General features: G+C 34.9%; 2 protein-coding genes across 3 annotated transcripts; one reads left to right on the forward strand and one right to left on the reverse strand.

The window, feature by feature from the left end:
- Positions 1-3,579: 3,579 nt before the first annotated feature.
- Positions 3,580-22,076, reverse strand: LOC134680621 (mRNA export factor GLE1-like). Of its 2 annotated transcripts, none has more exons than XM_063539733.1 (13): positions 21,881-22,076; positions 21,018-21,136; positions 20,424-20,634; positions 19,625-19,773; positions 18,054-18,114; positions 17,526-17,572; positions 14,519-14,790; positions 11,282-11,403; positions 10,425-10,506; positions 9,400-9,509; positions 8,115-8,327; positions 5,665-5,855; positions 3,580-5,141 (listed from the first exon to the last, which is right to left on the reverse strand). In XM_063539733.1, exons 1-13 carry the CDS (start codon positions 21,950-21,952, stop codon positions 4,697-4,699), a joined length of 2,094 nt encoding a protein of 697 aa, XP_063395803.1. In that variant the 5' UTR covers positions 21,953-22,076; the 3' UTR covers positions 3,580-4,696. The 2 variants fall into 2 exon arrangements, with proteins under 2 accessions (XP_063395803.1, XP_063395802.1); XM_063539732.1 differs by having other exon boundaries at positions 20,424-20,637.
- A 1,726-nt stretch (positions 22,077-23,802) lies between these two features.
- LOC134681686 (carbonyl reductase [NADPH] 3-like) lies at positions 23,803-51,447 on the forward strand. Its single transcript, XM_063541331.1, has 2 exons — positions 23,803-23,887; positions 50,468-51,447. The coding sequence occupies exon 2, from the start codon at positions 50,720-50,722 to the stop codon at positions 51,323-51,325; it is 606 nt and encodes a 201-aa protein (XP_063397401.1). The 5' UTR covers positions 23,803-23,887; positions 50,468-50,719; the 3' UTR covers positions 51,326-51,447.
- The last annotated feature ends 6,507 nt before the right edge of the window (positions 51,448-57,954 follow it).

Raw genomic sequence — 57,954 nt, forward strand, 5'->3', positions numbered from 1 at the left:
CAAGATACCCTAATGATGAATGTGGCCCAGTTTGGTTAAATTTGGACAAGCAGTTGTGGCCCAGTTTGGTTAAATTTGGACAAGCAGTTTCAGAGAAGAAGTTTTTTTGTAAAAGTTAACAACGACGGACGACGACGACGGACGCCAAGTGATGAGAAAAATTCACTTGGCCCTTCGGGCCAGCTGAGCTAAAAATGAATTACATACTTTTTTACATCCTTTTAATTGTTTAATATACTGACGGTTTAAAGGTAAAATAACAAAATACCGAACTCTGAAGAAAATTCTAAACGGAGATACAAATGACAAAAAAATATATGCAAAAATTATGTTATGAATTGACATAAATGAAGGAAATATTGTTTTATCTGCATCATGTGACCCTTATCTCATATACACAGGATGAGTCATAGACATGATTAACTTCTGCCTTCTTTTTGGATAGTTATTATATGTTTAATTGGTTTAACTTATTGTGTACTACATGTACAGTATACATATATGGATATATTTTTTCCTTTTTTCATTTTGGGCTGCTTGTTTGTTATCTATATCAACCTCACTTGCATTAAAATGCATTATATAAAAAAAATACTATTGATTCTTTATCTACATATCTTTTAATAACTTAAATAGTTCTCATTAATCTTTGATTGTTTGTATTGTATTATGAAAATTATTTATGTTGTAATCTTTATGCCAATTGGGGCCCATAATTGGAAATAAAATATCTTCTTCTTCTTATACACGCAATTTACATTATTAAGAATATTTATAGGTAAAATACTAAGGTATAGAACTTTTTAAGAGTTTTCGAAAGTTATGAAAGTAAGGAGCTCGTTGTTTAATGAACTCAGGGTAAATCCCAAATTCTATGGTGGTTTTAATTGGTTGTTTCTTTTTTAAAATCATTTGTTTATGTTTATTACGAACAAAAAGAATTGAAGGAAGAAGAAGACCTTTTAACAATTGTCTATTGAAGAGCAATTTTACGTGTATATTTAATTCATACAAAATATGGTAATCTTTCTAACAGGAAGTTATTCTCTTTTTGTTAGATCTTTCATTAAACATTTACTTTTAAATATACTGTAGATACTGTTATCTATTGGAATAATCAAAGAAATATAGGTAAAGCCATTGTATTTGTGGTAATTTTGTCAGTTTATGTTTTGTAATTCAAATCTTCACATTACAGACAATGTTTCTCACAAAAAGACTAGTCATCTCAGAGTATTTTAAAATATATGAAGAAGGCATATTAATGTTGGTGGCATTATTGTGTATTTGCACTGTTTAATAATTTCAAAGTATTCACTAATTTCTAAGTAATAATCAACTTAAAGATAAATTTTAGCCTCAAGGGATCAACAATTAGGTTTACTATTGCTATTTATTTTCAGATTGTTAGTAAATGGCAGTAACCAAAACAGACAATAGGACATTAGCTAGGAGAATAACACTAAATTACAAATTTTACTGTACCAGATGCGCAATTCAACAATTTATGTATCGTCTCTGATGCTGAAGGCTAAAAATATTCGAAAGTTCAAAACCTTTCTACACGAGGCTTCCAAGTATGAATTGACATTGCTGCAAATTTCCACAAGCCAGAAGAAGACGTAGCCATAACAATATGTGTGTATTGTTGGTCAATCCTTGTCAAATAGTAACCGAGCACAAAGTTATTTAACTTCGGTGATATAACAAAAACTTGGGTTTTCGCCACGATTTTGTTCAAGAGAGAAAGTAGTTGTTGATGTGTATGCACTACATATACTTCTTTAAAATATGCTTTAATATTTATTTTAGGTTGGTGCACGCAGACGAAAGTTATAAATTTTATATGTGCTTTTGTGATTCTTATTATAATTTGTTTGTGGTAAGACACCAATAAATCATTGAATATGAATCTACCAAAATTTGGACACCTGTGACACAGACATATCGCTATTCATACAAGTTATAGTTCATGAGAGGTGCGGTTCTTATTCTGAGGTTTACATGTTGTAATGTACTATTACATTTTTCATTTATGTCCCGAGTATTCTTGCTTTTATTTAAACTGTATTCCTATCAAGCAGTGTTGTCATTTTAGAGGTACTTTGAACCTTGTCATATAAGTGGGACGTTTGGATAGCCATAAAACAAGGTTCAACCTGCCATTTTCTTCTTAAAATGTCCTGCACCAGGTCAGGAATAGGCAGTTGTTATCAATAAGTCAATTTCTATGAATATTAGTTTTTGTTTCAGTTCACTTTTTCTGTTGTTCAGTTGTTTTTTCCTTTCATAGTTGATGTGTTTCCCTTGGGTTTGGTTTTAAACCCCAATTTGTTTTAGCTGAATCGATTTATGATTATTGAACAGCGATGTACTACTGTGCCCTTAATAGGCATATACGGACTCGGGAGGAATTTCGGGTTAACCAAAGTTTTGTTTTAATCCCAAGAACCCGAAGCCTTATGTAAAATGTGCATTTATCCTGGTGGCCATCAACTAACAGACGTTTGACAAAACAACATAGAATGTAAAATATTTTGATTTATTGGTGTTTAACTCCAATTTTTGTTGCAGCTCAGTGATTTTGCTGTTCCATCAATGTTTTGCTTTTATAGTTGGCATACACGTCTTTCCCTCAGTTTTAGTTCATGACCCATATTTGTTTTTGCTTCATCGATTTATTAATATTGAACATTGGTATACAACTACTGCCTTTATTCAACACCATTGTGCTATTTCGTGGCTGTCAGTTTTTATTTGTGGAGAAAGACAGTGTGCCATGAGAGAACCACCAACCTTCCAAGAATGTGTCCATAGTACACGGATGCCCCACTCGCACTATCATTTTACATGTTCACTGGACCGTGAAATTGGGGTCAATACTTTAATTTGGCATTAAAATTAGAAAGATCATATCATAGTTAACATGTGTACTAAGTTTCAAGTTGATTGGACTTCTACTTCATCAAAAACTACCTTGACCAAAAACTTTAACCTGAGCTTCACACTATCTTTTTCTTTGTTCAGTGGATCATGAAATTGGGGTCAATACTTTAATTTGACATTTAAATTAGAAAGATCATATCATAGGGAACATGTGTACTAAGTTTAAAGTTGATAGGACTTCAACTTCATCAAAAACTACCTTGACCAAAAACTTTAACCTGAAGCGGGACGAACGAACGGACGAACGAACGAACGAACGAACGAACTGACGAACGGAGGCACAGACCAGAAAACATCATGCCCCTCTACTATCGTAGGTGGGGCATAACTAGGTAGACCACTTGGCCATCAACAATCTTAACAGATTTTGAAAATGCATCGTTTAGTGTATATGCCATATAGACACAATTCAATTTCAACTTGATGTTGATTGTATTTGTTAACTACTTTATCAGGCATAGTTGACCTTGATGAATCAGGCTATTCTTTTAGTTATTTGACTGATAATCTTTTAATTGAGTCATTCACTCCTGGCTTTCAAATATTTATGTTTTAGTGATTTTGATGAAGGTAAATACAGGAAAGTATTGCTTTTGAAGCACAGAATGTTAATTTCTTTACTACAATTAGGTGTAAGGCTTTTTTATGTTTATTACAATAGTCAACATTTATATATAATGTAGTACAAAAATATTCACAACACAATGATCAATTACACTATGTAATATATCATCAAAACATGATTGATTGATTGTTGGTTGCTTAATGTCAAGTGTCAAATAATTCATGCATCATCAAACATGATATAGCAATTATATGTCCAGTTTTCTTATTGACCATTTGATATCGTGAAACATGTAGGTCATTTACGTGCCCAGAATAAATGATGATTTCTAGAGTCATATCATTATCCATTTGCATGCCATTTAATGCCATATCTGCAAATATCACTATAAATACCCTATTGTTTAAATTAAACTTTCATAAGTACATTTGTCAAAGAAATACCATCTTAAAATGTCTTTAAAACAAGAATATTTATATTATTGTTGCTCATCTTAACAAGATTGAATAGCATGATATGTAAAATTATCACAAAAAAAAGATCAAAGGAAAAATGCACAAAATAGCGATAATGTAAAATTCTGCTTATTGACTAGAGTTTAGACTTCACTGATATGACTAATTTGCTTATGACAGTTTTACATCAAAGGGCAGTAATTCATACATATCAAGAACAATTTCATTAATGAGATATATTTGTTTTACTAGCTGTGATGTCCTATATTGACAACCATCAGCTATTAAATGTGTTAGCTCCCAAGGTTGCAGGCTGAAGGTAAAATGTCACCCATTTACACATGTTTTTTCTATTGCTCTAAGCTTTTTAATCTTATTCCCCTTACTTATAAATGCAGCAGAATATACACATTTCATAATCTTTGGTTTGAGAGACTACATAATTAGATGCAAATAATTTACGTCATATTCATAATGTACTTCAGTTTTATATCAATCTTCAAGGATGAAAAATACATTATGATATATATAAAATAGATAGCTTTTAAATGCATTTTCATGCTAATTAACATCTTAAAAAACAAATCATTTTCTTTATCAAAAAGGAGGAATGAATTATAATTGTATTCTTAATATTTGTCCTAAATTTCTGAATGATGTAAATTTGATACAAACAAGATAATGTCATGATTATGTCATACAATTCAATATCTAACAAAATCAACATTCATCAAGTCATCCAAAAATGCTGATTCAATAAGCCCTCTGGTGGTCTTATGTTTCCGTTTTTTCTTAAACTATTCTGCAAAAAGTCTTCCAACCTTGAAATTGGGCCACCTCCACTTGGAGAAGCCATTCTTTTTAACTTTGGGAAAAATTCCTTTGCTAAAACATGTAATAACTTTACAAACTGTTTTCTATAATCTCTGTATAAAGCATGTCCTGTGACCTCTAAAAGGTCAAATGTCATAGTTGCTGTAATATCAGGAAGAGGCTCAATGTTCATCACCATTGACAACCATTCCCAGGCATGCTCAGTGCCATAGGGATTAGGACCTCTTGGAGGATGAGCTACCATGACTGAGGCATAAAGTCTCATTAATCCTGACATTCTTTTGAGAAACTGATCTTGTTTTTCTGCATTTCCTTCAGAATCATACTTATATCCTAAAGCCCTGAAACATGGAAGTATAATGAATATAACAGATATCTAGTTATTATACACGCATCTATGTTGCATTTTACATCTGCATTTTTTGTGTTGTTGTTTTGTTTTATCATTGAAGTATTACACATAAATTTACATTCATACATTTTCCTATATATAATGTCCTATAATTTTACAGATGCACTTTTACACAATAATCACATGCAAGAGAGATTTTCATGCATGCTTTGATTGCCTTGCATGTAGATCATATTCATTCTATGTCTGTATGTGTATGTAAAATAAAGTTTTCTTATATTATCATGTTTCTAGTCTATCATGACTATAAAGGTCCAGGAAATAAATGGGGTTAAAGCTTTTTATGTCTGACAAATGACTAATATGCTTTTTATTGGGGGCAATACTTTAGTAGTTTTTCCTCAAATCTGTCTGTTTTTTTGTTTGTTTATACAGTAGGACTTCTTGAAAAAAAAGTAAGTTGGCTTTATCAGAAAGATAGAATTATTCAAATTTGTATGTTTGTTTCTTACTTATAAAAATCCTCCCTAGATTGTCCATCAGTTTTACTGATATGGTACGGTACTGTATATGGACACAGCTGGTGAAAATGTCCAAGAAGCATGAAGAGAATGTCAGGATGTTCAGCTAACAACCCTACAGTAACGGCTGCTATAGCAAAAGCTGAACTGTGCAAAGCAGATACCTGCTCTTCTCCTTTTTTCTATAAAAGAACATAACAAATAAAATTATAAAATGTATTATTATAGTATAAATGAATGGGTGTTTTTATAATGGCATTGTCATGTGTCCAAGGTCTGTAATAATTAAACGGTAGGTCAGTAGTGGTTTTTCTTTTCGCAATTTATGAATGGAATGAGAACCAGATGCTCCGCAGGGCGTAGCTTTATACGACCGCAGAGGTTGAACCCTGAACGATTGGGGCAAGTATGGACACAACATCCAAGCTGGATTCAGCTCTAAATTTGGATTGTGATTTAATAGTTGACACAGCATAGGTTTCTGACACAGAATGAATGTGTTCTAATGAACTTAAAATTTTTGTTTTCTCTTAGAGCAATTCACTATGCTGTTGAATATTAATCCTCTCAAAAAAATGTTTGAAGAAATTTTCTTTTTATTTATGAAATTTCAAATGAGAAAAATTGAACCCAATTTTTTAATCATATCCCCCTTTCCCTTATTCCAAAACTAATCTCAATTAAAATATTTGAATGGAGTTTGCAACAATAACTACTCATTTAAATACATCATAAAATATTAAGATGTAAAAAAACTGCTTGTTATCACTGAATGGTAAAGATTATTAAAATTTATCAGTTGGTAGTAAAAATTGAATATACATTGTACATGTATATTGTATATAACAAAGAATTAAGTTGATTCTGGACAAAGAAAGATAACTCCAATTAAAAAAAATCTTGCAATAAGATATTTCTTGCTTACTATTCTGGACAAAGAAAGATAACTCTAATTAAAAAAAAAAAATGCTATTTCACAATATTGTGAAATTAGATATTTCTTGCCATTGCACAATACTGTGCAATTGAAAAGACTTGCTATTGCACAATACTTAATATAATAATTTTAGATCCTGATTTGGACCAACTTGAAAACTGGGCCCATAATCAAAAATCTAAGTACATGTTTAGATTCAGCATATCAAAAGGCCCAAGAATTTAATTTTTGTTAAAATCAAACTTAGTTTAATTTTGGACCCTTTGGACCTTAATGTAGGCAAATTTGAAAACGGGACCAAAAATGAAGAATCTACATACACAGTTAGATTTGGCATATCAAAGAACCCCATTTATTCAATTTTTGATGAAATCAAATAAAGTTTAATTTTGGACCCAGATTTGGACCAACTTAAAAACTGGGTCAATAATCAAGAATCTAAGTACATTTTTAGATTCAACATATCAAAGAACCCAACCGATTCATTTTTTGTCAAAATCAAACTAAGTTTAATTTTGGACCCTTTGGACCTTATTGTAGACCAATTTGAAAAAATGACCAAAAGTTAAGAATCTACATACACAGTTAGATTCGGCATATCAAAGAACCCTAATTATTCAATTTTGATGAAATCAAACAAACTTTAATTTTGGACCCTTTGGGCCCCTTTTTCCTAAACTGTTGGACCAAAACTCCCAAAATCAATACCAACCTTCCTTATATGGTCATAAACCTTGTGTTTAAATTTCATAGATTTCTATTCACTTATACCAACGTTATGGTGCGAAAACCAAGAAAAGTGCTCATGTGGGTCCCTTTTTGGCCCCTAATTCCTAAACTGTTGGGACCTAAACTAAAAAATCAATACCAAAATTCCTTTTGTGGTCATCAACATTGTGTTTAAATTTCATTGATTTCTATTTACTTAAACTAAAGTTATTGTGCAAAAACCAAGAATAATGCTTATTTTGACCCTTTTTTGGCCCCTAATTCCTAAACTGTTGAAACCAAAACTCCCAAAATCAATCCCAACCTTTCTTTTGTGGTCATAAACCTTGTGTCAAAATTTCATAGATTTCTATTAACTAAAACTAAAGTTATAGTGCGAAAACCAAGAAAATGCTTATTTGGGCCCTTTTTGGCCCCCAATTCCTAAAATGTTGGGACCAAAACTCCCAAAATCATTACCAACCTTCCTTTTGTGGTCATAAACCTTGTGTTAAAATTTCATAGATTTCTATTCACTTTTACTAAAGTTAGAGTGCGAAAACTAAAAGTATTCGGACGACGACGACGACGCCGACGACGCCAACGTGATAGCAATATACGACGAAATTTTTTTCAAAATTTGCGGTCGTATAAAAACTATATCTCGAGTGAATTCGATTGACAGTTTAGATTATTTTTACAGATAACCGCTACAAATTTCAGCTGATGGCGACTATAGTCCACAATGTTGATAAATATACCATTTTTCTTTTCTTAGCAAAATTACTATACTTACCACAATCATTTTGGCTATCAAGTATTTACAGAATGGTAATGCTTGGGGACAGCCAGACAAGGAGAATCGTCTCCCAGACAAATCTACTGTCCCTCCAGCTAGCAAGGTCAATAGTCTGGTTAGTTGGTCATTCAGATGGTCACCACTCACTGGAGATATATTGTTGATAGGAGTGTTAATGGATTTCTGGATGTCAAATTTCATCTTTTTCATCTGAAATGGAAAGTGTTTACAAGAGGTATGTCTCACTAGCTGGACAGCAAAATCAAAATACATTAATTTGATTAAGAAATTTTTGTGTGCATTTATTATTGCAATTTTTAAAGAATGGATAAAGGCAAAAGTTAATGCTATCATTGCTTTTCTCCTTCTCATCTCAAAGTCAGACTTAGGCAGTCAACATGGAATCCAAACTCTCACCTCAGTGCAATTTCAAGATGGCTTATAGCACCAATTTTTACATAAATAAAGTGACAGCAATCACAATATTCCAATACCATAATTCATATCTATTGTTGATGACTTTATGTTGACCTTCATTTGCCTTTTTTTATTGGTGCTTGCTTGCTTGCTGTCTCATTGACATGTACGCTACATCACATTTTATTCATAATCTTTGCATTAAAATATTTTGCTGTTGTACATCTAGTAAAGTACATTTTGCGTCAGTTCTTGCACTTTAATAATAGAGTTTGTATGCAATGCCTTTTTTCTGCAGTGAAATGTACACGTCTTAAAAAATATATATGTGTATTTGGAATTCTCTAGATTTTTAATTATTTCATTCGAATGATAAAAGTTATAGTTTTATAAAAGTAATTTCTGTACAAATTGTCATAGTTTTGTATAGAAGGCTCCCATTTCATTTAGCGACATCTTGTTCAGACTTAAAAGATCATTTTATGTCAAAAATCAATGTCTTCACCATAGTTGAATCAAATGATCAGTGGCAGATCCAAAACTTTTCCTAAAGGGGGGTGAGGGGGGAGTGGGGGGGGGGGGGGTCTCCAGTCTTGCTCCAGTGATTCCCTATATAATCAACCAAAAATTTCCCACAAAAGGGGGGTCTGGGCCCCCTGGATTGGCCTATGATGATAACATTAAAAGACGAATTGCTAAAATATAGAAAGGTAGGAAAACTAATGGAAAAAGGTATTGTTGGTAAAGGTATTAAACAAAAAACATAAAAAAACTAAACAGATGTCAGATAAAGTTGAGATTGGAACAGGCAATGTGTGAAAGAATCAGCAACCCGACATTGGATGATAACATAACTAATAAGTACCTGTGGATTATTGAACAATGTTTTAGATTCTTCTTCAGCTTTCTTTATCAGCACCTGGAGATTAGTATACTGTGTGAATGCATTCTCATCTACACATCTTAACACAGCCTCTGTAAATCACAAACATATGGATTTGTTAGATACAATGATGACACAATACTATACCTTAATCAACTATTAAAATATCCTGTAAAACATCACTTTATATTTAAAGTTGCCTTATTTTATTAGTAACAATTAGACTTAAGTATGTATGTATTAGATGTTTGTTTTAATGATAGTGTCTCATAAGTCATTTTCAGCTGGCATCCTTTTACTTAAATGTTAGGTTCTTATGACTTTATGTGTTTATGTGTTTATATAAATTGATATAGTAATGGATGGTGACACTTTAATAAAATAAATTTTATCTAGTAATAAATTGTACTTTCAAGGATTTGAACAATAATCAAGGACTTCTGGGAAAGTTGGATATGATTTGATAGCTACAGATTTTCACTGAACCCATCAATGAATGATTAATTCAATAACTTAACCAATACAATATTTTTAAAAAAAAACCATTTATAAAAAGTTTTCATTGATTTTGGATTTCAATGTATATGATTGCCAAATTTTGGATAAATTTTATGAATATAAGTTTTGTAGTAGTAAATGTAGGTAGAATGTCTAAATATATGACTTATTAATATTTTATATTTTCATCCTTTCACCAAGTCGTAGGTAAATATTGAGTTGGTACCCAACACTTTCACTAAAATTAATTTGGCTCGTTTAATTTTCATAAAATTTTTGTCAGAGTATTTACTTTGACCCTTTAACCAAAATATATTTTTTTTTTTTTTTTTGAACCAACCATTTTGTCAGAAATATTACACTGGTTATATAGCAGTTTAACAATAACCAATTTTGATCATTGAGAAGCTAAATATTCCTTTTACAACACAACGTAATTAAAACGTTAAGCTGACTTTACAGAGTTATCTCCCTGTAGCGTTAGGTACCACCTTAAAATAGATACCAACCTGCAGTCGGTCTTGATGTTGATGATGGTGCTGGTGTGGAGGTGGCAAGAGGAGTGGACGGTACTCCTGGTGTTGGAGGGACCTTCAAAATAAGAGGTTTACCACAATCATATAGAGTAAACAAGAATGTGTCCACAGTACACAGATGCCCCACTCGCACTATCATTTTCTATGTTTACTGGACCGTGAAATTGGAATAAATTCTTTAATTTGGCATTAAAAATTAGAATGATCTTATCAAAGGGAACAGGTATACTAAGTTTCAAGTTGATTGGACTTCAACTTCATCAAAAACTACCTTGACCAAAAACTTTAACCTGAAGTGTGACAGACGGACGAATGAACAGACGGACGGACGAACGAATGGACGCACAGACCAGAAAAAATAATGCCCCTCTACTATCGTCAGTGGGGCATAAAAAAATAACAAAATAAAAAAAAGTTTTAAATTTAAATAATGATTCAATCTTATATTAAAGTATATACCAGTTTTCATTAAATTTAATTTTTCATTTAACTTTTCATTGGATACCTTATGCTGTGAAACTGTGCTCCAATACAGAAAATATCGTATATTTTGGATGGTTACGAGTCTTTATACATGTTATATGAAGGCATGCTATGTATTCCATAAAAATTGATTAAATGTTATAAATGTTTCCAAAAATACAATGAGGCTACTTATTTTGCAATTCGTATTGTACTTAACATCATCAAATCATAACTTAAATATTGTTCATATTGCCTCTCAACACTTCAAATAAAATACTATATCATGTCCATATACATATAGAGTATTTTATGGCAGACAAGACAATATAAGAGATCTGCTGTAAGTTAATTATTATGAGATTTACCACTGTTACTTTAGCAGCTGCTGCGGCAGCTTCAGCCCTGGCCTTGGCCTCTATTTCTGCTCTGGCTTTTTTTTCTGCTTCCTCTTTAGCTTGTTCTTCTTTTATTTTCTTTGTTAACTCATCTACAAAAATTCGTCATTATAAATGTGTTTTGTTCATAAACCATTAGCTTCATAATATCAATGGCCATTCTTCATTTATACAAACCTAATCTATCCCTTTGTCACAACTACATCTAATGAAGAAACATGACAATTGAACAATAAAAAAATGCAATTTGGAATATTTTATCGCTATTTTCTAAAATTTTGCATTGATCCTGTTTTTTATATTTTTTATTAAAATGTTAATCTATTTTGAGTGAAAGATTTGTTTATCATATACTTAGCATTGATATGATAGCTTTTGCATATGTGTAATGAGCGGAAGTACACAAGCCATAATTTCCCACCCAGGCTGATAACCCATATCAGGGGCATCTCGTGCACAAAACCAGTAATAGTGCCTCTCGTGCAAGTTACTTCCGGTGTTTCCGGTTTCGGTTGTTTGCTTTTCCATTGTGACGTCAGAAATTTTTATGATGACGTTCTTAATTTATGTGAACTTTTGTGGGGATAGTTTAGTACTTGCTAACAAATGCCATTGACAATTATGAATCATTTTATAGTACAACAAACATGGAGTAAAAATGATTATAAAACTCTTCAAAACTTTCAATGTTTCAAAATGCCTCTATAGGAAATGTTACCATAAATATATATGGAGGCAGTGATGCTGTTGTTGGACAATTAAAGTATATTTGATTCATAATTTAACTTCTTTATAAAGTTTTTGACTGTTTTAGTTACTGGACCCATATCAGCACCTCGACTCCGTCTCAGGCTGATATGGGGGTCTCGTGATGATACCCAGGCTGATATGGAAAAGGCCATGTATTAATCTCTATTTATATCAGGTTACTCTAGTGATATCAGTTACTAGAGCTGAGTAGAAAGAGAATATTACCCTCTGATTTGATTGAAGCTGAATATAAGGTTTTAACAGCAACACTAAGGAGCATATCTCACCCTTGCAGCCAAGATAAATATCCATTCTCCTTATTAATTACCAGATACCTTCTTATGATTAAGAAATACTAATGAATGGAAAAATAAGAAGTCAATCAGCAGACAATATAATAAAGAACATGTGGTATGATTGCTAATGAGACAACCCTCCACAAGAGACCAAATGAAACAGAAATTGTATACATGTAATATTACATAAAATTGAGAATGGCAATGGGGAATGTGTCAAAGAGACAACAACCCGACCATAGAAAAAAACAACAGCAGAAGGTCACCAACAGGTGTTCAATGTAGCGTGAAATTCCCGCACCCGGAGGTGTCCATGTATACATCTAAAAGAAGGAATAGTATAACTCCATCAGAACTACAATAGTAAATCTGTACTGTTAGTAAGTTAAAGCTTAAATCACTACAAGCTGCAGCCAATCAGAGTATAATTTTTGGTAATGACAGTCATTTTTAAAAATAGATCGATATCAGTGATCTTAAAGAAACCATCTTCATCAAATAAATCAATAACCACTCACAGCTTGTTATGGACATATTTAGGTTGTGGACTCCTTTAAGGTAGCACTACAGTCAAAATTTTCTGACTCCAATCAACAGTCTTTAAAGACTAATTTCTCTAAAACTACTCCGTGGATTTTAATTTTTTTTTAACTCATTTTAAAGCTGAAATATAACTCTTTCTTAGTCTATTTAAAAATTTATTTTAGGTTTGATAATTCTCTAAATATAACTCATTAATTGCCAAAAAAGTGGTCTTCTAACTTGGATCAAGATGGCACATTCATGTCAAATGGTAGTAAAAATTTGTTTTCATCCCTTTAATCAACCATATAAAATCAACAAAACCGTGTCTTAGATTTTTGATATATGCCTCCAGTAAGAAGATATATTGATTTAAATGCTGGGTTCCAAACCTCATTTCACCTTTCATCTTTGGAGACCTATAAATTCATTTAGAAGCATATCATCCAAAAACTGGGACACGGTATTGTAGAAAACACACCCTTTAATCATATATATCAATGTCAAGCCAAAGGGGGTACCCATAAAGTTTCTGTTCTCATTTTTTCATTACAATTCTCATGAAAAATTGTTCTGAGAAATGATCTAAAAACTTAATTTCCCCCTTAGAACCTCTGTAAAGTCAATATAAATACAAAAATTCCACTGGGAACACCCCAGGAGTGTTCTGATATCATTACTATATCAATAGAACCACACACTTTGTGTCTTTGATGCTCTAATTCTGAAAATTTTGCATTATATGTGAACTGTCCAACACTAACTTGGCATTTGGCGGGAGTTTGACGTCACAGATTTGACCAACATAATTACATATATAGACAAAGCTCCGCCTCTTTCCAGAAAGTCTAAGATAAGAGACTAACATGATTGACCAGCTGCATATAATCAATGTTTAACATCATTATTCTGAGTCTCTATATACATGATATATAAAGAATAATTTTCATTTGAATTTTAAAAAAGAAATAAACTGTCTGAAATAAGCTAGAACATTAAAAGTGTGCACCAAAAAACATGTTCACTTAAAAATACACTTTTTTTACCCTCAGATTTTTTTAAATTTAATTGAACTGAAAAATTACACTTAAACTGAAAATTAGTTAAAATGCATAAAACTGTATTCAAATGAAGAAGACCAAGGGAATACATTTATACAGGCAGTCAGAGGCTTTTAATACTTTCCCACTCTTTTCCATAGTATTTTTTTCATTTTTGGTAGAATTTTTTCCCTTTAGATTTTTTCTTTTTCTCAGTTCACTTCCCTGTTATATAAATTATTTTTGTTGCAAAACAAATGAGATAAGATCTAGACTACAATATTTCTCTTGTGGTCAGGGATTAACAGCTGGACACTGGCATCAACAGATGATTGACATATTAGCCACTCCCAATTGCTATATATTTAGATTAATTACCATGTGCTTTTATTTACATAAGTCAATTATCAATTTACTCCCTGTTGCGATATGAAAATGACTTTGGGATTTTTACAAACTGTGCAGAATAATACTAACTTCAATATTACGTGATAAAAAAAATATCTTCAAAAAACCATTGTTAGACTGTAGTGCTACCTTAATAAAAAAAAGAATGTTCATTTAGCCATCAAGAAATATTATATAAAAATAAAACCTACCATATTCTTTTCTCATATATTCATATGCATTTAGGCAAAGCTTGAGAATTTCTGTCATCTTAACAACTTCATTTGTATCAACATCTCTTGAAGCCATCTGTGAGACTTCAGCCAGTTTATTGTTGACTAAATTAAGTGCCTTTTTCAAAGATTCAGGTAGTCTATCTTTGGGTGTAAACTGTTCATACATAGTTTTGAGTCTCTCCAATAAAGTGGCTATATCATTTCTTATAGTCTGGGCTATCTGGATCCTTTCCTGTCTTTCTTTTTCTCTACAATGAAAACATACTTATTCATATTGCAAAGAATTCTGCTGAAACTAGTGGCAGGGCTGTCTTAAGTATGTGGTGGGGTTCGTGTTGCTTAGTATTTAGTTTTCAATGTTGTGTCTTGTGAACTATTATTTGTCTTGTCTTTTTCTTTTTTATCCATGGCGCTATCAGTTAATATTTGATCTATGAATTTGAATGTCCCTCTGGTATCTTTCGCCCCTGTTTTAAACTTGCAGTAAGGATGAGAAGTTGTTTTGCTCAATGTTGAAGGCCTCCCTGTGACTTTGATATGCAGAATAACAATAAAAGCGTTGTTCTTTTTTTTCTGGCGTTTTTTATTGTGCATGTTCTGATTTTATTGGATAACTCATATTTTTTCCCCTGTTAGTTATCAAATTAAATAAAATTTCAAGTTTTCATAATTCAACCAGATGCTCCGCAGGGCGTAGCTTTATACGACCCCAGAGGTTGAACCCTGAACGGTTGGGGCAAGTATGGACACAACATTCAAGCTGGATTCCGCTCTAAATTTGGATTGTGATTAAATAGTTGACACAGCATAGGTTTCTGACACAGAATGAATGTATTCAAATGAACTTAAAATTTTTGTTTTCTCTTAGAGCAATTCACTATGCTGTTGAATATTAATCCTCTCAAAAAAATGTTTGAAGAAATTTTCTTTTTATTTATGAAATTTCAAATGAGAAAAATTTAACCCAATTTTTTATTCACATCCCCCTTTCCCTTATTCCAAAACTAATTTCAATTAAAATATTCTAATGGAGTTTGCAACAATTACTACTCATTTAAATACATGATGTAAAAAAACTGCTTGTTATCACTGAATGGTAAAGATTAATTTATCAGTTGGTAGTAAAAAGTGAATATACATTGTATATTGTATATAACAAAGATTTAAGTTGATTCTGGACAAAGAAAGATAACTCCAATTAAAAAAAAATCTTGCAGATATTTCTTGCTTACTATACTGGACAAAGAAAGATAACTCTTAATTAAAAAAAAATTTGCTATTTCACAATATTGTGAAATTAGATATTTCTTGCCATTGCACAATACTGTGCAATTGAAAAGACTTGCTATTGCACAATACTTAATATAATAATTTTAGATCCTGATTTGGACCAACTTGAAAACTGGGCCCATAATCAAAAATCTAAGTACATGTTTAGATTCAGCATATCAAAGAGGCCCAAGAATTTATTTTTTGTTAAAATCTAACTTAGTTTAATTTTGGACCCTTTGCACTTTAATTTAGACCAATTTTAAAACTGGACCAAAAATTAAGAATCTACATACACAGTTAGATTTGGCATATCAAAGAACCCCAATTATTCAATTTTTGATGAAATCAAACAATGTTTAATTTTGGACCCCGATTCGGGCCAACTTGAAAACTGGGCCAATAATCAAAAATCTAAGTACATTTTTAGATTCAGCATATCAAAGAACCCCAAGGTTTCAATTTTTGTTAAAATCAAACTAAGTTTAATTTTGGACCCTTTGGACCTTAATGTAGACCAATTTGAAAAAGGGACCAAAAATTAAGAATCTACATACACAGTTAGATTCGGCATATTAAAGAACCCCAATTATTCAATTTTCATGAAATCAAACAAAGTTTAATTTTGGACCCTTTGGGCCCCTTTTCCCTTAACTGTTGGGACCAAAACTTCCAAAATCAATACCAACCTTCCTTTTATAGTCATAAACCTTGTGTTTAAATTTCATAGATTTCTATTCACTTATACTAAGACTATGGTGCGAAAACCAAGAAAAATGCTTATTTGGGTCCCTTTTTGGCCCCTTATTCCTAAACTGTTGGGACTGAAACTCCCAAAATCAATACCAACCTTCCTTTTGTGGTCATAAACATTGTGTTTAAATTTCATTGATTTCTATTTACTTTAACTAAAGTTATTGTGCGAAAACCAAGAATAATGCTTATTTGGGCCCTTTTTTGGCCCCTAATTCCTAAACTGTTTAAAATAAAACTCCCAAAATCAATCCCAACCCTTATTTTGTGGTTATAAACCTTGTGTCAAAATTTCATAGATTTCTATTAACTTAAACTAAAGTTATAGTGCGAAAACCAAGAAAATGCTTATTTGGGCCCTTTTTGGCCCCTAATTCCTAAAATGTTGGGACCAAAACTCCCAAAATCAATACCAGCCTTCCTTTTATGGTCATAAACCTTGTGTTAAAATTTCATAGATTTCTATTCACTTTTACTAAAGTTAGAGTGCGAAAACTAAAAGTATTCGGACGACGACGACGACGACGACGCCAACGTGATAGCAATATACGACGAAATTTTTTTCAAAATTTGCGGTCGTATAAAAACTTATTTGGAATTTTGAATCTTGTTCATTTCTTAACAGTATGGCCTAAATTTCATAATGATATTTAAACATGAGGCATCTGTCTTATAATCTCTTGCACGTAACACATAAAGATAATAAGTTTACAGCCAATCGTATTGAGTGTGTAGGCAAAGGTGTAATATTGTTGGTTAGCTTGCTTGTTAGCTGAACCGTGAAGGTATTACTAGGTTAGGTAAACTACCCTCTTTTAAGAGTAGACAAGTCCAACAGATAATCAATCTATCTGTCTATAGGATTAGACTACTTCAAAAAGAGGGTAGAATACTTTATCTAATAATGACTTCAGATAAATTAAAATATTTCAATACTTGAACTATCATAATGTATACTAACTTTCTCTTTATTTCTTCCTTTAATTTCTCATGTTTCTTCTGTAACATCTATAATCATAAGTTATAAATAGATGTAGTATAATAATAAACATATATTTCCTTAATTAAGTGCAAATAAAAAGAAATTAAAGGTTTTTAGTAACTCTTAAATCGAACATACAAACTCAATAAAAATTGACATAGAGATATGTCTACCCTGCTTTGCAATAAAATCAAAAACAGTAAAGATGTTAGTGAAAGTAATTGGAAATATATATTCTTTTTTTAGTATACTTTTAAAAGTAGTGAAAAGGTCTGACTAATTGACAACTATCAAGCCAGACACATAAAACTAAAGAGTAAAGACATCAGAATATACTTACAACAGAGATATATGTATTTAGATTTAATATAATCAAGTTCTAAATATCAACTGTCTATTAAAAATAAATAAGGAACATGCATACAAATGTATACATTTGAAAAATTACAAACTAATAGCAAAAGTGTAAATTGATCTGTGACAAGCCAGTAATGTAAATCACCATACCTGGGCATGCTCTCGATGATCTTCTTTTAACTTCCTCTGTTTTTCCTGCAGTTCAATTGTTCTGAAACAAAATATAAAAGGAGTAGGGGCAATAAGGCCCTTATTTGGCCCCAAAATAACTGCAAATTTAAAAGTTATCATACATATTTTTAAATTACTGAAAACTTAACTAAGGTATAAGGTACTAAGAAAATCAAAACAAATTTGACATCAAACAAGTTACCATGGCAACAAATCATGACCTAATTTGCATATTTTGTAAAATTTCGTGATTTTCTTTGTTTTTACATCATATTTTAAGTATATTTTAGATTGAAAAAGTATGTGCGCACCCAAGAAACAACTTTAATTTTGGTGAGATTATGCCAATAGTTATAATAAAGCTTCTGTTAAATTATTTTGTTGTTTCTCGGCTGCGCAGGATGTTTCCTCAATGGAAATAATGATAGAAAACTGCATAAATTATGTGTTTTTCATCGTTTTTGTGAAAACAGTACACATTATGACATAATTCTGACGTCATCAGATAAAAATCTTTCTGTTTTTAATTTATATTTCTTGACCCTATGCATTTCTAAACATTATGTGCCAATTTGAAATGGTTATCAAACTTTTTATTTTTCTTGGGCCAAAACTAGGCCTTAATGCCCCTACTCCTTTACCGCTGTACATAAAACTCAATGAAATGCTTTTGAATTTGGATTTTAAATATACTCCTTTCTATGACATTCAGGATAAAAATATGTGCATTTTAATTCTCATTTTTAAACAAAAGTCTGTTGTCAGATCAGGATTCTTTATATTTAGTTTTGAGACAGAGTAAAAAGTTTTGTGACAGATCTAATGAATTTTATATGTATTCTAAAGTTATATCATAAGTGTGCAGCTTTTAACATTATTTCCTATAAACTATTGCTCAAAAATGTCAAAGCATATACAATAAATCATACATTTTGGCATGTTGAGGTCCATTTCTTCAATTTTGTGCCAAAATATTGCAATCTTTTACTAACATATGCGAAAGCTTCTCAGTATTCCCAAGTGTCTTATATAATAAGTTACATTCCTTTAATAACTAAGCCATGTTATCACAGCTAAGTTTATCCCTTAATAGCCTCGATTCATTGATTTACCATAGTCCATTAAAAATGTATTAATAGTTATCAAGACTATGCATTTAGTTTCTGCGCAATGTCTCAAGAGTTCCCTAGAGCCCACTATAAATGAAATAATTTTACAAATAACAAGCATATATGTTATTACAGATTTAGAAAATTTAAGGTGAAAGTATCTGTAATAACACACGCAAGCTATTTCCAGGAATAACCCTATAGAGTTATATCTCTGACTGGAAAAAGAGGCAAAACAATTCAGAAACTTCTGTGTGGATTGCTGAATATTAACACTGCTGAACAATGAGCAAAGATACTAGATTTTTTATTACCATTTTGGAAAATGCTGCATTCAATTTATGTTATAGGAATTAAAAATATTCAAATCTATCGGACATTATAATTTTCAAATAATATTTTTTATTCCCAAGATCAAAGATACATGTATTATTTGCATACTGTTGCATGAATTGTAATTCTGTTTCCTGTTGTTGTTCCTCAGCTTTATTCTGTTGGTTTCTCTGTAATACTGACAATTTATTCTCAGCCTCATTCTGAAGTTTCTTGGTATGTTCTGTGAACCTTTGTTGTTTGTTGTATACCTTAACCTAATGAAATAAAGTTATGTTTGTAAAGTTCAAATTCAAAAAAAAGATGAATGCCATCTGGTTACTAATGTAGTTAGACATAAACGTCATCTTGACTCATTCCGTTCATTGTTTAAAACATTTAACTCACCAGGAACTGTCAAGATGAATTATAACAACACAAGTAAACTCCATTTATAAATAAACTAAAATATTGCAGCTTTTTCCATTCATCCCATAACTTATATTTTTGTTTAACCTGTGACTGCAGCAAAATCAAATATGCTTTTCTCATACAATATTGACACACTTGTAGCTCCCTGTATGGTATGGGTTGTTGAAGGCCCAACCTAAAGTTGCTTACATCCTTGTCATGTGGTCACTGTAAATGACTGTGGGGAAAGTTTGTCCAGTCATTGGTCAACATACCACATCTTCTTATTTTTAACTCTTTTTTTGGTAATTACCATTTAGATACAGTGCTAGACTAAAACATTTTTTTTACACATCAGTTATTTTGTCAAACAGAACCTAGACAAATGTCTTTTTATAGTAGCTGAAGTAAAATTTATAAATTTTTCAATGAGGATATTGAAATGAATTTTGTTGACTAATTGAAATCATGGTTTTCATTACCCATAAAACTTACCAAAGTAAATATCAATACTGACCTTGATCGCCTTGTCAAGAGAATGTTCATACTCTTTAACTGCTAGTATACTCTTTGTGTACTCTGGTGAAACTGGAATAATGGTCTTTTTAAGTGTAGGGGAGACAATCTCAATTGGTGATGTAGGGGAGACAATCTCCACTGTCCTTGGTGATGAACAATCTGTTTTGATTGTTAATTGGACAACATTGTCATATGATGATTCACTGGCACTACTGAAAAATAATAAAATATTAGTTAATAATTGGAATATCCAATTTCATAATCATGATAACTGAAGTGGAGAAACAAATTTACAAGCATAATAAGTCAATAAGAAAACTTCAAAACCTTATAGATTAAATACAAAATTTATCAAGACTCCACAGAAAATCTTTTTTTCATGAGTCCTTTTTAGATAAAATTCTTGTCTGGTGCAAATACAAAATTTCAATCCTGGTATCAATTATGATTTTATTTCTCAATCTATAAAATGGGGTTTCTTAGTGTATTCACTATTACATACATTAAAATTCATGACATTAGGTACATTGTATTGTGTATATTATATACTAACACAGTTTATATCTACAGTGAAATTTTAACACATATTTACCTGTCTGGAATGCTACCTTTACGATGTTTGTGCAAGGCATGGTCTGTAAGTCTGTTATTGGGCGAGTTATCAAACCTTTTGGATATAGTTGGAGGAGGAGAACAATGCTCAAAGAACTCCTGAAATATAACAACAAAATCAATACACTAAATATACATTTGAATATGACAAACTGACTGTTACTGACATTTATTTGATAATAAAATTAACGGTATCAATTTTCTTGCACCAGATGCGCATTTCAACAATACTTGTCTATTCAATGATGCTCGTGGCCATATTATTTGAAATGCAAAGCTTATATAAGAGAATACAAATGTAAGTGTTCATTTATAGAAAACAAATCAAAACAGATTTTGAAAAAAGGGGGAGGGCTAGGAAAAGGTCCGGCCCCCTTACTTGATTACTCATGACTGATCCCAGATCCCGCTTACTGTTTTGACCATCAAATCCCAAATTGATGCCGTCGGAGCTTAAAATACAATATTGTTATCTCCATTCTAATGAAACTGCGCATACATTTTTGTACGTCCCATAGCATCAATTGTCAATTGATGATATGTAAGAAAGTGCCGTTATCCAATCAAAATGAACCTTACAAACGTTGTTGCATTAGAATTCCCGTTTTCACGTCACACAATATTTTGACTTTCACTGGTCACGCTTACAAAAAAAAACGTCAATCCCGCATCACTTTTAGACCCCAATGAAATCCACGTATACACACAGACATACCCAAAAATTGACACACATATACATAGCCTTGAAGAAACATCGACAAATCGACGTGCAGCAATAAAAAAAAATAAACAAGAAGAGAAAGTTGATTTTGAAAAAAAATTAAAAATAAGACGATGATGAACCTTTGAAGGAGGTCTTCTGTCATATGTTAAGCTTCCTTTAGATGTGTTCTTCAGCGCCTTTGAAATCTCCATCTGATCGAATATTTAAATATTTGAATTAAATTTGCTAGTAATCAAACATCATGATGAGTATTTTCTAATTTCTCGTTCCCTCTCTGAACTGATATTATTGGAAAAGTCGAGAGAGGTCCGACATATGCACTTCCGAAAGTTTAAACTACCTAAAATGGGTAATCATGGTCCCGGCAAGAATTAAGGTCCTGCATAGAGTTGTAGACTTGTGTTTGTATCTTTACTGAGATACATATTTATGAGAATAGAGATTAGAACCAGAAATGTGTTTTTCGATTATAATAAACCAAGAAAATGACATACGCGTGTATCTATAAGTTGAAAAAAAAATGTATATGAAAATTATGCCGGTATCATTGCAGATGTCAAGGGTTGACTTGTTGTAACCAAGGATTTGTATAGTTGTCTAACTTTACAAATCCTTGTTGTAACTTTATAATATGAGGCAGGCATTACCTGTTAATGGGGACGAAGTCTGTTTGATTTTTTTTAACCTAAATATTTGTAAAAAAAACAACGGAAATACCTTTACGTTTCCGAGTTTGGTTCTGTTGTTAGGGATTTTAGTTGTGACGTTATTTAAGTTATGACGTCATATGCAATGTAAACAAAGAAACGCTTTCATCAGGTAACGTTTTTTCTTATCAAGGAATTATTTAAAATGAAATTGGTATTGCAGTCCTTCCTATTTTATACTAGACTGATAAATATGATTTTCTCAAAGTTTCATACAAATGAAATCGGAAAAAGGAAGTACATTGTAGATTTCTGCGCAGGTCCGGGATTTCAAAACATGACATAAAATAAATTGAACGATTTTGAGTTCATTAGTACAATAAAAAATTCGGGAAATTTTCCCGATTTTTTTTTTATTGAATTTTCTACTGTTATTGGGGACTTCGTCCCCATAATATTTAAACTGTGTAAAATAGGTTTAGAGCAAAGTGTCACAGAGAGACATGTCAGTCATACGGTTTAGAGTATTAGGAAAAACCAAAAAAGGGCTAAAAAAAAAAAAAAAAAAATCTATGGCTTCAAACTATTTATTTGTACTGACGTAATTGTGTTTCCTGGCATATGCTCTCTGTTTCAACATTACACCAGTTATCTTAGGCGACCACTGATAGACTGTTGTTGGGCTTTCTTTTTGTCCCTGCTATCCAAGACGGGCGATATATCATTTGTCATGATATGTCAGAGGGACATCCAAACCGTCATAAACTCATGATATTATTTAATATTCTAGTATTGTGTTTCCTTATATAAAAGATAGACTATTAGGATAAACTGCCACTTAACGTTAAATAAACAGCAAACAATCAATATTCAGAGAAAACGTAATATTCTTATAAAGTAGCATTATAAGGAGAAACGACGTAAGTATGACGTCATTTCATTTTACTGACCAGTACCGTTTATTTTGATATATTATTCATTGCTTTCTTGTTTATAAATTTTAATTATATGTTTAATTCCCCCATAAACGATTCAAATATTGTAACTACTGGGACCGAATGATTAAAATTCACATTGCTTAGAATTGTGCTTAGAATAAACCTATATCGTAATTATAATGCGATATCAATTTTAAATACTGCACTATAGCCTTGTGTATTTCGTAGTCCAAATAATTATGACGTCTGGCAAGGCTATTTTAATTTTTTTCTGGGACGCTAGGAATAATTAAGATGTCTGGCAAGGCTATTTTTTTTTCTTTTTCTGGGACGCTAGGAAGGCGTCCCAGAAAAAAAAATAAAATAGCCTTGCCAGACGTCATAATTATTTGGACTATGTATTTCGTAACACAGATTATCTTGCGTACTTTTGTTACACAAATAATCACATATTGAGTTTTATATAACACTTTGTTATCGTATCCTGATAACAACCTTCTGAAAAAGGTGAGGAAATATGGGTGAAAGAAAAGTGGCAGTGGTAAATTATTTAATTACTTATTACTTTCTTACTCAGATATAAGAAGATGTGGTATGAGTGCCAATGAGACAACTTTCCATCCAAGACACAAGTTGTAAAAATAAATCTTTGTAGGCACACTTTACGTAAAAGCAGCACAAATGTAACAAGACAGGCACTAGATTGGAATCCCCAAGGGCATCGTAAAAGGGGGCGACCAAAATCCACCTGGCGCAGAGATTTAACATCTGATCTTCAGAAAATTGGAAAAACATGGGGTGAAGCAAAGAAACTAGCCAAGGACAGGAAAAGATGGAAAACTACTGTAGTCGCCCTATGTCCCCCATGGGACGAAGTGGATTAAGTCAAGTAAGTCAAGGCCAATTTACGGCCTTCAATTAATATGTTAATCGACCGGTCTAGTATTTTTGTATGAGACCAATACTTATCGAAATAAATACAGGTATTGAGTAATATCTGCGAATCTATATTGATGTGTCAAATATACGTGTTAATGTCAAAAACTGTCACAGACAAAATAAGTTTAAATACGGTTTGTCATAGGGGCGGATCCAGGATTTTGGAAAAAGGGGGCGAAATATTTAACTTTTCCCGAGCGGAGCGAGGCAAATTTTTGTGTGGGCCTTTTTTGGGCTAAAAACATAAAATGTAAAGTGTCATATGCACTTTTTAAACGGTTCTTGGCGTGGGCAGAGACATATAATACAATATTGTATTATATGTCTCTGTTGACATTAGTTCGTATCCGTCGGAAATTATTACAGGTGCTCTATATATTATATGTCTCTGATGTCATTAACTGAAATTAATTTGAGGTAGAAAAGTTAACAGTCCTTATTATCTTTAAAATCTTATTCCATTTAATATATTTTGCACGTTTTAATATCCTTTTTTTCGGCAACTGGTTTCAACTTAACAAAACTGTAGAATACTGGTATATAAAAAAACAATGTGAAAACTATTGCATTGAAAACAAAGTCGACGGAAAAACTTTCTCAACTGAACTACCAGACTTGTTTACTACCTGTTACGATATCTAATGAAACCGGTTCATTCTTTTAGAATTAATTGGAACTGATATTGATGAAACTGTAAGCTAAACGGAACATGTTGGTCGTTAGACTTGCTACACTTCCCTTTCTTTTATTCCTTTCTTACTAATGTATATGTTTGCTGATATCCATTATACTAATTGCCCTTTCTCTCCAGTATCATGGCAATCTCTTAGATATAGCAGTAAAATTGTTATAGGGGCAAACTTGAAAAACAAATAATAATTAAGGAAGGGACATGTAGCAAGTCTAGCTGGTCGTATATGCGAGATAATCTCATCGAAATCAGAGGCCCCTTATGGAGCTTCTTGTATGATCAATGCAACGACTTTTTACAAGTATCACACCAATCATTGCTTGCCAGGTCCCCCTGACTTTTTTTCTAAATCCTGGATCCTGGTAACTATATATCTGAGATATTCTCATCGAAATCAGAGGCCACCCAAAACTATGCTTGCCAGGTCCCCCCCCCCCCCCCCCCCCCCGGCGCCCTTTTTTTTTTTAAATCTTGGATCCGCACCTGTAACTATCACTCTTGTTTAAACTTTTTGAACATTTGCATCAACATGTAACATGCAAGTGCATATAATGCAACTTATATATAATACTTAAATTTTACAATCTTATATAAAAAAGAAGATGTGGTTTGATTGCCAATGAGACAACTATCCACAAAAGACCAAAATGACACAAACATTAACATTTATAGGTCACCGTACGGCCTTCAACAATGAGCAAAGCCCATACCGTAAAGTCAGTTATAAAAGGCCCCGATAAGACAATGTATTTAACAATTCAAGCGAGAAAAGTAACGGCCTTATTGAAGTAAAAAAATAAACGAAAAACAAATATGTATATGTATATTTATACATATCAAGATGTTGTATGATTGTCAAAAAATTAATTAACTCTCTGCTCCACCATGCAAAGACACTATTCAACTTATGACTTTTTATGTAGTTTGTTTGTTTAACATGATAATAATCAAGTTTATACATTGAATCATGTGAATGGACTAGATAGAAATGTTGTGTCGTGTAAATAGGTTAGTAAGACTATACCTATGCGTCATGATTAATAAATGGGGAGAGGATGAGTTCAATTTTGTAGTAAACCAGTTACATAATAATTTAACATAAATCATTTTTCTTTCAATATTTTTCGGCAATGTACATATATGTTTTTTATGCTGTAATTTACACCCTTAGTTGTTTGAATCCAACTTGTTGTCTAATTTTTTTTTGTTAAAGAAATCGACCTTGAGAGTTTAAACGCAGAGCGGGAAGAGTCGATTTTTTCACATAAAAGGGGGCACCCCTGAATCCGCATATGTACATCATTGGCTTTCAAATATTCGGCTTTGAAGTAATATCAGAAATTAAAAGCGCTTCGGACTCATCAAATATATAACGTGCTGTTTTTATTTTTAACATCTCTGTTGATAAAATTTAGAAAAAATATAGAAACTAAGATAAAAACTCCCTCAGGCTTAACTGTCTTTTTGAGAATTTGGCCATTTTTTCGCCCCGTTGCTCATATAGCTCTGGACCAGGCAGAAGCTAGCGAACAATAGCTAGCGAACAATAAGCCAGCGAACAATAAGGCGATATATCGAGAAACCAAAAAACAGAATAAGACAACAACGGCCGTTAAATAAAAAAATATTCAAAAAGGCAGAAAATCAGTTAAAATATAGCAATTTTAACTCAATTTTGAAATGTTTTTTATCCAATCTATTGATTTAACAAGTCGCATAACTTTTTAGGCTAATATTCAGTACCACAATAACTATGCATCTATCAACGGATTATTTGTAGGTGTAGGGCCACATATGCACCCTCTTCAATTTAGAACGTATGTAAAAGTAGTCCTACTCTGTAAAATATAGCACCTTTTATGTCATTGTGTAATCTAGAGCTCAAAATTTGAAAAAAATGTCAAAAAATTAGGGGGGTCGGCCTATTCCAGGGCTTCTAGAGAAAAATAATGAGGGGTGTCACGGGGAATGACTATATAGGTCTTGTAGAGGAGAAACAGGCGCTTCTTTTGCGCTAGGTATCGAAGGGCGCTATGTTCAAAAATCTGAAACTAGAGCTCAAAATTCGAAAAAAATGTCAAAAAATTAGGAGGGTGGGCCTATTCTAGGACTTCTAGAGAAAAATAATGAGGGGTGTCACGGGGTATGACTATATAGGTCTTGTAGAGGAGAAACAGGCGCTTCTATTGCACTAGGTACCGAAGGGCGCTATGTTCAAAAATCTGAAACTAGAGCTCAAAATTCGAAAAAAATGTCAAAAAAATGGGGGTAGGGTCGGCCTATTCCAGAAGTTCTAGAGAAAAATAATAAGGGGTGTCACGGTGTATAACTATATAGGTCTTGTAGAGGAGAAACAAGCGCTTTTTTTGCACTAGGTATCGAAGGGCGCTATGTTCAAAAATCTGAAACTAGAGATCAAAATTCGAAAAAAATGTCCACAAAATGGGGGTAGGGTTGGCGTATTCCAGGAGTTCTAGAGAAAAATAATGAGGGGTGTCACGGGGTATGACTATATAGGTCTTGTAGAAGAGAAACAGGCGCTTCTTTTGCACTAGGTTTCAAAGGGCGCTATGTTCAAAAATCTGAAACTAGAGCTCAAAATTCGAAAAAAATGTCCAAAAAATGGGGGTAGGGTCGGCCTATTCCAGGAGTTCTAGAGAAAAATAATGAGGGGTGTCACGGGAAATGACTATATAGGTCTTGTAGAGGAGAAACAGGCGCTCCTTTTGCGCTAGGTATCAAAGGGCGCTATGTTCAAAAATCTGAAACTAGAGCTCAAAATTTGAAAAAAATGTCAAAAAATTAGGGGGGTCGGCCTATTCCAGGGCTTCTAGAGAAAAATAATGAGGGGTGTCACGGGGAATGACTATATAGGTCTTGTAGAGGAGAAACAGGCGCTTCTTTTGCGCTAGGTATCGAAGGGCGCTATGTTCAAAAATCTGAAACTAGAGCTCAAAATTCGAAAAAAATGTCAAAAAATTAGGAGGGTGGGCCTATTCTAGGACTTCTAGAGAAAAATAATGAGGGGTGTCACGGGGTATGACTATATAGGTCTTGTAGAGGAGAAACAGGCGCTTCTATTGCACTAGGTACCGAAGGGCGCTATGTTCAAAAATCTGAAACTAGAGCTCAAAATTCGAAAAAAATGTCAAAAAAATGGGGGTAGGGTCGGCCTATTCCAGAAGTTCTAGAGAAAAATAATAAGGGGTGTCACGGTGTATAACTATATAGGTCTTGTAGAGGAGAAACAAGCGCTTTTTTTGCACTAGGTATCGAAGGGCGCTATGTTCAAAAATCTGAAACTAGAGATCAAAATTCGAAAAAAATGTCCACAAAATGGGGGTAGGGTTGGCGTATTCCAGGAGTTCTAGAGAAAAATAATGAGGGGTGTCACGGGGTATGACTATATAGGTCTTGTAGAAGAGAAACAGGCGCTTCTTTTGCACTAGGTTTCAAAGGGCGCTATGTTCAAAAATCTGAAACTAGAGCTCAAAATTCGAAAAAAATGTCCAAAAAATGGGGGTAGGGTCGGCCTATTCCAGGAGTTCTAGAGAAAAATAATGAGGGGTGTCACGGGAAATGACTATATAGGTCTTGTAGAGGAGAAACAGGCGCTCCTTTTGCGCTAGGTATCAAAGGGCGCTATGTTCAAAAATCTGAAACTAGAGCTCAAAATTTGAAAAAAATGTCAAAAAATTAGGGGGGTCGGCCTATTCCAGGGCTTCTAGAGAAAAATAATGAGGGGTGTCACGGGGAATGACTATATAGGTCTTGTAGAGGAGAAACAGGCGCTTCTTTTGCGCTAGGTATCGAAGGGCGCTATGTTCAAAAATCTGAAACTAGAGCTCAAAATTCGAAAAAAATGTCAAAAAATTAGGAGGGTGGGCCTATTCTAGGACTTCTAGAGAAAAATAATGAGGGGTGTCACGGGGTATGACTATATAGGTCTTGTAGAGGAGAAACAGGCGCTTCTATTGCACTAGGTACCGAAGGGCGCTATGTTCAAAAATCTGAAACTAGAGCTCAAAATTCGAAAAAAATGTCAAAAAAATGGGGGTAGGGTCGGCCTATTCCAGAAGTTCTAGAGAAAAATAATAAGGGGTGTCACGGTGTATAACTATATAGGTCTTGTAGAGGAGAAACAAGCGCTTTTTTTGCACTAGGTATCGAAGGGCGCTATGTTCAAAAATCTGAAACTAGAGATCAAAATTCGAAAAAAATGTCCACAAAATGGGGGTAGGGTTGGCGTATTCCAGGAGTTCTAGAGAAAAATAATGAGGGGTGTCACGGGGTATGACTATATAGGTCTTGTAGAAGAGAAACAGGCGCTTCTTTTGCACTAGGTTTCAAAGGGCGCTATGTTCAAAAATCTGAAACTAGAGCTCAAAATTCGAAAAAAATGTCCAAAAAATGGGGGTAGGGTCGGCCTATTCCAGGAGTTCTAGAGAAAAATAATGAGGGGTGTCACGGGGAATGACTATATAGGTCTTGTAGAGGAGAAACAGGCGCTCCTTTTGCGCTAGGTATCAAAGGGCGCTATGTTCAAAAATCTGAAACTAGAGCTCAAAATTTGAAAAAAATGTCAAAAAATTAGGGGGGTCGGCCTATTCCAGGGCTTCTAGAGAAAAATAATGAGGGGTGTCACGGGGAATGACTATATAGGTCTTGTAGAGGAGAAACAGGCGCTTCTTTTGCGCTAGGTATCGAAGGGCGCTATGTTCAAAAATCTGAAACTAGAGCTCAAAATTCGAAAAAAATGTCAAAAAATTAGGAGGGTGGGCCTATTCTAGGACTTCTAGAGAAAAATAATGAGGGGTGTCACGGGGTATGACTATATAGGTCTTGTAGAGGAGAAACAGGCGCTTCTATTGCACTAGGTACCGAAGGGCGCTATGTTCAAAAATCTGAAACTAGAGCTCAAAATTCGAAAAAAATGTCAAAAAAATGGGGGTAGGGTCGGCCTATTCCAGAAGTTCTAGAGAAAAATAATAAGGGGTGTCACGGTGTATAACTATATAGGTCTTGTAGAGGAGAAACAAGCGCTTTTTTTGCACTAGGTATTGAAGGGCGCTATGTTCAAAAATCTGAAACTAGAGATCAAAATTCGAAAAAAATGTCCACAAAATGGGGGTAGGGTTGGCGTATTCCAGGAGTTCTAGAGAAAAATAATGAGGAGTGTCACGGGGTATGACTATATAGGTCTTGTAGAAGAGAAACAGGCGCTTCTTTTGCACTAGGTTTCAAAGGGCGCTATGTTCAAAAATCTGAAACTAGAGCTCAAAATTCGAAAAAAATGTCCAAAAAATGGGGGTAGGGTCGGCCTATTCCAGGAGTTCTAGAGAAAAATAATGAGGGGTGTCACGGGAAATGACTATATAGGTCTTGTAGAGGAGAAACAGGCGCTCCTTTTGCGCTAGGTATCAAAGGGCGCTATGTTCAAAAATCTGAAACTACAGCTCAAAATTTGAAAAAAATGTCAAAAAATTAGGGGGGTCGGCCTATTCCAGGGCTTCTAGAGAAAAATAATGAGGGGTGTCACGGGGAATGACTATATAGGTCTTGTAGAGGAGAAACAGGCGCTTCTTTTGCGCTAGGTATCGAAGGGCGCTATGTTCAAAAATCTGAAACTAGAGCTCAAAATTCGAAAAAAATGTCAAAAAATTAGGAGGGTGGGCCTATTCTAGGACTTCTAGAGAAAAATAATGAGGGGTGTCACGGGGTATGACTATATAGGTCTTGTAGAGGAGAAACAGGCGCTTCTATTGCACTAGGTACCGAAGGGCGCTATGTTCAAAAATCTGAAACTAGAGCTCAAAATTCGAAAAAAATGTCAAAAAAATGGGGGTAGGGTCGGCCTATTCCAGAAGTTCTAGAGAAAAATAATAAGGGGTGTCACGGTGTATAACTATATAGGTCTTGTAGAGGAGAAACAAGCGCTTTTTTTGCACTAGGTATCGAAGGGCGCTATGTTCAAAAATCTGAAACTAGAGATCAAAATTCGAAAAAAATGTCCACAAAATGGGGGTAGGGTTGGCGTATTCCAGGAGTTCTAGAGAAAAATAATGAGGGGTGTCACGGGGTATGACTATATAGGTCTTGTAGAAGAGAAACAGGCGCTTCTTTTGCACTAGGTTTCAAAGGGCGCTATGTTCAAAAATCTGAAACTAGAGCTCAAAATTCGAAAAAAATGTCCAAAAAATGGGGGTAGGGTCGGCCTATTCCAGGAGTTCTAGAGAAAAATAATGAGGGGTGTCACGGGAAATGACTATATAGGTCTTGTAGAGGAGAAACAGGCGCTCCTTTTGCGCTAGGTATCAAAGGGCGCTATGTTCAAAAATCTGAAACTAGAGCTCAAAATTTGAAAAAAATGTCAAAAAATTAGGGGGGTCGGCCTATTCCAGGGCTTCTAGAGAAAAATAATGAGGGGTGTCACGGGGAATGACTATATAGGTCTTGTAGAGGAGAAACAGGCGCTTCTTTTGCGCTAGGTATCGAAGGGCGCTATGTTCAAAAATCTGAAACTAGAGCTCAAAATTCGAAAAAAATGTCAAAAAATTAGGAGGGTGGGCCTATTCTAGGACTTCTAGAGAAAAATAATGAGGGGTGTCACGGGGTATGACTATATAGGTCTTGTAGAGGAGAAACAGGCGCTTCTATTGCACTAGGTACCGAAGGGCGCTATGTTCAAAAATCTGAAACTAGAGCTCAAAATTCGAAAAAAATGTCAAAAAAATGGGGGTAGGGTCGGCCTATTCCAGAAGTTCTAGAGAAAAATAATAAGGGGTGTCACGGTGTATAACTATATAGGTCTTGTAGAGGAGAAACAAGCGCTTTTTTTGCACTAGGTATCGAAGGGCGCTATGTTCAAAAATCTGAAACTAGAGATCAAAATTCGAAAAAAATGTCCACAAAATGGGGGTAGGGTTGGCGTATTCCAGGAGTTCTAGAGAAAAATAATGAGGGGTGTCACGGGGTATGACTATATAGGTCTTGTAGAAGAGAAACAGGCGCTTCTTTTGCACTAGGTTTCAAAGGGCGCTATGTTCAAAAATCTGAAACTAGAGCTCAAAATTCGAAAAAAATGTCCAAAAAATGGGGGTAGGGTCGGCCTATTCCAGGAGTTCTAGAGAAAAATAATGAGGGGTGTCACGGGGAATGACTATATAGGTCTTGTAGAGGAGAAACAGGCGCTTCTTTTGCGCTAGGTATCGAAGGGTGCTATGTTCAAAAATCTGAAACTAGAGCTCAAAATTCGAAAAAAATGTCAAAAAATTAGGAGGGTGGGCCTATTCTAGGACTTCTAGAGAAAAATAATGAGGGGTGTCACGGGGTATGACTATATAGGTCTTGTAGAGGAGAAACAGGCGCTTCTATTGCACTAGGTACCGAAGGGCGCTATGTTCAAAAATCTGAAACTAGAGCTCAAAATTCGAAAAAAATGTCAAAAAAATGGGGGTAGGGTCGGCCTATTCCAGAAGTTCTAGAGAAAAATAATAAGGGGTGTCACGGTGTATAACTATATAGGTCTTGTAGAGGAGAAACAAGCGCTTTTTTTGCACTAGGTATCGAAGGGCGCTATGTTCAAAAATCTGAAACTAGAGATCAAAATTCGAAAAAAATGTCCACAAAATGGGGGTAGGGTTGGCGTATTCCAGGAGTTCTAGAGAAAAATAATGAGGGGTGTCACGGGGTATGACTATATAGGTCTTGTAGAAGAGAAACAGGCGCTTCTTTTGCACTAGGTTTCAAAGGGCGCTATGTTCAAAAATCTGAAACTAGAGCTCAAAATTCGAAAAAAATGTCCAAAAAATGGGGGTAGGGTCGGCCTATTCCAGGAGTTCTAGAGAAAAATAATGAGGGGTGTCACGGGGAATGACTATATAGGTCTTGTAGAGGAGAAACAGGCGCTCCTTTTGCGCTAGGTATCAAAGGGCGCTATGTTCAAAAATCTGAAACTAGAGCTCAAAATTTGAAAAAAATGTCAAAAAATGGGGGTAGGGTCGGCCTATTCCAGGAGTTCTAGAGAAAAATAATGAGGGGTGTCACGGGGAATGACTATATAGGTCTTGTAGAGGAGAAACAGGCGCTTCTTTTGCGCTAGGTATCGAAGGGCGCTATGTTCAAAAATCTGAAACTAGAGCTCAAAATTCGAAAAAAATGTCAAAAAATTAGGAGGGTGGGCCTATTCTAGGACTTCTAGAGAAAAATAATGAGGGGTGTCACGGGGTATGACTATATAGGTCTTGTAGAGGAGAAACAGGCGCTTCTATTGCACTAGGTACCGAAGGGCGCTATGTTCAAAAATCTGAAACTAGAGCTCAAAATTCGAAAAAAATGTCAAAAAAATGGGGGTAGGGTCGGCCTATTCCAGGAGTTCTAGAGAAAAATAATGAGGGGTGTCACGGGGAATGACTATATAGGTCTTGTAGAAGAGAAACAGGCGCTCCTTTTGCGCTAGGTATCAAAGGGCGCTATGTTCAAAAATCTGAAACTAGAGCTCAAAATTTGAAAAAAATGTCAAAAAATTAGGGGGGTCGGCCTATTCCAGGGCTTCTAGAGAAAAATAATGAGGGGTGTCACGGGGAATGACTATATAGGTCTTGTAGAGGAGAAACAGGCGCTTCTTTTGCGCTAGGTATCGAAGGGCGCTATGTTCAAAAATCTGAAACTAGAGCTCAAAATTCGAAAAAAATGTCAAAAAATTAGGAGGGTGGGCCTATTCTAGGACTTCTAGAGAAAAATAATGAGGGGTGTCACGGGGTATGACTATATAGGTCTTGTAGAGGAGAAACAGGCGCTTCTATTGCACTAGGTACCGAAGGGCGCTATGTTCAAAAATCTGAAACTAGAGCTCAAAATTCGAAAAAAATGTCAAAAAAATGGGGGTAGGGTCGGCCTATTCCAGAAGTTCTAGAGAAAAATAATAAGGGGTGTCACGGTGTATAACTATATAGGTCTTGTAGAGGAGAAACAAGCGCTTTTTTTGCACTAGGTATCGAAGGGCGCTATGTTCAAAAATCTGAAACTAGAGATCAAAATTCGAAAAAAATGTCCACAAAATGGGGGTAGGGTTGGCGTATTCCAGGAGTTCTAGAGAAAAATAATGAGGGGTGTCACGGGGTATGACTATATAGGTCTTGTAGAAGAGAAACAGGCGCTTCTTTTGCACTAGGTTTCAAAGGGCGCTATGTTCAAAAATCTGAAACTAGAGCTCAAAATTCGAAAAAAATGTCCAAAAAATGGGGGTAGGGTCGGCCTATTCCAGGAGTTCTAGAGAAAAATAATGAGGGGTGTCACGGGGAATGACTATATAGGTCTTGTAGAGGAGAAACAGGCGCTCCTTTTGCGCTAGGTATCAAAGGGCGCTATGTTCAAAAATCTGAAACTAGAGCTCAAAATTTGAAAAAAATGTCAAAAAATTAGGGGGGTCGGCCTATTCCAGGGCTTCTAGAGAAAAATAATGAGGGGTGTCACGGGGAATGACTATATAGGTCTTGTAGAGGAGAAACAGGCGCTTCTTTTGCGCTAGGTATCGAAGGGCGCTATGTTCAAAAATCTGAAACTAGAGCTCAAAATTCGAAAAAAATGTCAAAAAATTAGGAGGGTGGGCCTATTCTAGGACTTCTAGAGAAAAATAATGAGGGGTGTCACGGGGTATGACTATATAGGTCTTGTAGAGGAGAAACAGGCGCTTCTATTGCACTAGGTACCGAAGGGCGCTATGTTCAAAAATCTGAAACTAGAGCTCAAAATTCGAAAAAAATGTCAAAAAATTAGGAGGGTGGGCCTATTCTAGGACTTCTAGAGAAAAATAATGAGGGGTGTCACGGGGTATGACTATATAGGTCTTGTAGAGGAGAAACAGGCGCTTCTATTGCACTAGGTACCGAAGGGCGCTATGTTCAAAAATCTGAAACTAGAGCTCAAAATTCGAAAAAAATGTCAAAAAAATGGGGGTAGGGTCGGCCTATTCCAGAAGTTCTAGAGAAAAATAATAAGGGGTGTCACGGTGTATAACTATATAGGTCTTGTAGAGGAGAAACAAGCGCTTTTTTTGCACTAGGTATCGAAGGGCGCTATGTTCAAAAATCTGAAACTAGAGATCAAAATTCGAAAAAAATGTCCACAAAATGGGGGTAGGGTTGGCGTATTCCAGGAGTTCTAGAGAAAAATAATGAGGGGTGTCACGGGGTATGACTATATAGGTCTTGTAGAAGAGAAACAGGCGCTTCTTTTGCACTAGGTTTCAAAGGGCGCTATGTTCAAAAATCTGAAACTAGAGCTCAAAATTCGAAAAAAATGTCCAAAAAATGGGGGTAGGGTCGGCCTATTCCAGGAGTTCTAGAGAAAAATAATGAGGGGTGTCACGGGGAATGACTATATAGGTCTTGTAGAGGAGAAACAGGCGCTCCTTTTGCGCTAGGTATCAAAGGGCGCTATGTTCAAAAATCTGAAACTAGAGCTCAAAATTTGAAAAAAATGTCAAAAAATTAGGGGGGTCGGCCTATTCCAGGGCTTCTAGAGAAAAATAATGAGGGGTGTCACGGGGAATGACTATATAGGTCTTGTAGAGGAGAAACAGGCGCTTCTTTTGCGCTAGGTATCGAAGGGTGCTATGTTCAAAAATCTGAAACTAGAGCTCAAAATTCGAAAAAAATGTCAAAAAATTAGGAGGGTGGGCCTATTCTAGGACTTCTAGAGAAAAATAATGAGGGGTGTCACGGGGTATGACTATATAGGTCTTGTAGAGGAGAAACAGGCGCTTCTATTGCACTAGGTACCGAAGGGCGCTATGTTCAAAAATCTGAAACTAGAGCTCAAAATTCGAAAAAAATGTCAAAAAAATGGGGGTAGGGTCGGCCTATTCCAGAAGTTCTAGAGAAAAATAATAAGGGGTGTCACGGTGTATAACTATATAGGTCTTGTAGAGGAGAAACAAGCGCTTTTTTTGCACTAGGTATCGAAGGGCGCTATGTTCAAAAATCTGAAACTAGAGATCAAAATTCGAAAAAAATGTCCACAAAATGGGGGTAGGGTTGGCGTATTCCAGGAGTTCTAGAGAAAAATAATGAGGGGTGTCACGGGGTATGACTATATAGGTCTTGTAGAAGAGAAACAGGCGCTTCTTTTGCACTAGGTTTCAAAGGGCGCTATGTTCAAAAATCTGAAACTAGAGCTCAAAATTCGAAAAAAATGTCCAAAAAATGGGGGTAGGGTCGGCCTATTCCAGGAGTTCTAGAGAAAAATAATGAGGGGTGTCACGGGGAATGACTATATAGGTCTTGTAGAGGAGAAACAGGCGCTCCTTTTGCGCTAGGTATCAAAGGGCGCTATGTTCAAAAATCTGAAACTAGAGCTCAAAATTTGAAAAAAATGTCAAAAAATTAGGGGGGTCGGCCTATTCCAGGGCTTCTAGAGAAAAATAATGAGGGGTGTCACGGGGAATGACTATATAGGTCTTGTAGAGGAGAAACAGGCGCTTCTTTTGCGCTAGGTATCGAAGGGCGCTATGTTCAAAAATCTGAAACTAGAGCTCAAAATTCGAAAAAAATGTCAAAAAATTAGGAGGGTGGGCCTATTCTAGGACTTCTAGAGAAAAATAATGAGGGGTGTCACGGGGTATGACTATATAGGTCTTGTAGAGGAGAAACAGGCGCTTCTATTGCACTAGGTACCGAAGGGCGCTATGTTCAAAAATCTGAAACTAGAGCTCAAAATTCGAAAAAAATGTCAAAAAAATGGGGGTAGGGTCGGCCTATTCCAGGAGTTCTAGAGAAAAATAATGAGGGGTGTCACGGGGAATGACTATATAGGTCTTGTAGAAGAGAAACAGGCGCTCTTTTTGCGCTAGGTATCAAAGGGCGCTATGTTCAAAAATCTGAAACTAGAGCTCAAAATTTGAAAAAAATGTCAAAAAAATAGGGGGGTCGGCCTATTCCAGGGCTTCTAGAGAAAAATAATGAGGGGTGTCACGGGGAATGACTATATAGGTCTTGTAGAGGAGAAACAGGCGCTTCTTTTGCGCTAGGTATCGAAGGGCGCTATGTTCAAAAATCTGAAACTAGGGCTCAAAATTTGAAAAAAAAGTAAAAAAAATGGGGGTAGGGTCAGCCTATTCCTGGACTTCTAGAGAAAAATAATGAGGGGTGTCACGGGGTATGACTATATAGGTCTTGTAGAGGAGAAACAGGCGCTTCTTTTGCGCTAGGTATCGAAAGGAGCTATGTTCAAAAATCTGAAACTAGGGCTCAAAATTTGAAAAAAATGTCAAAAAATTAGGGGGGTCGGCCTATTCTAGGACTTCTAGAGAAAAATAATGAGGAGTGTCACGGGGTATGACTATATAGGTCTTGAAGAGGAGAAACAGGCGCTTCTTTTGCGCTAGTAATCGAAGGGCGCTATGTTCAAAAATCTGAAACTATAGCTCAAAATTCGAAACAATTGTCCAAAAAATGGGGGTAGGGTCGGCCTATTCCAGGAGTTCTAGAGAAAAATAATGGGGGGTGTCACGGGATATGACTATATAGGTCTTGAAGAGGAGAAACGGGCGCTTCTTTTGCGCTAGGTATCGAAGGGCGCTATGTTCAAAAATCTGAAACTAGAGCTCAAAATTCGAAAAATTTGTCCAGAAAATGGGGGTAGGGTCGGTCTATTCCAGCAGTTTAAGAGAAAAATAATGAGGGATGTCACGGGGAATGGCTATATAGGTCTTGTAGAGGAGAAACAGGCGTTTCTTTTGCGCTAGGTATTGAAGGGCGCTATGTTTAAAAATCTGAAACTAGAGCTCAAAATTTGAAAAAATGTCAAAAATTTGGGGGTCAGCCAGCAGCGGCATAACACAAACAAACTCATCATAAATACCAGACGCGCGTTTCATCTACAAAAGACTCATTAGTGACGCTCGAATCAAAATAATGGTTGACAGGCCAAAATAAAGGACGAATTTGAAGAGCATTGAGAACATAACATTCCTAGCAGTTTTGCCAAATACAGGTAAGGCAGTCTATTCCTGGTGTAGAAAAACCTTATTTTTTTCAAAAAGTTCAAAGCGGTGTTAATTTATAAGATTATGTCAATGATTAGCCAAGTCAACACAAGTGCTGACTACTGGGCTGGTGATTACCTCGGGGAAATAAATCTCTACCAGCAGTGGCATCGACTCAGTGGTTGCATTTTAAGTTTTAACTCATCATAGATACCAGTATTTTAATTTTATATTTACGCCAGACGCGCATTTCGTCTACAATATATCAGTGAATGTCCTGTGAAGGGAAAACAGGCGAACCGTTTGCGTAAGTCTTCAAATGGTGCTATGTTCAATTTTGTCGAAAGGAACTTAAAAAATTTAATGAAAAACTCAACTGTCAGACAAGAACGCAAAAAACAAAATAAAAAAAATTATGATAGTCAGCAAGGACTAATTTTCAATTTCTTGTCATAAAAAGTCATAAATTCCCCATCCGAATAATATGATAAAAGAGTTTGTAAAATGTGTTATGTAAATACTGATAAAAAAATGCTGATTACTGGCTGTGAAGGTTATGTCGAAAAGAAAACAACGAAGATGAAAGAACTTTAGTGCGAATGCCAGATGGTATATAACCAAATTTGAATGTTTTTCTGATATAATTTGTTAAAATTGAACTAGTTAAACACTATTTAAATATCACCGGAGTTTGATCAATAATTATCGACTCGATAAGTTCTTATCTGCACATGCAGCTACTGTACCCGTACACAGCAAAACATGTGTTTCATCCTCATTGTTTTCAACACTTTAAATAACCAAGTTTATAAAGTTGTGTGATTGACACCTTGAAATTGGTCCTCCACAACTCTTAACCGCAGCAAGATGGCAGATTATCAGCATGAGAGAGGCTAGAATGTCGCTGTGACAATTGCACGTATTGTCGGTCATCACTTTTCCACTATAAGTCGTTTAGATAAAAAAAAACAATGAGGCAATACACGATATAAAAGACTATCCGAGATGCCACCTGCTAGGGAAAATCAAGCATGATAAAGCTTAGTCAGAAAGAAACCCATTGCATACAATACAATCCTAAAAAGAGAGGACTGGGCATACAGGAGCCTTTTAACAATAATTTTTCGAGATTGAATCATCCCTTCTGGTTATTGTGCGATAAGACCATTTCAGGGACGTTTGCTTACGAATAGACACACAGTCATCCGTATCCAATGTAGTGCAGAGCTCGCCAAAATTGGAAATTAGCATCGTGGAGGAAAATCTATTGTTCAAATTGAATTCGGTTCATCTTCCTTGGCCAGATGGTAGCCCGGATTTGAACCATATCAAGCATATTTGGGACACTATTGGGCGGCAAGTGCACAAAAAGACACACCAGTTCAAACACATCATGAAATAAACAATGCCCTTCATCAGAAATGGTTGCTGCTACCTTAACAACGTATTAGCCGATTTATGGCAGGAATCAGAATACGGTGAGATGCGGTAATCCGTTTGATTGGAGGCTGCGCACAAAGTACTAATTCTTTGGCTTATAACGACCAACCATGATGCGAACAGTCATCTGAAGATTAATTTTGAAATACCTGACATTGTAAAGTTCGACTACAGTACAAGTTGAAAAATGCATTTTTTGTACAAAAAACACTACATTTTGTTATTAAAATTGTGGTTGCCAATGTTATCATAAACTATGTTTAAATAATATCATACACATATGTTATTATATTTCATCCAAAAAAAAGAGGCTGATTTTTCAAGTTTTAAAAAATCAAGGTGTTGCAATACTTTTTTCTATGTGTATATATAATACAGCCGTGCGTAAGATGGGTTAATTAGGGTTGTTAACTAAGCGTCTTTTTGAAATAAGTCACTCGCCTATTGCAAACAAGCAGTCGATGCTCAACATAAGAATACAACGACTCGCAACTATGTGAGTTAAAGAACATGGGTTGTTAACTATGCACTATATAACCGACTTCATCTAGTCAGCCGTTTAACAAACCTCATCTTCACAAAAGTACAAATCGGTATAGGTGTCTCTATAGAAAAGTTTGTTAAACGGATAAAATATTTCGACTTAAATTCGAGAAACGATGCTTGATCGTTGTTCGTTTGAGTGAAACTTGGATTACAGTTCTGTTTCAACAGAATAAAGAATTCACGTTTAGTCTTCGCATCATTTATGTTTTACTTGCCAATATGACTAAGTGCCGCTCAAGACCAAGAAGTTGTGATGATCCAGGTTGCTTTTCATACCATATTCAAGTCAAGTATTTTCATAAAACTATGGACGGAAAAGATTACCGAATTCAACAACAAAGAGATCAAAGTACTATGTATAAAACACTGCGTTGATGTCTACTCTATCGATCCCGCAAGATTTGAGGAAACTCGAGTTTATCTCGACCACTGAGATCATACCATGATGGGGAAGATGAAAAAATACTTTAAAGCCAAAAATATTCGCACTTGCGTGATTGGTACTTTAGATGATCTCATTAACCAACAAAAGCACCACCAAACAGCAATCGACTTAGGACATGTGGCCGCAACTTATAAGAAATATGAAAGATAATAAGTTGAAGTGTAACTTGTATGCAGACATACTAACTATACAGCAGGGTCAGTTCCGCGTGATTACCAATTCCAGAATTTTAACAATGAGGAAAAACAGGGTTCCCGAACTTCTGAATACCTCGTATCGCATCTATAATCGTATACTTGGGGTGATGTAAATGATCTCTTGGAGGAATGGAAAGGTATTCTCAGTCATTCATTTCTTGGTTCAAACAATAAGACATGGAGTCACAACCTCTATTTTCAAACACAAAGGTTCGTGGTTTTATCTCCGTTTCTGGGAGACAATTTCAGGGACCAAATTGTCGGCTCTTCCTTCACACCATTTGCGAGTATCGTCTTCTGGAACAACGATAGTCTGTCAGAAAGATACGCGACTGATCACGTGTTAAAAGAGAGCCATACCACTTGCACGTAAAAGACAACTTGTTAGCTTCCAAAAAAAAGCAGGCTAATTGCGCTACAAGGCAGCACTCGCACAATAAAAGTAGAAAGGGGTATGATTAATTTAACTCATAATAACTTGTTTCCAAATACACTTAAAATAACTATGCTTAAACTAACATCTCTAGAAGGTCTATATTCTTGTTGATTCTCCAGGACTGTAAAGGTTATGAGAATGTAAAGGTTACTACTAGTAACCAATGATTCAGCGGTTTTCTCTGATAAATCAGAGTAACTACTATGAATATATGCTGCATTCTATTAAACAAGAGATGTCGACGTGCATCAATTTAATTGGCGTGCCGGTGCTATTGAGAGGAGTGACTTGCGGGTAGACATTGTCTGTAGGTGAAATTATGATATGTATTTGTGTATTAGAGGTAGTAACATGGCTACCTCAAAAAACGATAGTATTGACGGGTAAGTTATAACTAGATGATTGTGAGGATTGAATAAAATAAATCTAATTTAACGGATTTCTTAATCTGAACGAACATTTACTGATTTGTTTGCTAAATCTCTTCCACCACCTTTTTATACCAGCAATCTTCTGCAATTTTATCATGATGACCTATATAAATATCACTTTTTGTTAGTATGAATCTAAAATTCCTCAATTTTTATATCGAAACTATCTAGTTATGTATCCAAAATTCTTCTAAAGTCTTGTAAGTGCTCGTTCATTTCCGGAACAAATGGCTTTAAGCTTTGTATTACTTTTCCTTTCTTAAAATAGAAATAAATGACTTCTTAACTATGTGAGAGACGTATTATTCATAGAAAGATGTCAAAGTGACGTGACATTACATTGAGTGCGGCACATAGTAAACGCCATGTGTGTGGTATTTACGAGAGGTATGAGTATGATGCAACGTATTACCCTAAATTTTTAAGGTTTCGATATCTACTCTAGTTTGTCTCAACACATCTCACTCCGTGAATCTATTCAATTTCTCTTTCTTGTTCTTCGTGTTTTGCTTACAAAACATTCATCACCTGGATCTCAGCTGTCGTTTTATTTTCATGAAGTTAACAAATCAATGGTTCTGCATGTTTGAATTTGTGGTCATACTTGTCCAGCTTGTTCATTATTTTTTCTCATCTTCTTTTATTGCTGCATCATATTCTATTTGCATCCATTTTATATCCATTTCATACGTGCTTTTGAATGAACCAACATTTCATTACAGCATCCGAAATGGCCCTCAGAGCTTTCATGATGGTGATATTGTGGTCATTCATGTTCCAGTATCTGAAGATACTACACTTGATCGTCCCTTTTTATCAATGACCCTTTCTGTTGTTATTTTCCCTGAAAAATGTTATTCAAGTTGGATGACCGATTCCGATGGATTTGGGCTCTTTTTGGTGAGTCGTCCAAGTTCGTCCCAAAAGATGTCCCATTGGCGATAATCTGAAGACATTACTGGCCACGGCAACACTCGAATGCGATTATTCTCCAAAACTCATTAAAATGTGTTTACAACGGGCGTTTTCTGTTAAAAATGTAGTTTAACGATGCCTTCGGAGAAACGGGAGAACTAGTGGAGCCAGAATTTCGTTCCTATACCTTTTTGCATTTAGGTTTCATTCACTAATTGTCAGATCGGGGCGTTCCTGGTAGGTTATCCATCTCATACCATTAATTCGCCACCCTAAAGCCAATTTGTTTCCTGTACGCACGCATCAAAAAGCATGCCTTGCACCTGCGGCAGACCATGTCTCTGCCGTCGATAAATGTCAAGTTGAATTTCGATTCAGCGGTAAAAAGGATTTGTCTCCATGTTAGTCTACGTCATCGAATCCGAACCCCCCTTATTTAACTCGCGACATCCTTCGATTCTGCGTAAGGATAGGTCACTTCAACGAACGACGAGCTCTTAGACTGCCTAAAATAAAGTCGGTTACAAACTGTTTGCGCATATAGCCTATTTTTGTTTCTTCCATGAGTTTCTCCAAATCGATTATGGAGATGAATAATGCGGATTTGCCAATCTTCACACAACCTCGTTTCACGTGAGTTGCAACCTCGGGGACGTTACAATGTTGTACCAGTATCTCTAAGACGAGTCTTTAGCGCCTTTCAAAGTAATTCTAGAGACATTGAATAGTGCTCGATACATTTAATGATCAAAAGGAAAACTCAGTTCCATCTCTATAAAGGTAAATGGTTGAAAAAAATGCGTATTTGTTTGAAATCGGAAAATGGCGTTAAGTTATCTTCGAATTTAAAAAAAACCAACTAAATGATCATGAATAAATTATTCATGTCATTAGTTTTAATCGTGAAAATATTACAAACTAATATATTAAATATATTTTACTTAAAAAGTAATGTTTCTTTTTTTATATATACACATGGAAAAAAGTATTGCAAAATATTGATTTTTTAAAACTTGAATAATCAGCCTTTTATTTTTGATGGAATAAGATAAAATATTTGTAAAATAATATTGAAACATAGTTTATGAAAATATTGGCATTTTAACGAACAAAAAATGATTAAAAAAAAATATTTATCTAACCACAATTCTAAAACAAAATGAGGTGGTTTTTTTTTGTACAAAAAACTGCATTTTACCACTTTTACTGTAGTCGAACTTCACAATGTCAGACATTTCAAAATTAATCTTAAGATGATTGTTCACATCATGGTGAATCGTTATACGCCAAAAAAATAGTACTTTGTGCGCAGTCTCCATTTAAACGGTCAATCGCCACTTAACGTCTTATGATTTCTGCCATAAATCGACTAATTTGTTGCTTAGGTAGCAGCAACCATTTCTGATGAAGAGCATTGTTTATTTGATCACGTGTTTGGACTGGGGTGTCATTTTGTGCACTTTCCGCCCAATACTGTCCCAAATATGCTCGATATGGTTCAAATCCGGGCTACGATCTGGTCAAGGAAGATAAACAGAATTCCATTTGAACAATGGATTTTCCTCCACGATGCTTATTTCCAATTTTGGAGAGCTCTGCACTACATTGGATACGGATAACTGTGTGTCTGTTCGTAAGCAAACGTACCTGAAATGGTCTTATCGCACAATAACCAGAAGGGATGATTCAATGAACAATTATTGTTAAAAGGCTCCTGTATGCCCAGTCCTCTCTTTTTATGGTTGTATTGTATGCAATGGGTTTCTTTCTGACTAAGCTTCATCATGCTTGATTTTCCCTAGCAGGTGGCATAGGGGGTCTTTTTGATCTCGGATAGTATTTTATATCGTGTATTGCCTGATTTTTATTCTCTAAACGACTAATAGTGGAAAAGTGATGACCGACAATACGTGCAGTTGTCACAGCGACATTCCTGCCTCTCTCATGCTGATAATCTGCCATCTTTCTGCGGTTAAGAGTTGTGGAGGACCTATTTCAAGGTGTCAATCACACAACTTTATAAACTTGGTTATTTAAAGTGTTGAAAGCAATGAGGATGAAACACATGTTTTGCTGTGTACGGGTACAGTAGCTGCATGTGCAGATAAGAACTTATCGAGTCGATAATTATTGATCAAACTCCGGTGATATTTAAATAGTGTTTAACTAGTTCAATTTTAACAAATTATATCAGAAAAAAATAAAGAGTGTTTTTTTAATTTCAATTCCAATTTGGTTATATACCATCTGGCATTCGCACTAAAGTTCTTTCATCTTCGTTGTTTTCTTTTCGACATAACCTTCACAGCCAGTAATCAGCATTTTTTTTATCAGTATTTACATAACACATTTTACAAACTCTTTTATCATGTTATTCGGATGGGGAAATTATGACTTTTTATGACAAGAAATTGAAAATTAGTCTTTGCTGACTATCATATGTTGTTTTTTTTTAGGTTTTCGCGTTCTTGTCTGACAGTTGAGTTTTTCATTAAATTTTTTAAGTTCCTTTCGACAAAATTGAACATAGCACCATTTGAAGACTTACGCAAACGGTTCGCCTGTTTTCCCTTCACAGGACATTCACTGATATATTGTAGACGAAATGCGCGTCTGGCGTAAATATAAAATTAAAATACTGGTATCTATATATGATGAGTTAAAACTTAAAATGCAACCACTGAGTCGATGCCACTGCTGGTAGAGATTTATTTCCCCGAGGTTATCACCAGCCCAGTAGTCATCACTTGTGTTGACTTGGCTTACCATTGATATAATCTTATAAATTAACACCGCTTTGAATTTTTGAAAAAAATAAGGTTTTTCTACACCAGGAATAGACTGCCTTACCTGTATTTGGCAAAACTGCTAGGAATGTTATGTTCTCAATGCTCTTCAAATTCGTCCTTTATTTTTGGCCTTTCAACCATTATTTTGATTCGAGCGTCACTAATGAGTCTTTTGTAGATGAAACGCGCGTCTGGTATTTATGATGAGTTTTTTTGTGTTATGCCGCTGCTGGCTGACCCCCCTATTTTTTGACATCTTTTTCAAATTTTGAGCTATAGTTTCAGATTTTTGAACATAGCGCCCTTCAATACCTAGCGCAAAAGAAACGCCTGTTTCTCCTCTTCAAGACCTATATAGTCATTCCCCGTGACATTCTTCATTATTTTTCTCTAAAACTCCTTGAATAGACCGACCCTACCCCCATTTTTTGGACAAATTTTTCGAATTTTGAGCTCTAGTTTCAGATTTTTGAACATAGCGCCCTTCGATACCTAGCGCAAAAGAAGCGCCTGTTTCTCCTCTACAAGACCTATATAGTCATACCCCGTGACACCCCTCATTATTTTTCTCTAGAAGTCCAGGAATAGGCCGACCCCCCTAATTTTTTGACATTTTTTTCAAATTTTGAGCCCTAGTTTCAGATTTTTGAACATAGCGCCCTTCGATACCTAGCGCAAAAGAAACGCCTGTTTCTCCTCTAAAAGACCTATATAGTCATACCCCGTGACACCCCCCCATTTTTTTTCTCTAGAAGCCCTGGAATAGGCCGACCCCCCTAATTTTTTGACATTTTTTTCAAATTTTGAGCCCTAGTTTCAGATTTTTGAACATAGCGCCCTTCGATACCTAGCGCAAAAGAAGCGCCTATTTCTCCTCTACAAGACCTATATAGTCATTCCCCGTGACATTCTTCATTATTTTTCTCTAAAACTCCTTGAATAGACCGACCCTACCCCCATTTTTTGGACAAATTTTTCAAATTTTGAGCTCTAGTTTCAGATTTTTGAACATAGCGCCCTTCGATACCTAGCGCAAAAGAAGCGCCTGTTTCTCCTCTACAATACCTATATAGTCATACCCCGTGACACCCCTCATTATTTTTCTCTAGAAGTCCAGGAATAGGCTGACCCTACCCCCATTTTTTTTACTTTTTTTTCAAATTTTGAGCCCTAGTTTCAGATTTTTGAACATAGCGCCCTTCGATACCTAGCGCAAAAGAAGCGCCTGTTTCTCCTCTACAAGACCTATATAGTCATATCCCGTGACACCCCCCATTTTTTTCTCTAGAACTGCAGGAATAGGCCGACCCTACCCCCATTTTTTGGACAATTTTTTCGAATTTTGAGCTCTAGTTTCAGATTTTTGAACATAGCGCCCTTTGATACCTAGCGCAAAAGAAGCGCCTGTTTCTCCTCTACAAGACCTGTATAGTCATATTCCGTGACACCCCCCATTATTTTTCTCTAGAAGTCCTGGAATAGGCCAACCCTACCCCCATTTTTTGGACAATTTTTTCGAATTTTGAGCTCTTGTTTCAGATTTTTGAACATAGCACCCTTCGATACCTAGCGCAAAAGAAGCGCCTATTTCTCCTCTACAAGACCTATATAGTCATTCCCCGTGACATTCTTCATTATTTTTCTCTAAAACTCCTTGAATAGACCGACCCTACCCCCATTTTTTTGACTTTTTTTTCAAATTTTGAGCCCTAGTTTCAGATTTTTGAACATAGCGCCCTTCGATACCTAGCGCAAAAGAAGCGCCTGTTTCTCCTCTACAAGACCTATATAGTCATTCCCCGTGACACCCCTCATTATTTTTCTCTAGAAGCCCTGGAATAGGCCGACACCCCTAATTTTTTGACATTTTTTTCAAATTTTGAGCCCTAGTTTCAGATTTTTGGACATAGCGCCCTTCGATACCTAGCGCAAAAGAAGGGCCTGTTTCCCCTCTACAAGACCTATATAGTCATATCCCGTGACACCCCCCATTATTTTTCTCTAGAACTCCTGGAATAGGCCAACCCTACCCCCATTTTTTGGACAATTTTTTCGAATTTTGAGCTCTAGTTTCAGATTTTTGAACATAGCGCCCTTCGATACCTAGCGCAAAAGAAGCGCCTGTTTCTCCTCTTCAAGACCTATATAGTCATACCCCGTGATAACCCTCATTATTTTTCTCTAGAAGCCCTGGAATAGGCCGACCCCCCTAATTTTTTGACATTTTTTTCAAATTTTGAGCTCTAGTTTCAGATTTTTGAACATAGCGCCCTTCGATACCTAGCGCAAAAGAAGCGCCTGTTTCTCCTCTACAAGACCTATATAGTCATACCCCGTGACACCCCTCATTATTTTTCTCTAGAACTCCTGGAATAGGCTAACCCTACCCCCATTTTTTTGACATTTTTTTCAAATTTTGAGCCCTAGTTTCAGATTTTTGAACATAGTGCCCTTCGATACCTAGCGCAAAAGAAGCGCCTGTTTCTCCTCTACAAGACCTATATAGTCATACCCCGTGAAACCCCCCATTTTTTTTCTCTAGAACTGCAGGAATAGGCCGACCCTACCCCCCTTTCTTGGACAATTTTTTCGAATTTTGAGCTCTAGTTTCAGATTTTTGAACATAGCGCCCTTCGATACCTAGCGCAAAAGAAGCGCCTGTTTCTGCTCTACAAGACCTATATAGTCATTCCCCGTGACACCCCTCATTATTTTTCTCTAGAAGCCCTGGAATAGGCCGACCCCCCTAATTTTTTGACATTTTTTTCAAATTTTGAGCTCTAGTTTCAGATTTTTGAACATAGCGCCCTTCGATACCTAGCGCAAAAGAAGCGCCTGTTTCTCCTCTACAAGACCTATATAGTCATACCCCGTGACACCCCTCATTATTTTTCTCTAGAAGTCCTAGAATAGGCCGACCCCCCTAATTTTTTGACATTTTTTTCAAATTTTGAGCTCTAAATTAAACAATGACATAAAAGGTGATATAATTTACAGGGTAGGACTACTTTTACATACGTTCTAAATTGAAGTGGGTGCATATGTGGCCCTACACCTACAAATAATCCGTTGATAGATGCAGAGTTATTGTGGTACTGAATATTAGCCTAAAAAGTAATGCGACTTGTTAAATCAATGTATTGGATAAAAACCATTTCAAAATTGAGTTAAAATTGCTATATTTTAACCGATTTTCTGCCTTTTTGAATACTTTTTTATTTAACGGCCGTTGTTGTCTTATTCTGTTTTTTGGTTTCTCGATATATCGCCTTATTGTTCGCTGGCTTATTGTTCGCTAGCTATTGTTCGCTAGCTTCTGCCTGGTTAGCTCTGGACGGGTTTAGGTATTATTTAAAAATCCTTGATTCTTTTTTAGGGAATGAGCGTTCCAGATAAAGGTATATCCAGAATAGCCCGCTGCATAATAGTTAATGTTATGTCTTTATTAAGAGATGCGGTTAATATATCATGTATATCTTCATGAATTTAAAAATATTTATAAATTAAAACTCAATGTTTTTATGTAGTTTGTTTGTTTGACATGGTTATAATCTTGTTTATATCTTGAATCAAGGTGAATGAATAGATTATTATAAATAGAATTCTAGTGTCATGTAAATAAGTTAGTAAGACTATACATTGTTTTGCGTTAGGATAAAAAAAAAGGGGGGCGATGAATACAATTTAGTAGTTAACCTTACCATCCTCAACATTGGATATATATACTATACATGTACATTGTAGCAAAATATCCGGCACATGTATCTGTAGGCCTACGATCTTTAGAAACTGGACGAAATGAAAGGCTCGACGAACTTTTCTACTGTTTTGTAGTGAGTACAAATACATATTATATTTCGACAATGTACATATATCGTAAATATCCAATGTTAAAGATAATTAATTACAAAGTTGTACCCCCTTCTTCTTTTTAACCTATCACAAATCAATGTTTAGTCTTACAAACCTATTTACACGACGATAACTCCATTATAGTTGTTGTTATTCTGTTTTTAACAACCGACACTTTAACGGTTTTGTTGTTTTAATCCAAATAGTTGTCTCTGATTTTCAAAGTAATTGACAGTTTTTAAACAAAACGCGGACCACGATGAGGACCCCAAAATGAAAGGTCATTCAAAAAGAAATTTTCATATTCCATTTGCTCAATATGGAAATGGAGTAACAAGAGACGGTATTTGCACAAGTACGTGTTATATGTACAATAGCTTGGCGATTGCAGGACAAATACCTTCAAGCTGTAAGGAAAACCGGAGGGAAATATAATACAAGCCCAAACAAATTAAATATAAACAAATCTAAATTGAAAACAACGTTCAAACCTTTGATTGTGTTGGATAAAAACCGCAACTTTTGTGCATTTGCATGTATAATAAATTTCGTTGTAGGTCGATGTTCGATATAAATATAAACAAGTCTTATACCATGTTGACTGCCATTAACGATTGCCAAAAAAATTGATCACAAGGTGTAACAAAATGGATCTTTTTATTAATTTAATACCAAGCAGAAAACAATTAACTTGCGGCAAAGATGGTAAACCACAAACAAGAGGCGCTTATTTGTTTTTACACCATATATGGATTTCGACAGTTAAACTTAATGTCTCTTCAGTAATGTTAGGGATCGAAAAAGTATTAAGAAAGCCATATAATTTACCTTAATTTAGGATAGACTCTTTAATTTTAAAGAGTCGCAATAGGATGAACGGGTGATATAAACTTTAGAAAATATAACACAAACCAAAACGAAATAAATATAAACAAATCTTAATTCAGAAATCTGACGTACAGTAGTTGTCGTTTGTTTATGTTATATATACGTGTTTCTCGTTTCTCGTTTTTTATACATCAGACCGTTGGTTTTCCCGTTTGAATGGTTTTACACTAGTAATTTTGGGGCCCTTTATAGCTTGTTGTTCTGTGTGAGCCAATGCTCTGTGTTGAAGGCCGTACATTGACCTATAATGGTTTAACTTATTTTTAAATTGTTATTTGGATGGAGAGTTGTCTCATTGGCACTCACACCACATTTTCTTATATCTACTTAATTGAAAACAACGTTCAAACCTAGTATGATTGAGTTGGATAAAAACCGCTATTTTTTATACGTGTGCATGTATAACAAACTTTGTTGTACAAGGGCCTAAATACAGCACAAACAACATTTTACAAAAAGACCAAAAGAATAAAAAGTATGTTTTAACAAAATGCATTTGACACAACAACTGATGTTCTTAAACCCTGCTGACTGCCATTAACGATTGCCGATTATATATATTTACAGGTTACTGGGTCAAATAAAGGAGTTGGATTTGGTATTGTTCGGGGACTTTGTCAGAGGTTCCATGGAGATGTGTATCTTACTTCAAGAGACGAAAGAAGAGGACGAGACGCTGTTCGTGAGTTGGAGAAAGAAGGGTTATCACCGAAGTTTCACCAACTAGATGTAACAGACAAAAGAAGCATTTGTACAATTAAAAACTTTCTTTAGAAAACCTACGGTGGCTTCGATATACTCGTTAATAATGCAGGCATTATGAAATCATTTCATACAAAGGAGGAAGGCAACAAAGTTATCGAGACGAATTATGTAAGCGCTGTCAACATTTCGGAGACCCTTTTCCCTCTCCTTAGACCAAATGCTAGAGTCGTCAATGTTTCAAGTAGAATGGGCAACTTTACAGCTTTTAATATGAAACAAGATACAAAAATGAAGTTTGCCAGTCCAAACCTTACAGTGAAAGAACTTACTAACCTTGTTTGGGAATACTACAATCTTTTTGATGATATTAACTTTAATCATAAGTTTTATATTGGACAATTTGCGTATGGTGTCTCCAAAGTTGGAATTAACCGGTTGACGAGTATATTACAACGTGATATGTCTGCCGATCAGAGACACATTTTGGTTAATTGCTGCTGTCCTGGGTATGTAGACACAGACATGTCCGATCATAAAGGTCTCCTGACGGTAGATCAAGGAGCAGACACTCCAGTCTATCTTGCACTTCTGCCAGCAGACGAGAAATCCATAGCAGGTGAAATGGTTTGTGAAAGGGTGGTAGTAAAGTGGGATCAACGGGATTTACATCCTAATCCACAGATTAAGTCAATGATGCCTTCTTTGAAAAGTTTAATGTGACTGAAACGTATGCAAAAATTAAAATTTCAGTTCAGTTCTACGGCATAACTATTTAAGCAGAATAACTCATGAATAGGATTCATAGCACGAAACTTTAGCTACAAAACGAAAAAATAATTATAACGAATAAATACATGAACAAATTTTGTATAAAACAAATGATTAAAAAGAAAATATTGGTTACATGATAAAATAAATGCTTTTACTATCAAGTTTTAGCTTTTCTCCTTCTGTCGAGTAATGTCACTGTCCCGAAAAAGAAAATATGATAAAAAAAAACAAGACAAAATGAATACAACACGTTATAAATGTCATCCGCCTGAAGCGCTTTACTTCATCAGGAATGCTCAAAGCCGAATATTTTAAAGGCATGGATATAAGAGCCACAACATTAAAGAGCTACATGACCAAACTGACACCATTGATAACAAAACAATATAACAAATATCACGGTAAGTATTTATGTTGTTTTTATCTATCCACTGAATCCCGCTGATCGGTATTTTAACATAGTTGAGACAGTTGTCTCCAAAATAGCTCTTAATGATAACTATTCAGTATGTATGCCAAGCTTACGACATAAACAAACAAGATATCGATGTTTTAAAACTTTAATGAAAACAAGTTTTTTCGAAGATTTAAATAAAACAAATAGAACAGAAATAGAACACATTATTGATGTTTAATCTGCCATTGTTATTTGGTATCAATTATTTCTGTCAGTAATTAACAAACATGCACCCATTAAACGTAAAGGAATAAAACATGTAAGGCAACCAGACTGGCTGACAGATGAGATGAAAGAAGCTTAGAAAAAAATGTTTACCAAAGCAAACGGGACTTGGATAACTTCCGTTATTAATGCAATAAATGTACATTTGTTAAAAAAAAACCCAGTATATTTCAAGCAGACACAAGAAAATAACAAAAAACCTTGAAAAATCTGGGCTTTACTAGAAGATTTAAAACCTTAAGTTCAAAATGAAATTTCATCTACCATGACTTTCAGCAATAAGAATAGTTATCAAAAGTACCAGGATTATAATTTAGTACGCCAGACGCGCGTTTCGTCTACATATGACTCATCAGTGACGCTCATATCAAAATATTTATAAAGCCAAACAAGTACAAAGATGAAGAGCATTTAGGATCCAAAATTCCAAAAACGTTGTGCCAAATACGGCTAAGGTTATCTATGCCTGGGATAAGAAAATCCTTAGTTTTTATAATAATTCAAAGTTTTGTAACAGGAAATTTATTAAAATGACCACATTATTGATATTCATGTCAACACCGAAGTGTTAACTACTGGGCTAGTAATACCCTTAACCATTTTTCTTTTTCTTTGTTCAGTCAACCAGCAATAGGAGGTAAATGCCTACTTGCCTCTATGTAATTTACGGTCCAGAAAATTTCGTCCTTGTTCCTTCAAAGATAACCTGAATAATGTCAGGCGATATATTCAGCCGATCTTCAATTACTATCGGATTGCTACAATGTACATAAACGATATAGGCTTTAGGCCGTTAGAGGGCGCAGAATTATTCTAGTTTCTTTAAAGACTGAAAATCCAAAATTATGAGTTGTAGATTTGTAGGCTGGAATTGGTCGCGCTACTGAAACTTTTATTTGAATAGAACATGGTAACAGAAACGTGCGCGAGTATATCTAAGTTATCTATTGAAAGGTTGAAATGAAAAGAACAAAATGAAATATGAAGATTCTTGTCACATATCAAGTGCTGTGTTAACTTTATAATTACTGTATAAAATCGATTTGGAAAGACAGAGCAAAGTGTTTTTGACAGAATGTCAAGTCAGTCATACGGCTTATAGTATAAGGACGACACTTTAGATTTTCAAAAAGGAAAACGAAAACGATTTGATTTTTTAGCTCACCTGGCCCAAAGGGCCAAGTGAGCTTTTCTCATCACTTTGCGTCCGGCGTCCGTCGTCCGGCGTTAGCTTTTACAAAAATCTTCTCCTCTGAAACTACTGGGCCAAATCAAACCAAACTTGGTCACAATCATCAGTGGGGTATCTAGTTTAAAAAATGTGTGGCTTGACCCAGTCAACCAACCAAGATGGTCGCCACGGCTAAAAATAGAACATAGGGGTAAAATGCAGTTTTTGGCTTATAACTCAAAAACCAAAGCATTTAGAGCAAATCTGACGGGGTTAAAATGTTTATCAGGTCAAGATCTATCTGCCCTGAAATTTTCAGATGAATCGGTCAATAGGTTGTTGGGTTGCTGCCCCTGAATTGGTAATTTTGAGGAAATTTTGCTGTTTTTGGTTATTATCTTGAATATTATTATAGATAAAGATAAACTGTAAACAGCAATAATGTTCAGCAAAGTAAGATCTACAAATAAGTCAACATGACCAAAATGGTCAGTTGACCAGTTTAGGAGTTATTGCCCTTTATAGTCAATTTTTAACCATTTTTCGTAAATTAAAGTAATCTTTTACAAAAATCTTCTTCTCTGAAACTACTGGGCCAAATTAATCCAAACTTGGCCACAATCATCTTTGGGGTATCTAGTTTAAAAAATGTGTGGCATGACCTGGTCAACCAACCAAGATGGCCGCCACGGCTAAAAATAGAACATAGGGGTAAAATTCAGTTTTTGGCTTATTACTCAAAAACCAAAGCATTTTGAGAAAATCTGACGGAATAAAAATGTTTATCAGGTCAAGATCTATCTGCCCTGAAATTTTCAGATGAATCGGTCAATAGGTTGTTGGGTTGCTGCCCCTGAATTGGTAATTTTGAGGAAATTTTGCTGTTTTTGGTTATTATCTTGAATATTATTATAGATAGAGATAAACTGTAAACACCAATAATGTTCAGCAAAGTAAGATCTACAAATAATTCAACATAACCAAAATGGTCAGTTGACCCGTTTAGGAGTTATTACCCTTTATAGTCAATTTTTAACCATTTTTCGTAAATTAAAGTAATCTTTTACAAAAATCTTCTTCTCTGAAACTACTGGGCCAAGTTAATCCAAACTTGGCCACAATCATCTTTGGGGTATCTAGTTTAAAAAATGTGTGGCGTGACCTGGTCAACCAACCAAGATGGCCGCCACATCTAAAAATAGAACATAGGGGTAAAATGCAGTTTTTGGCTTATAACTCAAAAACCAAAGCATTTTGAGGAAATCTGACATGGGATAAAAATGTTTATCAGGTCAAGATCTATCTGCCCTGAAATTTTCAGATGAATCGGTCAATAGGTTGTTGGGTTGCTGCCCCTGAATTGGTAATTTTGAGGAAATTTTGCTGTTTTTGGTTATTATCTTGAATATTATTATAGATAGAGATTAACTGTAAACATCAATAATGTTCAGCAAAGTTAGATTTACAAATAAATCAACATGACCGAAATGTCAGTTGACCCCTTTAGGAGTTATTGCCCTTTATAGTCAATTTTTAACCATTTTTCGTAAATCTAAGTAATCTTTTACAAAAATCTCCACTGAAACTACTAGGCCACAATCATCTTTGGGGTATCTAGGTTGAAAAATGTGTCCGATGACCTGGCCATTCAACCAAGATGGCTGCCACGGCTAAAAATAGAACATAGGGGTAAAATGCAGTTTTGGGTTTATAACTATGAAACCAAAGCATTTAGAGCAAATCTGACAAGAAGTTAAATTGTTAATCAAGTCAATATCTATCTGTCCTTTTTCAGATGAATTGGACAACTGGTTGTTGGGTTGCTGCCCTCCAATTGGTAATTTTTAAAGAAATTTTGCTGTTTTTAGTATTCTTGAATACTATTATAGATAGCGATAAACTGTAAACAGCAATAATGTTCAGCAAAGTAAGATCTACAAATAAGTCAACATGACCTAAATGGTCAATTGACCCCTTAAGGAGTTATTGCCCTTTATAGTCAATTTTTAACAATTTTCATTAATTTGGTAAATTTATGTAAATTTTTACCAAATATAGTTCTCTGTTACTAATGGGCAAAGTTCATTATAGATATAATTGTAAGAAGCAAAATCGTTCAGTAAAGTAAGAACTTCAAACACATCACCATCACCAAAATACAATTTTGTCATGAATCCATTTGTGTCCTTTGTTTAATATGAACATAGACCAAGGTGAGCGACACAGGCTCTTTAGAGCCTCTAGTTTTATTTCCAAACTGTATTTGTACTGGCGTAACGGTTTGTTATTATATATATATGTTCTGTGTATGTTAACGCACCCTTACAGCTTTTTTCTAAGGAATCCATTGGTGGCCTGTTGTTGGGCTATCTTTTTGTCCCTATCCAACGTTTCCATATCTTCCAGTGCCAGTCATAATATCAGTTTTGTATTTCTGCCGACTTATCCCTGGTCCTACTTGCTTTTTGTATTCATTGTATGCTTTGTTTCGTCCTCAACCATTTGTCAACATGCATGAAATATTTGCCTCTAGACAGAAAGCATCAATCAACAAATCAATCAATCAATCAATCATAATAATAAGTTAAACGTTTATTGTTAATACCGTAAACACAATTGGAATGATCTATATAGCACTGGCGGTATCAATTTTCAATGCACATTATCCTGCGTACTATTGCTACACAATTAATAACCTATTTCTACATAGTACACTTTGTTATCGTACCTGATTACCTGATTGTTAAAAAAGGTCAGGAAATATTGATGGAAGGAAATTGTTAGTGGTAAATCATTTTATTTCTTATTAATTTCTTAATTAACATGTTTAATCAAAAGTCCACTAGAAAAAAAATAAAATGTGTATGTGAGCAATGTTTATCGAGAAACGTAAGGAAAGGGAATATAATTGGGATAGGAAATATGGAATGTGTCCAAGCGACAACAACCCGACCATAGAGCAGTCAACAGCCATAAAAGTCTAGAAAACCTAGAAAACCAATATCAAACAATCAAATATACGAATGGAAAACAGTTGTTCTGTGTCTGCATCGGTTCAGCCATGTCCCGAAAAGGGTGGACCAAATCTGGTTTTAAGGTGGTACCTAACACTACAGGGAGATAACTCTGTAAATTCAGCTAAACGTTTTAATTACGTTGTGTTGTAAAAGGAAGAATACACTTCTCAATGATCAAAATTGGTGTTTGCCAAACTGCTATATAACCAGTGTAATTTTTCTGGTAAAATGGTTGGTTCAAACTTTTTGAAATTTTTATATTTTTGTTAAAGGGTCAAAGTAAATACTTTTAAAAATATTTTGAAAATTAAACGAGCCAAATTAATTTTGGTGAAAGTGTTGGGTACCACCTTAAAGCTTGCTAGTTATAATTAACATACTATATAGTAAAAAATCATTTCTGTAGATCACCGAAACGGGAAGTGGTCTAGAACACAGTATTATTTTATTTAGGGGGTTCACTATACACGCAAATTTTTATTAGTCTTCACTTCAAGGTTAATCGAGCAAATTTTATTAAATAAGGCTTTTTACAGTTTTTTTACTTTACTACGGGCTCATAAGGATCTTAAATCTGATTTTATTGCTGTGTCCACAATAGACACAGCAATATTATTCTACGTATTTCACCTGTATCGGTTTGGACAATTCCATGGACTATTCCATACACACACCATTATGCTTTTAAGGGGTTTTCATATGTCATGTCAAGATGATATAGGCTATTTACCATTGTTTGCCACAAAACAAATCTGGTAAAGTTACTTTTCTGAAAAACCAATATAAATATAGTTAACATATTTATATATTTAATATAACTGTGTTCATTGACCCGAATGTTTTAATGACAACACACACCGAAAATTCGTTTTGGTCTATTCCATGACATTTGCGCGGGAATTATTCATCAGAGACTAAATTTTAATTCATTTGGAAAATTTTACTATCTATTTTATGTGAACAATTGTCATATGTGTTTGTGTTTCATACATTTAAAGGATCAACGTTATTTAAATTTCTATATCTTCATTTGACATCAGGTTTGTACGCATTTAGTCTCTTTTCTAGTCTATAATCTAAACTGAAGGCCGCGAAGGGACACATGTCATGATGACACGTGCTGCACAATCCCACACATTTCAACGAACAAAAAAGTTACTATTGAATAGACTTTATCAGCTGTTTATTATATAGTCATCTATATGCATTTCATTCCCTAATGTCAGTCATGATAACACTGGCATGAACAGCGGAAACCGTGTATTCCCTAATTCTGTCTTTCGCCTGGACGATTCCATACAACATTGTATATTATAGGGGTTTACATTATGGACGATTCCATATAACATTGTAGTTCAGGGGTTGTTTACATGTTTAGTCATATCTGGTATCTTAATGAAAACGATGAACATAATTTCTACATATTTGTATATGTTGAAGGAAACAGCTCAATTTCATGATAATTTGGTATACAGAAACATGACATAAGTTTTTTGTACAATTTTGGTGTGTATAAATGACCTTCATGTCGGTTAAAAGCTCATTAGAGCTTATGTTTGTCTATGTTTTATATACCATGCCGACTCTAAATAAAGCTTATTTATTATTATTACATTACAGCCCTGAAATTCTTGATGCATTTAATGAGGGAGGATAGGAGGGGTTTACTCTTTAACGGATTTACTATACGCATGTAAATACTGGTGGA

Source organism: Mytilus trossulus, chromosome 8 (genome assembly GCF_036588685.1).
Source record: "Mytilus trossulus isolate FHL-02 chromosome 8, PNRI_Mtr1.1.1.hap1, whole genome shotgun sequence".
In the NCBI taxonomy this organism is placed as follows: Eukaryota; Metazoa; Mollusca; class Bivalvia; order Mytilida; family Mytilidae; genus Mytilus; species Mytilus trossulus.

Bases quoted from the DNA above. Each gene is read 5' to 3' on its own strand.
- LOC134680621 (XM_063539732.1), bottom strand. From the start codon at position 21,952: ATGGAGATTTCAAAGGCGCTGAAGAACACATCTAAAGGAAGCTTAACA. The intron at 21,137-21,880 runs GTTCATCATCGT...GTTATATTTCAG, and splicing joins ACAGAAGACCTCCTTCAAAG to GAGTTCTTTGAGCATTGTTC. The intron at 11,404-14,518 runs GTAGGTTTTATT...GAATTTTTGTAG, and splicing joins ATATATGAGAAAAGAATATG to ATGAGTTAACAAAGAAAATA.
- LOC134681686 (XM_063541331.1), top strand. From the start codon at position 50,720: ATGAAATCATTTCATACAAAGGAGGAAGGCAACAAAGTTATCGAGACG.